The sequence below is a fragment of the Sciurus carolinensis genome, chromosome 9 (assembly GCF_902686445.1).
Source record: "Sciurus carolinensis chromosome 9, mSciCar1.2, whole genome shotgun sequence".
NCBI lineage: Eukaryota > Metazoa > Chordata > Mammalia > Rodentia > Sciuridae > Sciurus > Sciurus carolinensis.
Genome location: NC_062221.1, coordinates 57,911,316 through 57,983,404, shown reverse-complemented (window position 1 = coordinate 57,983,404; position 72,089 = coordinate 57,911,316).

Genomic DNA, 72,089 nt, shown 5'->3' with positions numbered 1-72,089 from the left:
ATCTAACCCAAAGAGGGTGATGTTTTTTGCAAAGTCATTATCAGCATTAGGACTAAATCCCTTTTCCCACCATTAGAGTGGTTATCAGAGATATTTCCTTGGCAAATGGGGCAAAGGAAGCATAATTGAAATTCCATCTTGCCTCTGCAGATGTCAGGAGCAATGGGATACAAAGGTGGGGGAGCCTGCCTCACCTGGCTCCATCAAATGCCACTGACCCATGAGAACCATCCAGCCTGCTCTGAGCCACATGCCGGGAGGCCACAGAAGCATGCAGGAAAGTGAGAGGAAGTGGAAACGTGTGAGCAGGGCTCAAAGCAGTGTGCTTACCACCGGAAAAAAAAAATAAAAATAAACACACTCAGAAATAGTGTAACTGATATGCAAAGAAGATCAAAACAAAGGTTTTAAAATATCTTGACTGCTTTAGAGGAGGTGAGGGTAGCAAATGAAGCGAGGTTGCAAATGTGTCAGGGGAGGGGACAAGTTGAGCAGATGATTCACAGTGGCCTGCCAAGCCATGGGAAATCTGCCACCCAAGGGTACTTCAGGTGAAAATGTGGCACTTATGTGTGGAATGTCAAAGAGATGAACTCATAGAAGCAGAGTAGAATGGTCATTATCAGAGGCTGTCAGGTGTTGGAGAAACTTTAGTAAAAGGATACAGAACTTCAGTTGGGAGGAATCAATTCAAGAATCCCATTGCAGAATCCAAGAATCCCATATTAATAACAATATATCCTATTCTTGACAATTGCTGTGAGAGTAGATTTTCACTGTTCTTGTCATGAATAAAATGATAAAGCAAGGTGTGTGTTAATCAGCTTGGTTCCATCATGCCACAATGTATGCATATATCATAATATCATGTCAATAAATTTATACAAATTTAATTTTAAAATTTAAAAATAATAAATAAATAAAACCAATATGGGTGGTGTCAATTCTCCCTGGTAGCTCAGAGACAGATATGGACTCAGGAGCAAGAGCCTGGGAATCCCTCATGTGCAGACTTCTCCCTCCCAACCCTCTTGCTGTTCTCTAAGACTCTATTCCATTTGAAGTCATGAACATTTGTCCCAGCGCAGGGCATGGAGCCTCAGGCCAGCAGTGGAGGCACCAGGAAGTCCACCCAACTTGGCTAAACTTCAAGGCTCAAATTCCAGTCTGGAACAAATGTTCCAGGGCTAAGTGTTGGGCCTGAGTAAACTCAGGAAAGACAAACTGCCCAATCTTGCAATGTGAAATTCCCTTTCCTGAAAGTCTGTCATGAAGAGCTGCACAAATGTACTCTCTTTAAAGGGAAAAGGTTTTATCTTGAAACTGGTTCCTGAAATGGGAAACCAAAAGGTTAGTGATGGCTGTGCTGGCTGTTTTTAGCCTCCCTCTGCCAATTTTATCAATCCTAATAATAGCCCAAGTATCATGGGACATTTTCAGCATCAGAAGGCCATCAGTCAACAGCACAGGTACAAAAAAGAGCATTTGCTCTCTATAGACCCCAAGGAGTGCAGGCATTTAACAAGAAATGAAGGGGTAAAATGAGCAGTAGTGGCAGAGGGGCTTTGGAAATTAATCATCTCTCATATAGGACTAACATTTATACTTACAAAGCACTTTCATACCTATTATCCAGTGAGATGGGCTGAGCAGGGACAAATCGTCATTTTCTAATCAAGAAAACTAAGACTCCCAGGCAAAATGGCCAAGGTCACCACTGGTAACCTATAGCACTTGGTATGTTCATTATAGAGTCTCAAGGAACCAGAAATGAAAATGAGGCTGTTTTACTCTGAACTTGATGAAGAGTGTGTTTAATACTTTAGTGATGGAACACAATTTTTAGGCTTTTGATCCAAAATTTTTTCTTCTTATCTAATCTTGAGAAGGGAAGTTCTACATCAAAATCTTCTTGAACCTGATATTTGATAGATCACCAGCAATAGATATGTGTAACCAACATCATTCTAACATGCAAAGTCTAATCTTGGGCTGAGGTGGGAGATGGCAGGTAAATGCAGACTTTATCCTGCCTGATGCATGTTTGTGTTCCAAGTCCAGAGAGCAATAAGGTTGATATAAGTTGTGAAATTTTTGAAGGTTGAGTTCATTGTGATCTGGGGGTACCCAGGGGTGTTCTAGCAGAAGGTAGTCCTTAATAAAGCAGCACATTGAGGATAGACTTGTGTTGAGACACAGAACAGCAGTGGAATAAAGGTCCTGATGTTTTAAAAATGGATAAGACATTGTGGGAAGTTTAAACAGCCCCACCAGACTGAGAGAGTGAAAATGATTAGAGAGGCACTTTGGAGTCACACTGTGGAAGGCCTTACGTGACAAGCTGAATCATTGGAATTTTATCCTGTGGGCGTTTAGGAGTTGTTGAAGGTACCTGAATGGGAGAGTACTCTGAGAAGAACAGTGTTCTAGAAAGCTCCTTTTATGATGTGCAAGTGGATAATAAAGGAAATAACGGGAAGAAAAAAGATCTCAGGAGCACTGAGCTTGGAGTCAGGAGGTCAAGAATACTGCTTTCTGGCCATGGTCAAGTTTGGTCAGGTAGTTCTAGATATAAGCATAAGTACATGTGGTAATCGCCTCTCTAATATGCACATCTGTCCTGCCTAACTTTCAGGGAGTTCCTGGATGTCACATGCAACAAGGAATGTTAAAATGCCTTGTAAATTATAAAACTGCAGAACAAACATGGAAGATGACAGTGCAAACTGGAAGATGTAATGGTGGCATTGGTTGGTGGCCCTGGGGATGGGTGTTTGGAGGGAAGGTAGAGTGAATGCCAAGTCTCAGTTTGGGGAGCATCAACCTTCTGGAGGGATAGCTCTTTCCTTCCCAGTACATTCCAGTGTCACCTGGCACCGACTAAACTAGAAGACAGGGGTCTATCAAACTAGTAGTCAAGAGTCAACAACCAGAAATCCCTGGGATTATTAGTAACTTCCTCAAGGGAAGGGGAAAAAATACAAAGCTAGCTCTTCAACCTTAAACTTGAAATCAAAATAAACAGCTGGGTTACTGTTTTGCAGAGTTGCTGAGTACTTGTGAAGGGCAAGGAAGAGTTGATTTGCACAAGGAGATTGCTCAATGGAAAGATCCTGCCAGAGGAGGTGTCCAGCACAGTTGTTGCGAGGGCCACTCAATGGAAAGCTGCCTTGGACGGGTGGAGGAGAAGGGTTAACACAAACCAGCAGGATGGAAGCGGTTGAACTGAGACTAGGTTAGGAGAGTTGGGAGAGAAACATCCGGGCCTTTAGCCAGGACTGGGCTTCAAGTGGAAGCATTTCACAACTTTCTTTCTCCATGGGTTATGTCCTTGGATTGGACAACCAACGAGGGCATCTTGGGGTAGTGGAAAGTGCAGGGGACTTGGAGCCAGAGTGCTGCCTTGCAGGCCTGGCTCCATCGCTGCCTGGTGGTGTGACCTCTCCTCTCTGGGCCAGGGTTAGACTAGACTAGATGACCCCTGGGGCTCCTTTCAGATCTGGACCCCTGGGAGGTGTGGGGCAGGCCAGCCTGTCTTCAGACTGGAATGCAGAGAGGAGAGCTACTGTGAGTGAACTGACCTACACCCCAGAGCAGCTGAGTTCTGTGGCCAGGCTTTAGCCCTGGCCCAGATGGTAACATGGGGAATTTCATATGAGGTCATCTTGGGGCAGAGACAACTGCGTGCCTGTTGACCGAGGCTTGTGGATCAGATGAATCAGAAAGCTGGGACCTTATGAATTCATGCTCACCCACTATAGGGCTCCGTGTAACCAGTGGGAAAATTCCCCTAATCAACATCATGTCCCCAGCAAGGTTTTCCCTTTGAGCCTAGAAGAGCATAAACTACAGATCTTTCCCCTTCCACTACCATTTTTCATCCTCTAGTCTTAGAAAATAGGATTTCTTTCCCCCTTCTCCCTTCTCCCATCTTCCAAGCAGATTCTTGGGATGATAAATGCACTTTCTCTCTTAGACTCTCTTGTCTTTGTTCTTCCTGGTGAACAAGAACATAACTGGTCCAGTTTTGGGAAGTAAGGTGATGGGAATGAGGGTAAAGTTCACAAAACTGACCAGTGGGGTCCCTCTGCTGTCCCAGACCAAGCTGTGGGTTCATGACGGCAGAGCGGTTCCACAGTGGGCTGCTCTATCCCATTTCTGAAGATAGGCCCCATTTCTCCATAGCACTCCAGTATCACCATTGAATTTATCTGACCCTCCCTGTAGGATCCAGAGGAACATTTAAACAGAACAAAGCATTCCTGAGCAACTACTACTCATCGTTTTCAGATGAGGCAACGGGTTCAGAGGTGGGTCAGCCATAGTCCTTACTTCTAAGGAGAAAGAGAAGTGGGCAAGTCACTGTAATACTGTGTAGAATATGGGGATAGTCATATTCACAAATACAAGGAAATTTCAAAAGAAGGAGGAACAGGGCTGAGATGGGAGGTCAGAGAAGACTGTGTGAATGGGATGACCACAGGTAGACCAGTTGTCAACTTCATTATTATTTTGATGGTTAGATTAAAGCTTACTTGTATTTAGCTCTTAAAATGTTGAAGACACTGTGCTATTCCTTCATATATAATCTTGGTTCCTCTTCGAGGAAATCCTTCCCTCTTAGATAGCATAATTTTGTAGATGAAGAAAGTGAATCTCTGAGAGGTCAAACATCTTTCCCAAAGCCACCCAGAGTACCTGGTTAGAGCCCATAATTTCTACGGAGGTTTGGAGGAGAGATATTCTTACTGAAGGATAAAGAAGGACAGATTGGAGTGAAAAAACACAGTGTAATTTTGATTCATGGTGAGAATTAGGCCAGAGGAACTTGAGGGCTAGTGAATAGGTCAACTTTGTCCTGGAAGGTACAGAAGGACAGGGAGTGTTTGAACAGGACAGTGATGTAATCAAAAACTGGCTCTTGGACTGGTCATTCAGCTGCCAGTACGGAAGATGAGGGCGTGGGCTCAGAGACTGGAGTGTTAACCTGTGTGATAGGGGATGAGAACTGAAGCTGGGGGCCTAGGAGGGAGGAAGAGTCAAAGTAGCACCTGTTCTTTCATCTCCCACTTTAGTGCCAACGGCATAGCAAGCAGAGAATAAAGTCTCTACTCTGGTGAGGCTCCACAGATGTCTGGAGAGCTTTCCTGTCACTCAAGACTCATGTCATGAAGTGAATGCCACTGTTGCTTTATTTTCAGTATACAGTGCACCCTCTGAATTAGATCCTTTTGTACCCATCCAATTTATACCTTTTCTTATTCATTCTTGTCTCCCCACTCCAACCCCCATCCCAAAAGTGGAACCAAATGAATCATAGAGTTCTTTTAATGGAATCAGAGTCTCAACGAGAATATCTGGGTGGAATCAAAGAGAGGATGCTCTGAGTCATCAGCCACCCTCAGGAGATCATACACAAGGTGGATCAGAGAGACTGGGAGGGAGGGCAAAAGGTAGAATGTCCAGCAAACTGTTTAGTGCAGGGATGTCTGACAGAATCTTAGAGGTTCTGTGACAAACTCTCTATTTCCAAGATCCTGAGGATCTTCCTGCAAAGATGGCGGCCAAAGCCAAATTGAAATCTGCCAAGGTTCTTGATTCAGTCAAGGATCATGTTCTTCTTTGGCATTTCCAGAGGGCTGCTTGGACTTCAGAGAGCAGTACAGAGTGGTATTTCCAGGCTTAACTCTCTCAGCAAGGAAGGCCTTTGCCAGGATAGGGAAAGAAAGGGAGACTATAACCCAACCTGCAAATGCCCAGGGCAGGGTGGGGAGGAGGGTGGCATATAACTGAGATTCAGCTCCTGTCATCTTAGTTTATTAACTTTACAAACATACAGTGCTTGTCATGTGCCAGGCATGTTGGAAGCACTTTATAACGTAGTCAGTTCTCATAACAATCCTATGAGGCAAGTACCTTAACTCCTTTTGCAGATGAGGAATCTGAGATACAGAGATATGAAGCAACTTGGCCGAGGACCCACAATAATTAGGAGAATCCAGATTTGATCACAAGAAGTTTGACTACAGAGACCCAGGTTTGAACTCCTATGCTCTGTCACTCTTTATTATGATTTCCAGTCTAAGACTCTGGTACCCTTACACAAAGAAAGATTTGACCAATTCATTTCTAAAGTTGCACTCACTTTAGATTCTCGAACTCTGTGTAATTCAGTGGAATCAGTAAGTGGTTAGGACGTAGGCTGTGAGTTTTCAGTGGGCTGTTAAATATGCTTTGGTGTGAGACCAAGTTCTAGTATTAGTTTCCACTATGCTGACAGTGAATTGGGTGGGTCTGTGACGCATTGCAGGGCCCCAGACCTTCACATGGGAGACTCACAGAGTCCCCACCAGTTTGCAAACTCTGATTAGATTGTGAAAACACTGCTCAATCTAAGCAAAGAAAGGTGAGATGGGGAAGTAATCATGAAGAGTTGGGCTGCAGGGTGTGATGATTCAGTGAGATAAGAATGGGAGAAAAGGCTTGGCCCTGAGAACTGGCCATGGGAGAATCCCAGGGCCTTCAGTTTCCTGAGCAAGGCAGAATATTAGTTGGTAGCAATGGAGTTACTGGAATTGAAGAACTATAACTTTTCTAGTGACCCAAATGAAAAAGACTCTGCATGATAACACAGTCTCATATTTCCTACTTTGCTTAATCATTCAATAGGAAAAGGCCAAATTTACATTACAGATTCCCTGGTGGGAAGGCAGCAGATATAATGGAATGAACACTGGTCTGGTGTTAGAACATTCAGGTTCTAACCCTGGATTTGCTTCTAACAAGGTGAGTGGCATAATGTGAGTCACATCTCTCCTTGGTCTCTGTTTGCCTATAATGACAGTGACTTTTTATTGAGTACTTGCCATGCCAGGCTTTGTTCTTAGGGTTTGACATATCTAATTTTTGTAGAAGTTTCATAGACACTTTAATCATTGCTATAACTCAAAGGAAAGAAATAGGGCTCAGAGAGGATAAGTAACTTATGAAAATGAAGTTGGAATTTATTCCAGAGAGTTTACCCACCCCCATGATCAGTTGGATGTTCTAGTAACTTTGCTAAGCACTGACTCTGGATTGAGTCAATGTTTTATCATGCACTTTTTTCAATGAAGTATGGTGGCTTTCATCAATCCCGCTAGATGGTCAGCTCTGGGACTGCAGGGCTCCATCATTGTCTTCCTAGTGATATGCACAGTAGGTCCTCAGTGGATACTTGTTGAGTAAACATATGGAAGAATGATTGAACCCAGCAGAGTAGAGGAGCAAAATGGAGTGATGGGGAATATAGAGAAACCAGTCAGAATGAGCTCAGTGGAATGTGACCAGTGCCCTGGTCTAATCCGGAAGCTGAAGAATTTCACTAAGAGTCAAATTTTGGCTTTCAGTTTAAACTCTGATATGTGGCACATGATCTTCTTGTAACAAATAAGACATATTTTGGTCTCTCCATTTGAAAATGTCTGCTGAAGGTTGCCTTCCAAAGTCTGACTGCTGTAGAAGAGCTTTGAGATCTGAGCCCAGTATCACCAATTTGGGGAAACTTCAGTAAGCCCATTACTTCTCTGGGCTGGAGTTTCCTCCTCTATCCAGTTGGACTAAGCTCCACAGCTGTCATGTCTCCAGTAGAACTTCCCTTCCTTTACAGGGAGCCTGTCAAGCTTTAGTCTTTCCTGCCACCTGTTGCCAAAGCTTACCTGTCCCATGTCCTATATTCCCAGGATCCTGTTCTCAACCAGTGATATTTACCATTAGTTATTCTGATGACTTCACCTGCTGGTGTGTTCTCAGGTACTCATATGCTTTGTCCTGGTAAAATAGTCACATTTTACCATGTCCTTGAAGACATCATTAACAATGGGACTTTTAACCACTTGATGAGGCAGTTTGGGAAGAGACCTGTGGGACCTCTTCCTCACTTTCTTCTTTCTATATGAGAGTAGGTTGATCAGATCATTCTAGGGCTTCTCTGACTTTTAACTTTCTGCAAATTTACATGTGATGGGCTTTATTCTACAGAGAACAGATAAGGCTTAGGTGGTTCACGCTGTTTGGAATCCACGACATTCATATGTGGTTTCCCTAAGAGGTATCTTCTGTACGTGCAGTGTCCATCTGTCCTGAGAGGGGCAAAGAGAAGTTGTTGTTATTTTCATATCATAGACAATGACAAAGAAATTCTGAGTGGTTAAATAATTATACAAGGACATACCCTGTAATTGTGTAGAATGGTGGAATTGAGATTTACATTTAATACTGGATGGCCAGCCCTGCTTGTGGGGTTCATAGAGTTTCTCAGGAGTTCTTGGTCTCCCTTGAGGCCCAGGGCCAGATTGACTCCCAGAGAGTTGCAGCTGAGCGCTAGGTGTGACTCCCTTCTGGGAGGGCAGGGCTTACCCATCCCCCACAGGTCGAATGTCCTTAGATCTTGGAACTCTTCTCCCTCCTTCACCTCCTTGGCTATCTTAACAGGCAGCACTCTGTGCTGGTTATTTTCTGTTTGACCCTCCAAATTCATTCTCATTCAGAAGGCTGACCTTGGATATCAGTAGATTCACTTGTCCTCTGACTCCTGGGTAGAGTCAATCCAGCACTGAGGAGGTGGAGAGAAGGTGCGAGAGAGGAGAGGTATGCTTATTTCTTCCCTTAAAACCCTGTCTGCTGGCTGCAGGTTGGCAATGGCTGCTTCCTCTGCCAAAGTCCATAGCTGCGATTAGGCAGCCCTCTCTTAAGCTTACCAGCACTTTCCAGACTCCGGCAAGGGCCACTTCCTTCATGCTTTCAGGCCAAGGGCTGTAACAGCTCCCATTTGTAAGCCTCAGGGTGTGTTCCCTTCTCTTGTGTTTCCTTATCCCTGTCTGCACCTTTGTAAATTATCTAGTTAATCTTGCTTCCCATTGAGTGTGCCCTCTGCTTCTTGCCAGGACCAAGATTGATATAAGCTGCTTCATTCTTTTTTGTTTCCAGTCTTCCAGTTCTTAAGAACATTTATGACTCTGTGCTTTGGATATGAAGGGTGTAGATACTTCTCCTTGCAATGTTTAACCAAGAATAAGACCAAGCCAGTGAGAGAAGCAAAAGGTTGCAGCTGCATGGCAGGGGTGGGAGTGGGGTGATAATAAAGGGCACTAAACTTGGACCTGGACGTCAAAGACTCAGGTGGACCCCTGGCTATCAGTGTCATCTTGCCAAGTTACTTTGTCCTTTTACTAAACAAAATTAAGAATAGCTAATGGTTTATCTTCCCAATGTGCTTCTTGGGAAGACCAAATGAGACAATGCCAGATAAAGTACTCAGAAACATTTTTTGAGCATTAAGTGTTACTGTTGTTGTTTTTTATCGTACTTGCATTCAGACAAAATCCTCAAAAGGCCATGCACTGCATTTTCCAATGTACTCAGATTTCCCTGTCACCTCTGTGCCTCCTGGATCAGGAGAACTGGCATTTGTGGAATCCAAGATTAATGTCCAGGGAGGGTTGGCTAAGCATGGACCCACATGGCACAGCTAAAAATACTTTTAACCTCAGTGGGAGCATCTCAGTCCCCAAAGGGGGTGGGCCTGGGGGACAGAGGGTATGTGAGGGGAATGACCTCCATCAGCTGGGGTTAGGAGAGGACAGGGAGAAGGTGGCTGCTGCCAGCGCCTCCTTTCCTAGTGCCAGTTAGAGCAGCGGCAGATTACTCCCTGTCTTCTGTGCGTTGCAGTGGCAGGTGGGGCGGGAGGAGGCTGACCTGAACCTTTTGTACTTTTCTGTTGGAGTGAAGCCTATGCCTTACAGCTCTTCCTCATGGCCAGGCCTCTTAGGAATTTTCCCTGCCTGCCTGTGGAGATGATAGACACCTAGAGTCAGAAGGAGGTAAGAAGGACATAATCCTCTGATCTTGATTTGGAATTGATTGTACAGATTGACTTTAGCCCAGGAAAGCAGAATCTAATCCAAGGGCCTCTCTCTGGGGATGGAGGAGAGGCAGGCTCCCTGTCTTCCTATCATAAAGCCCAGTGATTTGCAAACTTAGAGCTCCAGACCCTTGCTACTAAAAATTTGGTCCATGGATCAGTGGCATAGACATCAACTAGGAACTTAGTGGAAATGCAAGATTTCAAGTCCCATCTTAGATCTCTAAGTTGGAACCTGCATTTAATTCAATCCACTATGGATTCATGTGAACATTAAAGTTTGAGAAGCATTGTTTTAGGATCCCTCTGAAGTCCCTAAGGGGATCACCAATGGGTGGGTTCCAGTTGAACATACAAGGTCTTATAAATGATTACATTTGAAAAAAATGGCTCCTATTGCATTTTAAAAAAAAAGATTAAAAGCAGAAAGAAATTCTGCTGACAATAGGATGCTCTCTGTCCTTCTGGGGCCAGGTGTCACAGTGCCCTGCCCTGTCCAATTCTTCCTTGACAGAGTCCTGAGTCCTTCATGCCCTGCACAAGCCTGGTACAAGGAAGGGGCTGCTCCATCAATGAAGGGCCATGTTAGGAGATTAGCGGGACTTTGGATTCGTTTCTAAACTGTGCCATTCCCAGCTCTGAAGGTCCAGCCTTGCAGTGCTACCAGGTGAGATGCTGACGATGTGAAAGGAGTCTACCACGACCTGGGAGTTCAGGACTCAGCTCGATTCTCTGAACGGGGAGGGTAGAAGGGTGCGGAGCTTCCTTCTCTGTAGGTGGAATTATGCAGGGAGCTTAGTGTTTGTTGTATGAGGAACATCCTGGCAGGATCGGAAGGAGCGCCAGGAGCTGAGAAGAGATAAGCCTGCTTCCAGCTGGGATCTGGGCACAGCCCCATGGCAGCAGGTTTTCAGGATTTCCAGAGGGAGTGCTTGGCGGCAGCAGCAGTGTCTTTTCAGAGCCTCAGTTTTCTGCCATTATAAATAACTGTGATTTGCATTCCCTTTGCATCCTAACCTGAAGAAGCGCAAAGCTCACACAAGTTCCCTGAGAGACAACATTCATAGCTTCCATTCTACAGAAGGGAGAACTGAGGCTCTAAGAAGCCACGCAAATAGGTACCACCTCCATCTGGGATGAACCAAGACTGGAAGGCTCTGGGAAGAATCAAGTGCCTGACACAGCCACAGGGCTCTGGCCCCAAACTCTTTCTGACCTGAACTGCAGCTTCTTCTCACCCTGCATCCTACTCTACCCAGATCATTCTCTCCTGCCTGCCTGGGACACTTCAAACCCTCTCCTTGTGTGGATATGTCCCCTTCTCTATTATCCTACCTCTACACCTCCAGATACGCATCTTCCTTTTCCCCTGTGGCACAACTGTCTTCCTTTGATTCGCGTTATCTGACAGTATGCTCCCCTGCCACCTCCCTAGTCTTTAAGACTTTGAAGTCCGGGGTACAGTTTAGCCTCTTAGATCCCAGCTCAGTGCAGTCCTTGGAACATTCTTGGGCAATGATGAATCAACAGAAGACCTAAACATGAGCTAGTGGAAGAAGTAGAGCGATTCTGCATTTATAGACTCTCATGGATGAAAGGGTCATGTCATTCAACAGCTCTGATCCTCTGGAGGGTGGAGGGGCCCATTCTAAAAAGATTTGAAGTAGAATCTTCAGTTCCCCATGAAAAATAATGACGTCCTGCTGGTTTATTGCCATGATTTAGAGAGGTCTTGAGAGGCACAACCTGGCACTAGTTTCTGACTCAACATACTTGCTTTCTCCAAGTCTTAGTTGTTTTTTAAAACTGTAGATATGAGAATACTGAGATAATTAATCTCTGAGAATTTTTATGGAGATGAAAATAAGGGGAGGTAAACATGTAGCATGTTTACTGGAGAGGTGACACCTAAAAGCCTTTTCTGTGTGTCATCCACCTGCTCCTAGGAGGAGTCGTCCTTTCTTCTGTCCTGGAGCTAAAAAACACCTAAGGATTGCAGAAGGGTGATAGGAATGCCCAAATTTAGAACTGGGACTTTCTTTTTGGGATATGAATGTTCTGGATCTTTGGAAATAGTTATCTAGGATTCTAAACACAATGATTTTTTAAAAATGGTGTCTGATCCAGTTCCATGCCGACTCTTGCTTAGTTCCAATTATGTAATTATTCACCCATAATTCAGGAACCAAGGGAGTCTGGTCCGTGGGACATGGTCTCCACCCTGGACAACTTCAGTTAGGAAAGGCAAGGACAGGGAGAGGAAAGAGGACCGGCATGGGATCCTCAGAACCTGAGTTTATTCTGCCTTACCTTGTGATCATTTATCCCCTCTTAGGAATTGGGCCTCAGCTTCCTTATCTGTCAAATGAGGATACTAGAGTAGATGCCTCACAAAGCCCATCATGCTAGTTTATTGTGGAAAATGGGGGCCTCCACAGCCTCTTCTCTCCAGGAAACTCCATTTCTCTTGCTTCTCTCCATGGTTACCTATCCTAGTAACTGAGACTGGAAGTGAATGAGAACAAACCTGTAATGTAGTGCCTTGCATATTCACTTACCTTTTTCTAGTTGCAAAAACAGCTCAGCAAGGTAGATAAGGTAGATGTCCTTATAATCCCTGTTTTATAAAAGGTAAAACTAAAGCTCAAAGAGGCGAGAGACCCAAGGTTCTTTTGCTTAGTAGAGACAGAGCATGCTTTTTGCTTTCTCTGCTCTGATTGTTTTTTGGCCAGTGACTTCCCAGGATTGGTGGTGGTTATAATGCTAGATGGGTTCCCTGGGTCAAAGTGGAGCCCCTTCTTCCTCCTGACTTCTATTCTCTGGCCCAGGCTCCAGTCATCTTTGTCCTTCTTGCTTGGCCATCCTGTAAGAATGTGATGTGGGGGAGCCGAGAGCAGGATGAATGGACTAGGTGAAGTCTGACCAGGCCTCTGCTTCATGCCCTCTGCCACTTCCTCCCCTATCCTGTGCTAAAGTCCTTGTTCAGGTTTCACCTTCTGAGCAAACCTGCTTGTGAGAGCCTGAAAGACTTACAACTATTGTTCTCTGGGGATGCAGATGAAGAGAGCTGAGGACAGAGACAGTGCCCTGAACCAACTTAGGCCAAGTGTGACAGTGAGACTTCTGAGCTGCACGGTTGACCTGCTTTAATGGGTTGAAGACAAGTAATTGGGCAGAAAGTCATGCACTTGGGAGATAAAAAGATAACTTCCAAAGAGGGGGCAGGTAGAGGCAGTAGAGGCCTGTGATGAGAACAGGTGGGTGAGACACTGACGAGAATTCGTGAAGGAGATGTGGAAGAATTTTGGCTTCTCTGTTGAAATAGTTCTCACGCCCATTGCTTCTCTCCATTCTTACTGCCACCGCCCTCTCGAATCTCACCCAGGTGGTTGCAATAACCTCCCAACTGGCCTCCTTCCCGGGTCTCCTCCTGCTCCATTCTGCCCCACCTGGAGCCCAACCTTCCTGTCCAGCCGTTTTCCTCTGTGCTCCCGTCTGAGCATGTAGCGCTACAGCCTGGGTGAAGTACTCACCCTTCTGGGTCCTGTACTTTTCCATCTCCAGTCTTTGCTTGTATGTTTTCTCCTCTGTTCAATTCTTCTAGCCCAGCAAATACAAATCCAACTCCATTCTTTAAGACCGACTTCAAATGACAGCTGCCCTGTGACATCTTTCCTGACCCTCCCTTCCCTGTCCTCCCCAGGGCAATAACCTCTACCCACTGAATATATGTAATATGGGATTGTTTGGTCTCTTTTAGGGCTTTGGTATCGTAATGATTTCTCTGTGCATTTTACCTCCCCAGCTCCACCAGTATCGCCTTGCATTTGGGAAAGTGAACACTCTCAAGTTTGTATTCCCCACTGTCTGAACTGCCAATTAGTTATTTGATGAATTAATAAAGACATAAATAAAGGAATACTTGTTGAGACAGGAAATAGGAGAGCTCCAGCATCTGAGCTTCAAATAAGGTTAACCATAAATCCCAAATTAAACTGATTGAGGTGCACAGTTGAGGGAAATGCAAATAAATACATTCAAAGAATGGTGGAGCAGAAAGAAAAGAGTCCAGCAAGGGAGTGCAACCCAGGGGACGGGACCGAGAAATAGGTAAGAGGGAAATGATGGTGTTTGTTTTATACTTGGTAACAGAAGTCAACAGAAGCTGCATGAAGCTTCTTGGGGTGGGACCAAATGAATCATAAAGCTTCAATTTAACCCTTAAACAGCTCGTGCATCTTCTCCAAGGTAGAAACCGAGGAAAGAAAAGTGTCTGGCACCCTGGTGAGCCTTAGGAATTGCTGACTTCATTCATATTTAGTATTTGCCTTGAGCCAGGCCAATGAAGCATGTCAACATGGTCACAGCACAGTTCTTGCCCTCTGAAGTTCACAGACTACCTGCATGACTCTGTTCCAAACAATCCTGACCAAGCCCCACTGTCAATTGTGCCTTCTGGGTGTATAAAACATAAGTGATACGGAAGAGGCCACAGGAATTTCAAATGGGGTACTGGATCAAGGACAAATGAGGGAACACTCATGGAGAACATGTTTTAGAAACAGAGCTTCAACAGTGGACCTGACTCCCACCAGTCTCTGTGGGAGATGGTCTGTGGAAGTCATGGACAAGTTAAAGTGGGGAGGTTGCCTGAATGGGCCAGGTCAAAAGGCACTGTAATGCCCAGGCAGGCAGCAATGTGAGCTCATCTTTCCCAAGACCACTGAGCATCAAGTGACCAGTGTTTGTCTATTAGCATGACGTAAGTGTGTGTATGTACGTGTGTGTGTGTGTGTGTGTGTTTAATAGGAAGGCCAAGCAGAACGATTAAATAGAAAACCACACTGAAAATGGAAAACAATCACCCTTGGCTCAAACTCAGCCCTACCTGTGCACGTGAAATGCAGGGGGTGAGTTCTTAAGAGGAGACGGGGTTGGATAGGGAGCGCTGTCCTGGTTTCTCCCTGGGTTAGGAAACCGTGAAATCTAAAAAGAATGTGAGGAACGAGGGCCTTTGTTCTTTTGGCCAATCTTGTTTGGGCTTCGCCTCATCTGCATAGGTAAATGGGAGAGTTCAGCAGTGCAGGGTGAGGCAGCTGCGGCCTTGCAGCTGTGGTGGAAGGGCCACAGTGGCAGTGGCGGGGAGTCCCCGAGGCAGCTCTGGGCCGCAGCATCCTCACTGGGGCTGGCTGCAAGAGAGGAGTGAATAGCAGTGGAAGGGAAGAACAGACTGTGTCCAAGGGGAAGGGGGTGCCATGCCCACTATTTTACACACAGTGAAATCAAAGTCAAGAGGAGCTTGTCCGATTATAGTTGGCGACTGTCAGGATTTTGACTGGAAGCAATGTCCCCTGATTTGAGGGCTAACGATGTGTTCTGTGTCTTTGCAAAGCTGGAATGAAGGAGGGGAGGATGAGAGGGACAGAAACGTAGAGGTCCAGGAACTAGAGGCGAAGAGCCCTGGGCACCCCAGCAGACAGGCGGGTGCTCCTTCTTAGCAACTGTTCTCTGCAGGTTTGTTTCTGTCTTTTGCTCCTCTCAAACTCAAACTCACTGTTCTCCAGGGTCACAGAAAGTTTGGGGATATCATGTCTTCTGCAAAACTTTCATAATTACCATGAAATTTGCAAATTGTCTTTGCCATTGTTGAATGGTTAGTAGAATCCTGTAAAACTCTTCAGTATTACTTTTGAGAGCAGAGACTCATAGTCTAATTCTTTCTGAAGGTTTTGAATAATAAAAAGGTGCGCATTATGAAATTGTTCCTCAAATTTTACTTCGTGTTTTTGAAAGGATTAATCTCAATTTTAGTTTAGGTTTGTAAGATGGCCAAACTTAGGCATCTATGCTCTATTGGGAAGAGCATCAAACCTGATATCAGGAAAGTGGGGCTCAAAGGCCAGTTCTGCTATTTCTGAGCCTTTCTTTACTTTGATCAAGTCAATTTCTTCTCTGAGCCTCCATTTCTTTATCTTTAAAATGGGGATGTTAACAAATTTAAAAAAAATGAAATAAAGGACAAAATCCACTCCCTCTGTGGAAAAACTGGGGATGTTAATAATAAAATCATTAACAAGACAGTGAAATCCCCTGCCCCTAAGAGAGCTTCTGACACAGATTAAAGGGAATCACATGTGTAGAAGAGTTTGGCACAGAGCCTGGTGTGTAATAGCTGCTTCATAAATTATGAAGTTTAGACTTCTCACAGCACTGGGACCCTGGAGGGCCGACCCAGTCTCAGAGGGGGCGTTCACCAGCCAGGAGACTGGCTAGTTCACCTACTTGTACACAAATGGCCGGGGCCCCTCCCATGCTTCATCATTCTTTATGGGGTTTCCCTAGACAGAAAACATCTTTGCTCATGTAAATCACGTTCATGTAGAGATAAGACCAAGGCCACTGGCCCTCAACACACCTGGGGAATGGTCGTTGTCCCATGGATCAGTTACAAGATCGAGAAAACTAAATTTCTGACTGTTCTGTTTATTGATTGGTTTCTACTTATTAACCTTACTCTGGCTATTAGCAAGCAGATTAGCTGAAAACAATGAAAAATTCTGATGAAATCTGTCCTATCTCTAGATAAACCTGTGTTTATAGGAAATGGTGGGGGGCAAGTCAGTGACCAGCCATCATGGTCAAGGACATTTCCCCTGATGACGTGGGTTCACCTAAAGTGATTGGTACAACTTCTTTCCAGGGAGGACATATTTAAGGGGGTATCAGAAGAAGTGGATCTGGGTCTCAGCACCACTACTGCCTAACAAACTCCAAGTCAAAAATCATGGACAGAACAAATCATGGACTGATTTGTTCAAACCTTTTATTTAACAGTTGTCAGAATGGTGGTCCAGAATGTGAAGTCCTTGATCTATAAGATACATTTGCTTATTAATGATCAACATACTTACATGGACTTCGTTAACTCCCAGAACAACATAGGTCTTTGGAATCCCAGTCAATGCTTGTTCCTTTAGACTCCCAAAGCTAGAAAGACCACATAATACTCTTCTTTTGGAAGTCCCCCTCAACACCACTGTGTAATTCTGATTTCTGTTTGTAACATTGCTTTCAACAAATAAGAGTACAAGGTTAAATTGAATACCTAAAGGGTTATAAAAATGGAGTCTTCATATTTGTTGAGTGGAATCTCAAATGTAGAAATTGATTCAGATGGATGTAATAAGGAGGTAGGTTTTGGTGAGACCTAAGGAAGCTCTTTTTGACAGGTAGAGCTGTCGAAACGGGAATGCTGTGCCCTGGAGTGGAGGTGACCAAGTGGATGCCAGATACTTTATGAGGTAGTAAGTTAGAATAGGTGACCCTTAAGGTCTCACATATCTAACAAACCCATATGAAATTAATGAGATCCCCAGATTTAAATAATCCCTTATGAAACTCATGTGCATCTGCACTACAGACCAGTTACTGCCTCTCATGCTTATTAAATTTGCTATCTGGTATGCAAAGTAGAACTTCCTTTTGTTTGCTCTAAAATTAACTTTGCAAACTTTGGAGTAAGGGAAGGCTGGAGAGTTCTGTTTTTCTGAAATTTGCTGATTAAGTGTATAGTTCCATCCCACCAAGCATTGCCATATCCCATATCGGCCTGTTCTTTTTTTTTTTTTTTTTTCACAATACCTTTATTTATTTATCAATTTTTATGCAGTGCTGAGGATCAAACCCAGTACCTCACATGTGCTAGGCAAGTGCTCCACCACTGAGCTATACCCCAGCCCCTGTTCTTTTTTGATTGAGGAAATCTAATTTTGCTAAATTTGCCTTCATACCAATAAACTTCCATCATATTGGTGATTTGAATAGCTTTTCTCTGTCCTTCTCCCACCTCCCCAGTTCCTCTAAATTTTTTGAAGGTCCATGAATAGAACTGTCAGTTTCCCCCACCCCCCCCGAGTCCACACACTGCATTCATGTGAACAGGGGATCATGCTTTTTCTATCTGACTTCCATATTCCTTCTGATGCAACTCCACATTCCTGCGAGCATTGCAACTTCAGCAGCTCCTGGAGTCCAGATCTGTCCGAACTGATTTCAGAATCTGCCTTGCCTTTGTTAGCTGTGGGATGCTGTATAAGCCACTAATTTAATTTTCTCATGTATAATGGAAAGAGGAATACTTTTAAAAAATTAAGATACAAAGGCGACAACAATGACCAAAAAGATGATCCTTGTGAGTGTTTTATGTGGGACCCATGTAGAGACTGCCTGTAGTATCTGTTTATGGAAGGGAATAAATTTAAATGCATTTCTTGAGTTGTGATATGTTAGAGTTGATCATTTTATAAATAGAGATTTGAGTCTATTTTGCCTAAGAGAACAGCTTTATATTTGCCCAAACTGAAGTTCACTTGTTACTTTTTTTCCTTATTCCTTGTGAGATCTTTATGTCCCTGAGATTTAAAATCAGGTGACTCCAGTTTGAACCCCTTCTCTATGATTTATTATCTCCACAAGCTTGGTTCATTAACATCTCTAAATCCATTTCCTCAACTATAGCATTGAGGTAAGAGAAATACTTGACCTGGAACATCGGCTTTGAACCTAAATCCACTCAGCAGTCAAGTCCTAGCTCCATCAATTTCTAGCTTTGTGAACACAGACAAATTGCTGGACCTTTCTCAATTTCCTTGTATGTGAAGAAAGAGAGAGAGAGAGAGAGAGAGAGAGAGAGAGAGAGAGAGAGAGAGAGAGAGAGAGAGAGAGACTCTTGCCATAATTCAATGGGATAACTGATAACTGCGTACTACATCTAACAGCTTCTTTGAGACTCACAGTGGATTAGCAAAAACAATTGGTTGTGTACCTCCCATGTCATGGAATTGTGCAGATGCTTCATAACTTCTAAAGGGATGTCTACACTGTGTAGTGGAAAGAGGAGATTTAGGACCAAGTGCTGGATTCAAGGGCTGTAAGCTTTGGAAAGACACTGCTCCTTAGGTATTGGGTTCCTTTGTGTCAATTGAGGATGACAGATCTCTCCATGTTTACCTCATGGGGTGTGTGTTGGAGGGGTGGTTCCTCGAGCATCATTGGGGGTAAAACCATTAATGTCATCTGAACATGAGGCACTATGATGACTAGAAGTATTCAGTGACATTTGCAAAAGTGGGTATTTCATAACTTTGTACTTCTTCTTCCAGGCCTTTCATTAAAAGGTGAAGCAAGACCCATGTCAATGTCTTACTGACTCTGGATTTCTGATTTCTGGAGACCTTTATGTTCACAACCTCTATTCAAGGAGGTTGCAACAGCAATTACTGTATTGTTCCTTTAAAAAGATAAAGTAGTATCATGGAACAAATTCTTCAACCAAGCTGCACTTTGGTTCAAAAATCCAATCAAAGATAACTTGAATCTCTGAAAATTGAAATCTTTGAGTTTCAGTAGTTCCCTTCTTAGACTCTAGACCTAGTTTCTTAAAGAATATTCGCTTGTTAAAATTCTTCTATCATTTTTCCCATTATAGGTTATGTTTATTATATTCTATGATTACATTCTCTATTATGAGTTCCAGATATGGAAGTGAGATTTAGTCACTTATGATTATAGGTAGCCCTTCATATGGGTGGAATTCTGCTGGCAGTGTGATATCCCCTTCGGTTCAATGACCATTTATAATTACAGGTATACATTCCAGATGATGGCTCCACAACTTTACTCATGACTTACTCCAGAATTCTGATGGAAATTCTACCTGGGGCAGGTGATTGATCTATTTAGTTGGTCCCTTGCATTTAGTGGGGTACACAGCATGGAACCCTGACTGGAGAGACCAGCAATTGGAACTATCTCCCTAAACTTGCTATTCACCTGGACAAGTGTGAGCAAGTTATTTCCTTTGGTGACTCAACATCTTCTATCTGAGAGGTACAAAGGTTCTATGTCTCCCAATTTTGTCATTTTGTGATTCTTAAATATGCTATCATTCATAGTTCTTCCTGGCAAGTTTGGGCTAAGGGGTAGCTGAAACACTTGATAACATATTTCCTTTCTTGGGTCAACACTTAAGTGACTCTTCAAATAAACTGTGGGGAAAGCACCCCTGACGGAGCATACTTGACTGGAACGCAGCAAGTTGCATGGCAGTATAACCCAGAGAAGAGCTCAAGGGAGATAATGGGAAATCATTGGGATTGATTTTCTATTAGTAAAATAAATTGAAAAAAATAATAGGCATTAATGGAATTTAGAGTAAAAAATAAAAAAAAGAAGAAAGACTGACTTATTTCATGGTGCTAGCATCGGAACTGGAACTGTACCTTTACAAAGGCCTCAGGCAGAGCACAGCAGCGCGGAGCACAGCTCCATCTTGGTGGCTCCCTCTTGCGGGTGTGTGTCTGACTCCCTCTTTGGTCCTATATTTCCTTCGCCTGTTATTGAGCCTCTTGGGGTAAGGCAGTGCTTCTCAGGGTGTAAGAAGCACGGGAAGCATTGGAGGTCTTGTTAAGACACAGCTTCTGACTCAGGAGGTTTCTGATGCCACAGTACAAGCTCCTCACTGCTGCACTGCTGTCGCTGGTCCTCCTCCCTTCGTGGAGAAGCAGGGACTCCGTTATTTTTAGAGGTCCTTTTAAACTGTGACTACACCATGCTAAGGTAGGGAGCAGGGCAGGGAGTCATCTCTTGATGTGCACCCTCTTATTAAAATACCCTTTCGTTTTAGAGCGGCAAGGATAGAATTCCTAAAGTTGGTCTTAAGCAAGAGGGAAGTGGGCACCAAAGGGGACGTTTTCTGTGAGCAGGAGTAGGAGAAGACTTGAAGTATGGATGTTTGAAAGGAAAGAAGGGAAAGTGAGGCAGAAAGTGTGCTTGAGGTAGGTGGGAAAGTCAGGGGAGAACCATCCATAGAAACCATAGGGGATAGGGGTGGAAGTGGTTGTAGAAAAGTAATAGAGAGCTTCACACTGCTTCTGCAGGGACATGTGATGACTCTGCATTTTATAGATATTGTCCCATATGCCCTTAGGCATTCCTGCAAAGTTATAGGGAACAGTAGGGGCTCTCTCTACCAGAAGGGGAACTAGGTGAGAAATTCGAGGCCAAGGACCCTGAGAGAGGGGAGCCTCTGGGGACCGGGAGCCTTGGCTCTGATGCCCTATTCAAGGGGCTGAAGCTTGGCGTGTCTGCTCAGGCTGCCACATAAGCCACTGAGACTGTCCCCATGACTCCCCTTGGAGCTGCCGTGGGCAGCGGGTGGGGGAAGGAAAGTGTCTCCGCGCAACTCAGTTTCACTTCCTGCCTCAAACACAGAGAGTCATTATATAAATATCGACCTTAGCAGCTGCGACTCTCACCCCTCTTCTCACTATTACTCCCGAGGCCCAGCTCACAGGCAGGGCGCCTGCAGCCTCTCACTTTCCCCTGGTCCCACAGCACTTGCACCAGGCTGGCCAGGTGGGTGCCTGGGGCAGAAATGAATCACAACCTCTCTCTGGCCCTCCAGCCAGCCATGCCCAGCAGCCCTCGCCTCGCTGAGTAGGGAGGTTGTCCTGACTGGTGGCCCACGTTAATCAAATTAAACCTCGTTCACAGACGTGACAGGCAGTCAGCCCATCTGTGGAGGCCACAGAATGCACTATCAGCGCTCAGGCTGCAGAACTGGGGAGGGAAAGAACCTGGCCTGCTCATGGCTGTTCTGTCCCATGGAATGAGCCGAACTCACCCAAACTTTCCAACCCGTTTTACGTCAGGAAGGTGGGGTGACATAGTATAAAGAGTAGTCTAAAATGAAAGCCAAAACTGTGTTCCAGTTTCCATTCTGTATGAATGAATAAAATCTACTTACCTACCATCATAAGAAGCCCTTCTTTGAACATTGGTTCATTTTGTTTACTTACTTGATTTCTGAGGATGTTATTTTTAAAAAAGCAGATAAAAACAGGCATGCCACACAATCTCCCCGATCCTGCATTTCTTCTTTAAAGCAATGACGTGAGTGCTGCTTCTCTTCCAGGAGAAGCAAGGAATGTGTGAGATGTTCCCTCTCTACCTACTGAGCACAGAGCTTGCCTTGTAATAGTGTGTGTCTAAGAAAGATTAGCAAAATGTAATGTGTTGTTCCCAGCTATAATAATTACTCATATCTTAAAAATGTTAAGACCATGGTCATCTTAGAAACAGAACAGATTAGGCAGAGAATAGTAAAATGGCCCCACTGGGCCCCTGAAGCAGTCAGTGGAAAGCAGCTTGGAAATCTCAACAGATAAAATGTGTTGCTCAACAGATTCAGTGTTGTCAAAACATGATGCTCATTTTCCCATTTGATCTACTTATGATCTGACTAGATATTTGTGATTTATTATTACATGACAAAAACAGATTACCGAGCAGTTTGTTTAGAATACATCCATTAAAAATGATATATAAGCTTTAAAAAAAAATAAACTATAAAAGGACGAATGTTCACCAAAATGTTAACTACTAGTAAACTCAGGATGGTGGTATTTGGGTCACTTAAATGTCTTTTTTAATACTTTTTTTTTTTTTTTAAATCCTCCAAATGGGATACGATTAGTCAGAAAGAAACTGATGGAGAACATGGAGGTTGGGTGTTTGCAACTTTTCCTTTTCCCTAAACACAGTCTGAGTATCTAGTGAAGAAAAAGTACAGATGAGGGGACTGAAGCAGATTCTCATGGGTCCCAGTAAGGACTTTTCCCGGGGTTAGCGTCTGGAGTTATTTATTTTAAAAAATTCATTTCCCAAGAGTGAGCAGTTGCTTGTTGAGTTTTTCCAGTCTTTTGTTCATTCATCCATTCGGAGCTTCATCCACTCCCTAGTTCACCACATAGTTACAGGGTTGGTTACTCAGTGCAGAGGAAGGACATGCACTGGGGGTCAAAAGATCAGGGTTCAAGTTCTGCTACCATTTTCCTGAGGCCAGGAGCCCTTTGCTCCTTTGAGCACCTGGGGATCCCTGATCTATAAACATGGGGTTCATGGTGAACATGAAAGCCCTCTGACAAATCCCCAGTGTCAGACATAGAAAGAATTTCTGTGAAGTACAAGAACACTGAGTTAGCAGTGTGAAAAAGAAAGGTGCAGCCAGCACTTTCAAGAAACTTAGATTTGATTAGTCCGCTGGCTTAATGTGAAATCCAGCAATATGGAGCTCAGAAAGAATCCATTAATTGGAATGGAAGCCTAGATTCCATCAGTCTGAGCCACTGACATGCTGTGTGACCATGACCCCTTCTCATCTCTTAAAAAAAAAAATTTTCCACAAAAGGCTTAAGACCAATTATCTCCAGGGCATCTTCCACCTTGAACATTCTGTGAAATGGGATAAAATCAAGAAAAATTGGAAACAAATGAATCCATCAGCAATCAATATACATAATGTGCTGGTCTCTTTTTGTGTAGCAAGGACCAGGAACATTTCAGACAGCACTGGTGTTTAAATAGACAGTATCTATATCTGTATCTATCAGTGCTGGCCTTTTTTGGAATGTGTTGCTTCTTAGTTAGCTTCTGTCACCTCAGGAGAGAGGCAGGGAAGAAGCTCTTCCATAAGACCCACTTGATAGTCACAGACACAACAGACATGGGATACTTAATGCCTTTTGGTCATGTTTATTAGCTGTCTGTCAAACCTTACTATGAGAAAGATCATTTTTCCAACCTCACTGCAAGTAAGCTATTTCTCCACTCTTACTTTGAGTCTGAATGGGGAGGTAGGCTCCAAGATGGTCATCTGGATTGGAACTCAGGCTCTAACCAGCTTGGCTGGTGTGGGGCTGGGTGACATTCTTTCATGAATTTTTCTATTCAAGAAACATTTGTTCAGTACCTTCTAGGTGTGTTGGGCACTGAGATAATAACATGAGTAGGACAGACATAATTTCCTGGACTGTGTGCAAGTGTCTCCTATTTATTCAGTCCCTGGATATAGCCCTGCTCTAAGGAGCACATACACTAGTGGGGTATTTGGAAAAGTCATTTCTTTCTCTGGAATTTGAACTGAATGATCTCCAAGATCCCTTCTAAAATGGGTGTTCTGTTCTGTTGTTACCTGGTGTCCTGCAGTGAGGAAGGTTTGCAAGCAGAGATGGAGCAAAGGTCATAGAAAAATTGCCAGCAGAGGTGAAATGAAACCACGAGGCCTCCGGGGAGAGGTGAGCCAGTGAGTCCCCCTCCTCACCAGATGGCTGAGAAGAAGCCCGTTCAGAATGCAAATAGCTTGCTTATGCTCCACAGGAAGGGCAGCCAGGCTTTGGGTTTGGATGGACCCACAGGGCACCCTTTAGGCAGAGATGAGGTTTATCTGGAGACATGCTGAACAGGGCCCCTGGATCCCCCTGCTCCAGACTAGGAACAAAGATTTACAACTGACACTTTCTGGAGAGAAATCTTGGTGTTCCAGTCACTGTCCATGCCCCTACGCTTTACCTGTGTCACCAAAACTCTCAGGGGAGAGCAACACCTACCCCACATATCACTGTGATGATTAAATGTGAAAACTCATATGATAAGTCTTTGTAAACTCTAAAGTGCTTTATACATGGAAAATAGAATTAATATTCATGGAGGAGGAAAAATCAGAGGGTTACTTTGAAAAATGAATAGGCACATAACTGTGCACACAGCCCAGAAATAAGCACTTTAAAAAGTCAACTCGAAGCCTCAGAGCATGATTACTCCCATTCCACAGATAAGGAAATGAAGTTCTAAGGGCATGTAAATAATTTGACGGAGGTTACCCCATTTGTAAGTGGCAAAGCTGAGACTCACACCAAGGTAGTCTAGCTGTAGAATTTGTACTCTTAACCAATATGTTCTTCTGTCACCCTAAAAGGATAATTTTTTTTTTTTTGGTACTGGAGATTGAACCTAGGGGTATTCTACCATTGAGTTATATCCCCAGCCCTTTTTAGTTTTTATTTTGAGACAGGGTCTTAATAAGTTGTCAGGCTCCTGCCTCAGCCTCCTGAGTCACTGGGATTCTAGGCATGCCCCACTGAAACCAGTTGAAAAAAAATTTTGCTAATTCAATTAAATTCCAGTCGGTAAGCATGACTGGAGTGTTGGACTGGGCAGAGGGTACATAATGATGAAGATAAGGAGCATAAGCAAATAAGGAAATACTCCAAGAAATAAGGAAACACATACTAAAAATAAGATTGTGACTGGAACAATGCAGAGAAGATATTGGAGATGGAAAAGTCAAGGAGTATTCCAGAGACTCTGTACTTAACAGACTAGGGAACAATGGTGTGGATAAATAGAAGGAAGACCAGGAGAGTAGGGGAAGGGGAACATTGGGAGGGAGAGGGAAAGGGAAAGAGGAAGTACTAGGGACTGAAATGGAGGAAATTATCTTCTATGAATGTGTGAATATGTCACAATGAACTCCACTGTTATGTATAACTAATAAAAGCAAAACAAAGGAGTAGTTCAAGGTCAGATTGAAAAGGTAATGTGTTGGAATCTGATGGTGAAAGGACTTGAGTGCCAGGCTAAAGAGATGAGCCTTTAGCCTGGAGTTGGTAGAAAATTGTGAAAGGTGAAAGGTACACAGGTGAACAGTGTATCAAAGTAGAATTTTAAGAGTTAGAAAAAAAATCCATTTATTTTGAATCAGCACTACTGCCACAATCTGAGGACTGGTAAAGATGGAGGTGGATAAAAGTTAATTTTTCAATTTTTTTCTCATTAAGGAAAAGGGGATATGAAATTGCATGGATTTGGTGCATTATTTATGCTCAAAATGATGAAGAATGGAAGGATAGTCATAGATGAATGAGTTAAGGGGAATCTGAGTACTGACCCCTCCCCATCCCATGATTAACTTCTTTGCTTCATTGTTGGGTTGTGGCCTAACTTTGGGGGAACTTCTCTAGCAGTGTAATATTCTTAATCCCATGGAGCAGCTCACTATCCTTGGAGAGCTCCTACTGTTGAACAGGGTTTTTATTTTCTTTCTGTCTTATTTAACTGCATGTACTCAGTCTTTCTTTTATCCTAGTATGGGGTGTGTATCTTAGAATCCATCTTGGTAACCCTCACAGGCCCCAAATCTTTCCCAGCTGTCAGCAAGGATCAGAAAGGACTGGGTCAGGGAGACTCAGAACATGGACTAGAGACAAACACCCTCAGGCGGCAGACTAAGCTAGATTAGGGGAAGAAAGTTCAGTCAAGTGGGTGACACCTGGTGTTGAGAGATGGAAGATATGAAGGAGAGGCTGGATATGTGGTTTCATCAACCAAGCCCAGGAACAGGGCCTTGGTAATAACTTCGTTAGTCAAGAAATAGAAGTAACCTAGATCAGCTCTAACTCCTGTTAAGCATTATTTAATTTTTTAAATGCATAACTGGGAGACCCAACAAGTCATTTCTGCAACCAACACATTCTTGGTGCCAGGCAGTGAGATGCATAAGTGAATTAGGCACAAGTCCTGTCTCTGAGGGGCCTACCCTAAGGTGACAGATAAAGGGGCCAGCAATATCTCTCCCAGTGTGTACATGTGTTTATGTATAATTATTATGCATTATAATAATATATATGTAATCTGTGATGTATACATAGGAGGCCACCAGTTTATTTAAGTTCTGTGAGATCAGGACTAAATCTGGTTTTGTTCACATCATTACATCTCTAGAGCCTAGATTGAGGCCTGGCTCATTCTAAATAAATATTTATTGAATGAGTAAATGAGTGAAGGGGTGAATAAGTGACTCATAGTATCTGATCTAAAACTAGAACCATGTTCTTCTGATCTTCAACCTAATGCTTTACTCACTATTACCTGGAGGTGCCCATTTTTTAACATTCCCTGTTTAGAGTTTGTCTTAATAGGTAGATATTAGCTCACTGAGGTTAATTGCACTGTTATCTACTGTTTTATATGCTAACACTGCCCACCCCATTTGCTGGCTTCTTGACCACATGTCAAAAGGCTCTAATCTAGTCAAAAGGAGGCTGTTTTTCTGTTGTTGTTTGTTTTGTTTGCTGTTGTTGTTGTTTCTGTGTGTGTGTGTGTGTTTGGATTGAACCCAGGGGTACTTAATGCATTGAAATGTGTCCCCAGTCCTTTTTTATGTTTTATTTAACATAAATAAAAGTGTCTTGTTGAGTTGCTTAGGGCCTTGTTAAGTTGCCAGGGCTGACTTTGAACTCATGATCCTCCTGCCTCAGCCTCTGGGATTACAGGTGTGTGCCACCACACTCGCAGGAGGCTGATTTTGGAGGGAGATGACGTTATCATGAACCCTGCTCATCTCCCTAACTGTCAAGAGAACTTGAGCAAGTTACTTTTCTTTGAACTTGTACTTCTTTGAACTTCCTTGAACTACTTTGTTAAAGACAGGGAATATACATCTACCTACCTAGTTATTCAGTAATTTTATTCTGGGGGGAAAGAACTTGGCCTTGTTGAGAAAGAACCCAAACAGAAGCCCACAGGTCTCTTCCCTGAAGCAGCTCAGTCTTTTAGGGCATTCAGACTCAAGAAGCTGACAATCAGAATATTTGAACCTGTGAACTTTTGGCTTAAAAGTAAGAGTTCAACTCTCGTTGGTGTAGCAGTGTTGGCTGAGGGTGGCGGCTGCACCCTGTGTACAACCGGAAACCCCAAATTGGGTTTGCATCTATCTGACCAAGGTACCTTCCCCAGCTCCACCTCCAGATGCTCCACGGGGGTTTGAGGTGAGGAGGAGGAGTTAGCGAAGCCTAGTGTCTCTGTGTTAGGGGCAAGTACAGGCACCCACATGCACGGGAGAGCTGGCGGGTGGGCGTGCTGGCCTGCTTCTGTTAATGTGGGTGACAGCTACGGGCCGCTTTAGCCAGAAGGAAAGTGCTCTATAATCACAAGACAGAGATTTTCCCATTTTCCCCACACATCAGTAATGTTTCAATGACTTCTGCACACTCATCTGCCTGCTTTTTAATAAAGCAGGGTTTGCGCTGATGGTGCATGTGCAGGGTCTGACCTTTTCATAGGAAAAAACATTCATAACCAAAGCCTATATATAGAAGCTTCAGACTGGAGCAGATAAAGATGTAGGTCATATGACTTTTTTGTGTGTGAAGCACAATGCAGGAGGGACGCAACAGAAAATTCAAAACTGATGAAACGCTGCCACTGGCTTGAACCAGTGGCAAATCTTTAAATAATGACTTTGTTTTCGGCTAGGAATTCTAATGCCACCTTCTATCTCTAAACACAGGATCTAACCCCCCGGGGAAATTTTAACTTTGTTTAAGAATGTATTTTGCTTTTTAGTTAATTCTATTCCTATATAAGGCATAAAGAAGTTACCATCAAAATTTATGCAATGGTCAAGCATTTAAAGTGATATGATAAAGTAATGAACTATTATTTGTGTCACTCATCAGGGGCAAGCATTTCCCCAGGGTCACTGTTACCTAACTGAACATAAACCAATTTCCCAATTCCCCATCATTCAAGGCAAGCGTGCTCTGGAAGGTACTGACTTTCCAGCAACTTCCTCGGCACACCTTTTTATATTCTTTGTTCCACAGATCTCCTGTTGTCCATGCCTGCATATTCCTTTGTCCTTGCCTTTGCCTCCCTTGCTCTCTCTTCTTGGGATACTCTGTTTTGGACCTTTCTGCACATCCAATCTATTTTGAAATGTCTGACTCAAATGCAGTCCTCTCCATGAATGTTTCCTTCTCTCCCTCCCCTGTCCTTTCCATGTTCTTTGTTTAATGGTTTGTTCTGGATTATACTTTTGGTGTCCATGTCTTCTATTTCACTCTGATAGGCCACAAACTTTGAGGACAGAACAAGAGTAAAGTCTGAGGCACTTTGTAACATAGGAAGCACCTATAAAATGCATTCTTGCAAAATGTTTATTGAGTAAATGAATTTGGCTTGGGAATGTACTAATAGTGATTTGTTGAGTGTTTATTACTCATTTAATTGTCACCAATAAATCCATGAGGTTATTATCATTGTTGTCACCTTCAACAGCTAAAAGAACTGTAGCTCAATGAAGTTCAAAAACCTTACCCAATGTCACATAGCTAGCAGAACAATAGGTCAGGATTCAAGCCCAGGCCTATCTGGCCCAAGGGTATGCTGGGAGCTGGTTTGCTCCAGTTTATAAGAGCTGATGGTTAAGTTTCTGAGATTTTGTGAACTGGTTGGAAAGCATTATTAAACACTAAACCTTATAGACATAGTATTTGAAAAATAACTTCAAAAAATACTTAAAATACTTTTTTATTTAATGACGTTTTTATTATTAAATATACTCTTGAAGATTATTTCTACCTCTTGTCATTATATGTTAGAAATAAATAATGTTGCACTACTGTGTATCTCTCCCAAATTTGACATTTAGTGATGTTACATTTGTAGCTTAAAATTAGCCATGCTGAAAGTATTTGCACCAAGCATATTGGCAGACACAATAAATAGGGCTTCCCACCTCAGAACCAGTTAAACATCTGTAAGCCTACCATTGGTCCAGACTCAAGGTCAGGTTACACTTCAGAAAGCAATAGGCTTTGGGTCCAAGCCTCATACAGACTCATCCATTTCCAGGCTTGACCTTTACCATTTTTAGGGACTAACTTTGGACCATCACAGAGAAGCTGCTTCCTGATAATAGAAAATTGACCTTTATAAGACTCCTTTGGGTTTCAAAGTTGGAATGAAAGTAATTTTTACTAGTTAATTTATGTCTACACCCATATATCTATACTTCTACCACAAATTTAATTATGTTCTTTATCATATCCTGTATATAAGAATATATGATTCAACTCTTAGTAAAATGTGAATTCCAAAATGTGAACATAAATTTATTTCCCCAAATTTACATAAATATAATAACCTAATATTTTATCCGAATGTCCTCAGAACCTGGATTTCACATACAAAGTCTCCACACTGTACACATTATATGTGGTCTCCTGAAGTGAGATTTGAACTTAGAATCAAAGGTTATTGGTCTCAGTACTAGTTCATTAACTCAAGAGGAACTCAATTAGAATTGCTGTGCCTCAGTTTCCTCATCTTTCCAGTGAGAAATTGGACCCAGATGTCCTTTAAATATGCTTCTGTTTCTATTTATAAATGACACTACACATTTCCCCTCTCCTTTAGAACTCAGGTCCTGCATTTATAAACAATGGAGCATTGAGCTTGATATAGTTCCTGAAGTCTTTTACAGCTCCATAAGCTTGTGTATCCATGTGAAAAGGTGTTTACTACTTAATGTGTCATTCCTATCAGATAGCATTGTGCTTTGCTGTCTGAAAAATACCAGGTAACCTGCTGAGCACCCAGAACTCTGATGCCAAGAAAGAACATGGAAATGGAGCAACTTTTCTGGCCAAGGGCTCTACTGCCTCAAGGCCAGTCAGCTATAGTCTTCAAATCAAAGGAAAGTATGTGGATGGGAAGAGTGTCTCTACTGTTCCCTTTAGACAATCTAGAAGACGAAAGAAGTGAGAGTGAAATCTGTATGGAGCTTTTAGCTTGACACCCAGCTGGGTCTTCAGTGATAGGGGTAGGGAAAGGGAAGACAGAAAAGGAGACAGAACAGGTGGCACTTCCTATTAGAGCAGAGGACAGACGCGTGATTGTGGTAACTAAGGAAAGGATCAATGTGGAGTAGCTCTTGTGGTTGGCAGAGCACCACAGCCCAGATAGAGTATCTCCTTCCTTACCCTTGACTCACCTGTTGACCTTAAAATTAGAACTCATTTGTATCTTTATGGAAAAAATTTAAAAAGTACCAACTCCTCATCTAATATTTATCCTCATTCTCATCTACTCAGCTCCATACAGTTTCCAGATTATAGAAAATAATGTGGTATCTATAATCTCATTCCATCCACAAGATGACCATGTGAAATGAATATTGTTACTTGTATGTCTCAAAGAAAAGAATTGGACATTTAGACAGGGAATTGAAGTATCTTGCTCAGAATTATCTAGATGCAGAGCCAAGACTGGAACTGTGCTTTTTCTTTTGACTCTGGGCTTGGTGTACTTGGCCTGCCCCTGATGACTTTTACCTAATGATGTCAATAGTTGACATGAAAAGTTTCAGAGCTGCTGCTCACCTGAGAACCCACAGAAGCACACTCGAGAAAGAAGAAATGGGTAAATTATTAGACTCAATGAATCCTGGAAGTGGAAGTGACCCTTCACATCTCCTAGCCCAGCCCTTTCCACGTCCAGAAGCGGGAAATGGAATGCACAGAGGTGTATGGCATGTCCAAAGTCATGCAGAGAGTCAGGGTGGAAGCTGGGACTCTGACACACATCTCCTGCCTTCACCTGCTTGTCATTGCCATCTGTTCAAACACTGTTCACTTTTGCCCTCTCTCAGGCAGCAGCCAAATGAAGAGATTGTAACTACCTTAAAACACTTGGCCATCATCGTAAGGACAATGTAACACTTTTCGCCAGTGTGGGCATGGACTAAAGAACCCTGGATGGAGGGACGCCAGCAAGTTCCCATCTCAGCTGTCAGTTTGCATTTAATCTACTCTGTGCCAGCAATTGGATTTATTGCTGGTGAGAACAGTGACTCATGCTCCTCTGACGCCAACCAACTAATTTATCCTACCATGGCTTGGTAGGCACAAACGTTTAGTATGTGATCAAAAATAGAGACCCCCCTCTCATCTAGCACCTTGGGATGGGTTTTCTCCAAGCTTGAGGACTTACTCAAGCCCCAATCAAATTTTCGGCCCAAATATAACCAGATAGACTTTATTTTAGGAATAACTGATTTATAATCCAGTCATGTAGACTAGCAAAATACAATTGGGGACAGTGTCTCATTTAGGAGTTACCTGCCCTGGGTTTATTCCAGCTTCTTTTATTAAATTGGTCTGTCATTTTTTGCAATTAATTTCCTCCCTCTGAGCCACATTATCTCCATCTGCCAAATAAGAGGGTTAAAATAGATGACCTTTGGAAAATATTTAGTTTTGATGGGTTCCGTATAAGGTTACACCTTTTTCAGAGGCAATTTGCCACATCTTTGTTTTTCTATATGGTCTTGCTATGTTTTGGGGATGAGGTTTGCTAGTGGTCTCAGAGGTTTCTGCTCTGTTTCTAAACAGACTAAGAACTCTTTGAAAGTTAAGGTGAATTATATCAATTTATCCTGTGTGAAGTTAACTTTAAGGATCAGCAATAGGGAGTACAACCAACTTCAGTATTTGACATGACTACAGCTTCCTCTTTTGTTACCCTATCCCACTTAAAACCAATTTTCAGGCCAGATGGACAGGCCTGAAATTAACATAACAACCCAAGGGGCAAAGACAAACTCAGGGGAAAGCCCATGGGGTTAAAAGCAAGTGGGACATTTTATTTTAAATGTCATAAATAATAGTCTCAAAATTCAACAAGCTGAGAATTTGGGCCTGAAACTTAAGACTCTTCATTTGTTCTCTCAACTAATGTTCCCCAAGTACCTACACAATACCTGGTCCTTCACTATGCTGTGGGAAATCAGGGGTAACTATAATACTACCTTGATCGTGCAGAGCTTAGAATCCTCCAGAGACAATTAGACACATGTGTAGATTTCTTTCTATAGTTCTTCTATTCAGAAGAGTGAGATTCCATCTCATTGAAAAGCTTCCTGAAAGGGGTGACATCATGAGTCTTGGTGATGGTCAGGTAGAATTTTAATTTAGTGTAAACAACCAAGAAACTGGGCATTTTACTTTTCTAGGATTCAGTTTTTTCATCTGTAAATGAGAAAGTAGAGTCAACCTCACAGATTCTTCGTGATGTATGAATTAGAAAAATTCCTGGGATATTGTAAGTGCTCAAAAACACTTATCATTATTTTTATTCTTAGCATCTGAGTGAAATTACCCGAAGCTTCTTGTAATCTCAAAAGAGACCCATGTATGGAATTGCTTTGTATATTATGGTGGGATCTGCTGAGGTCTTGGCAGGGCTCCTGCTGTGTGGGGCAGGAGTGTGTGTGCTGTCTCCCACCTCCTGCACAATTTGTCTTTCTCTGTCTCGTAGTGTCTTAGTCTCTCTCTCTCTCTCTCTCTCTCTCTCTCTCTCTCTCTCTCTCTCTCTCTCTTTCTCTCTCTCTCTTTCACACACACACACACACACACACACACACACACGCACACTTCTTTCCCTTTGTAGACACTGGACTGTTTATCAAAAGCCCCAGGTGTAGGAGTATTTCAAATGATTTTGGAAACTGAAATGATTTCAGAGATAATAGGCATCAAGAATGTGGGCGTAAAATACAAACAATAGGCAAGCTCCTATTGAAATCTTTACTTTTAGGAGAGGTGGGTTTTCCTTTTTATTGCTATTTTTTTTTTCCAAAAGCATAATCACATCTGTGGTTTGAAAATGATCTTTCCTCTGGAAATTAGACATTGCAACACAACACAGAGATGTGACTGATTAAATGTACGCAAGGCTCACTCTGTTAAGCGAGGCTGCGTCCTCTTTCAGGCAAGGCAGCCTACAAGAGTAAATTTGCTTTGAGTCACATATTTTACATAAACCAGAGAGGTTACCCCTAAGATGAACTGTCTGGCTTATTGTTCCCCACCCCCACAATGTCCCACATACCATCACAGGAAGATGTTAGCAGTTTCAGGACCTGAACTTTCTCTCAAAAATTTCTTTTCTTGAACCAAGGAGGGTTTGTTTCTACATTAAAAAGTAACTGTCACTGTGTTGATTGTAATGAGTGATCATGGGCTGGGTGTTCTTTTGGATGTAAAGATAATGAGACGGTATTTCTCGCACAGTGTGAATGTGGCACAAAGTGGCCTCCTGGATTGGTGGTGTGTTGTTTCTGCTTGGTGAATAATGACAAGCAGTTGCCTGGGGTTGACCAAGATCAGGGCTCTCAGGGATTATCTAGTTTACCCCATACTTCTCTCATTTTACAGATGGAACAACTGAAGGTCAAAAAGAGAAAGTTACTAGCCTAAGGTCATGCAGGGGTGAGAACCCCAAACTTTTGGCTCTGACAGTAGGACAAAATATGAAAACTGTAACACATAATTATGCGTTACTCCAGTGTGCTCATAAAATAATCTAAGTTTAATGATATTATACAGTAATATGTGACCTAAAGGGATTGTTATGGGAATAAATAAGATAATACAGGTGAAATATCCATATAAAATCTTAAAGCATTAAAATGGTTGGTAAAGACTGCAGAATATGTACTCAAGTCAAGGAAAAAATGAGAATGATTTTCTTCTTGCAAATAAAATGAATTCCCAGGGCCACTTTAAATGTCTGTTTGCTATATGCCTTTTTTCATCCTGAAGTTTCCTTTGCATAATTCAGTACCAGGAAGTTTCATGTCACTCTAGGACTAAAGATAATTTGTCTTGGTCTATCATATAGCTAGGAATCTGCAACAGAGCACAAGTTGTGGCTGAGGTTAAAAGTTTTTCTGTGGCATTTGTTGACCTAAACCAAGGGCAGGAAGTCTAAACTTTAAGTGGAGGATCCCCAATGAAAGAAGTAAACAGTACCTAGGACACCACACAGTCTTGCTCTCCAGAGCAACTGAGATTGGAAAAGATGACTGAAGAGGAATTCAGAAAGAAGATAATGTTAGGCTAGAGAATAAAAGTCCACGTAGCTCATGGAACTGTCCAGATACAGATTTAAGACAAGGAGAGTCACCTGTCAGATTGGGGAAGACATATTTCATGCTTGTGGTAGCAGGATCAGACTTGTTTGGAGCCAATCATAGGAGGAAGTTCCCATGAGACAGTTTGGTTAAGAACTTTCGAATAATCTAAACTGATAAAACATGGAATTGGGCTGCCTCTGGAAGCAGTGAGCTTCTGATCACAGAGGCATTGGAAACCATACAAAAGGACAAGCTAAGAGGGGCTGCAGTTTGGGAAAAGGCCCCTTTGGTTTGCCACACTCCTGAGTCTCAAATACCTTTCTCTAAAAAGGAAGGATGCTTGAAGAGTCAGGGGAGACAGAATGACAACAGGCAGGAAGAAAAATCCTTGGGCAGCCTCACCTCTCCTCTCCCATAATAGGAGAATGATGGGATTCCACACTGGGGGAAATGAGAGGGCAGTAAATTTCCAAGGCAATAAAAGGTACTGTCTCTAGCCCTATACAGGCAACATGTGGAAGTCCTTGCTTTCAGATGGATTGTGGGGATTTTTAAAACACAAAGGCTTCTGTGGTTGAAGTGATGGGATCCAGATTGAACAGCTGGAATTGCTCAACATTAGGTGGCACCCAGCTTGGAGGACCACACTGCATGGCCTAGCACGTGCTGCCTTGGCAGGGGGCAAGAAGTGGGGGTTTGTGGTGCTGGGGGTAGTTATGAAAATTTTCTTGGAATCTGTGCTGCTGCTTTGAGAGACCAATGGGATCATTTACCAAAATGGGCACCATGGAATGCTCACCCCTGAGATCCATGTTCTAGGGCCAAGTTGGAGGACTGTCACATAGCCATAGCCCCCTCCTATGCAGATGTGTATACAAAGGCTCTGAGAAGGGTGGCAGCAAAGCAATCTGTTTCCTTGTGAATAATGTTACTTCTCACTAATTTATTTGACCATGATAGCCAGGTAGCCATTTTTATCTAGTGCTACTGCCATCCTGGGAACTGACTCAACAGACAATGCAGACCCAGGGAATGTTAGAACTGAAAGCAACACTGAATTTAATGCCATTCCTTCATTTTATTTAAATAAAGAAAGCAGCAGCCTGGAAGGGTTCCGCCAGTGTAATGGCCAACGGACATTAACCCTGACCTGCAAGAACGCAAAACTTAAAAATGTGCACAAATGACTGTAACGTGAAGTCATGGATTATGATGGAATATTATATACTATATGAAGTTAAGTGGACTTTGCAAGAATACTGGGCTTGCAAGCAGTAGGAATGGGGTCTAATCTGGGGTCTCTGAGTTTTACTATCACTGCTAGGGCCTAGGGCCTGTCTTTCCACTTTTATTAGCATAGGGTTCCCTCGTATCTGCAATGGGGAGGATAATGCCGGTGTGACTGATCTCACAAGTTCTGGTAAGAATCAAGAGAGAGAAAGGATGTGAGCATGGCTGATGAACTGTACTGTGCTATGTAAGTGGTAGGAATCCTTCTTCCTCCTCTAATGCTACAGAGAGCATCAGGAAGATGTGTCTATTTTCTATCGCTTTTCTGATCATAAGGGTAGTTTGCAGGAGTGGATCCGCAGACTCCATCTTTTAACCACTTTCACGGGTTAGTGAGGTAATCCGTTACCTCAATGCGGAAGCTCTCAGCAAAGCTAGTTGCCTCCTGAAATGAATCTGTGACCATGCCCTCTCACATGGATAAAGTGCCTGGCAAGGAAAAGCAGAAAGTAGTGAGCTTGGCCATACCCTTTGCAGATTTCTAGCTATTGGGCTCCTAGTACACTTAAACACTGATAATAAAATGAAGGCTTCCAAATTTTGTTGCCAGGGCTAAAAATAAAGAGGTTGAAAAGAAGAAGAGTCCAACAATATCACTGAAAGAAAAGTGGGGAGATGGAAGGACTGGGTTGGTGAGGCCTTGGTATCTTATCTCTGGAATGTTATTGATGCTCAGAGTATAGAGTGAGATCTTAAGTGAAATGAATTGGTGGTTTCAGTTCCGGATATGGTATGCAAAGAAAAAAAAAAAAAAACCTTGCTCTTTGAAATTCAGCACTTCCTTGTCTGTGCTTCAGGAAGCCACATGCCTGATGCTGAGCGTGGAAACTGACTCATTTCTGGCCCATTGAAATTAGCCTCCCCAGCCCCCAGACTGTGGGCAGGATCAGGGGCCTAGTGGGAAACCAGAATGGGGTCTGGCCTAACCTGGAGAAGGATAATGAGACAGAACATCATTGATTCACATCTCTTTTAGGTTGCTTTTTTTCCAAAGGATTCTATAAGCAATGAATCTTCTGGACTGTCTTCAAAGCATTTCAACTTACAGTTGGTCATAGCTAGGTGACCTGAAATGGCAAAAAACAAAAATACAAATGCCATGCTTTCCAGCACCTTCTTTTCAGGGTCACATTAAAGGAAGTTGACCAGCTGACCTGCTTCGTAGAACAACATGGCCCTGAGGTTTTAAATGTCAAGGGCATCCTCTGTTTTCTCACCAACAAGCCCTAAGAAGTAATGATCCATTCTTCTCCTTGACTATCCTGACAACCTGTTGATTTGGTATCCTATGTGCCGCTCAGGTAGGAGAGGTACCCTATATTTGTTTAGAAGACAAAAGCATGTTGGAGGCTGAATTTTACCTGTTAAAATGAAGTACGAAACCCAGGATGACCAGGAGTTTCAGATCTTCTTAAGGTGACTACTACGTCAAGTTTGACCCTTTAGACCTTAGAACTGTGATTTCCCGACTTTCTACAGACCATCTCAGCAAGGGAAATAGACACTAAAATGACCTCTTTGCTTAATTCTTATTAACATACTTAAAAAAACAACTTGACAAGAATAATGAAAAAAGTTACGATTTAAATGAAAAGTCAGTGAGAGAAGAGGCAATGCTGGGGGAGAAAATCAATAGGGAACTGACTTAGCACCTGAAAAGATGAGCTTCTCAATTCTAGACCTCAGGCAAGCCACTGAGGATCTCCAGGCCTCACGTTCCTCATCTGTGAAGTGTGAGCACTCATGACAAAATGAGATCATACATGTGAAAGTATTAATACATGGTAAGAACTACTCAAAGATTCATGGTTACCATTGCATATAAATTTTTAAATATTATTAATCTGTGTTAGAAATGAAGTTAAAGACTTCATCATAAAATAATCATTCATCTTCCAAATTTTCCTATCAGGAAAGTTTTTATGAAACAAATTATTACACATTATTTGCATGCCACTTATTTTCAGAAAGGATTTGAAGTAACTTATAAAGTTAAACATAGATATAACACTATCATTAGAATACAGATAAAACATGGAAAAAGAGGATAATTAGAGGGGAAAACCCAGAGTAAGAATAATTTTAAAGAAGCATATAGTGTGATTTTTGAGCTTCTCAATGGCTTAGTTAAAAAAGGAAAATGAATGGTAATATGTAGCTGTCTTCACCTAGTAAAGGGAGAATAGTCATGGATCAGGGTCAACCAAATCCTTCCTGGCCCTAAACCACAAATGCATCACATACTTCCTTATTCAAGGGAAATCAAAAAGTAAATTTGATAAATAAAAGTAAATGGATAGGATCTTTGAAAGGAAATGCAGCAAGGATATTGTTCCAGTCTAACCACTAGGTAATATTTCCCTTCGTGAATCAGTGCGTGCCTTCCCAGAGCTAAATAAACAGCAAGATGATTAATAGAAGGAGCAGGCTGGCTGTCTTCGCAAAAAAAAAAAAAAAAATTAGGGCAGTAAAAATCAGAATGCTTGCTCCGGGCTGGGGCGTTGCTACGGCTGGTGTGCACAGAGGCAATCGCCATTCTTCAGGGGGCGTCAGGCAAGCAAGGCAGTGTGCGAGGTGCCTGGCACAAGGTCACTTGGTGTCTCTGAAACTGATTCTGCATTCTGAGCTTCTTAATATGATTTTTTAGGTCACAGTGTTCTAGGCAAAGCTCCCTGTTGATGTACATCTCTCATGCAAGATTTAGATCACCTCTTTTCGGGCAGAGCTCCATGGAAACACCGCCCATGATTTCTGAAATGGAGTCTGATTGGGTCCCTGTAATGCTGGGCTGGAGTGGACAGCAATCTCCACAGTTGACACATTGCTGGACAGTTGGCAAGCCTGAGACTATCAGAACCTAGTCCTTGTAGGCTATTATTATTCTAATGCCAAAGTAAATTCCTGTTTACATAAAATGACTGGGGAATGGAGTATTCTGGGGAATGGAAAATTCTGGTTCAGCTGGTTACTGTCCATATCATCTACTGATTCTTGGTTTCCAAATAAGTAAATTACAACATACTTTGCTAAACATTAAAATGATACTGAGTGTGATTTCGGCTTTCTTTGGATGATTCATAAGGTGCTCCAGGATCTATTAGCACTTAATGCTGTCATTAAGATCATAACTTCTGTTTTTCTTGGATTTGGGGTGGAAATGCAGGTGTGGGAAATAGGGCTGCCTCTGTGGTGATCCCCATCCAGGCCATTGGAGTTGTGGAGTTGCTGGGAAGTTGAACCATTTTATCCTTGCTATCAGTTTCTGTTATCTGTTCGTTGGCAAGTGAAATAATAAACATAGACATGTTAACATGGTGTCAGGTGGACAGTAGGTTGTTGTTTTACCATTTCCCCCTCAAGACCATCAGGAGACAAAATACAAAGAAAATAATCCAATTCATTTGACTACCCACTTGGTAGTTGAATTCACAGAACATTTGTTCTGTCAGGTACCACAGAGATGATATGCTTAATTTCGTCATTTCATATAAGAGAAAACTGGAGCACAGAGGGAATGAATGTGACTCTGAAGGCTGGTAAGAGTCACAGGTTGATAGTAGAACCCACTTCTTTTGGAGCTCTGCCTAGGGTTGTTTAGCAGAAGGGACCCTTCATATACAGAGTTTCTGATTCTGCACAGCCAGAGATAGAGATAGGGAGGTGGGCCCTTTGCTCAGGGACTCTGGGAACTTGCCATATCAAATCTGTTTGAAGGTCATCAAAGTCCTCTTCTGTATGAAGGCCCTGGCTCTGGCCCTGAAACAGTTCACAGGGTAAAGGACTAATAAAGTCCCCAGGATTCAGTCAAAATGAAAATCTTTCAAAAATAGCAAAGAGTCACACAACTCCCCACATCTGCAAGAGAAACTTTTTAAAAAGTCACCCAGACAGGTTTAGATTTGTAGCTTCTTTCTTTGCTTTGCCAAAGTTCTAAAGCTTGAATCATTCCTATCTCTGCTTCTTGGGTACTTTTAAAATTAAGTCTGTACTAACTGAACTTCCAAGCTAATTGACTGTAAACTCCTCCTATGAAGGAAGGGGAAGAAGGAAAATAATGATTTTAATGCTGTGCATTTTTGAAAGGTAGGATTCAGTTTTTTAAAAAGAGTTTCTCTTTCTTAGCTTCAGATCCTATAGGTCTCTTTTCCTTTTATATTCTTTGAATTCTCACTCCTTCCTTTGATGCTGGTCCTGGAAACCTGCTGTTTGCATGAGAGATCTTCAGCACCTTCCAGAGAGAAGGCAGAAATCTTGCATGAACCTACAGGGTCAGCAGAACCCAACTCGGGTTTAATTATTGCCAGAAAAGTGCACTTGATATCTGGGCTTCTACATTGTATCCTTTTAGCTCCAGGAAACTTTTTTTTTTTTTTTTTTTTTCAGGGATATCTGTGTGTGCATGTGTGCACATGTTTTTCTATTTTCTGCAAATGCCTTGTGTTGATTACAAATAAACACTGAATCTCCTAGGAGGGAACAATAGAGATCATGCCTTCAATGCTGCCTGAGGCTTAGTCACTGCCCAGTCACTTCTATCAGGGTCCATCCAGGTAAGAAAGAGAAGCAATCAGGAGCAAGTCTCTCCATCCCTTCTTTTTCCTCCACATCTCAAGACTCTTCAGTGTCCCCACTGCCCACAGGATGCATTCTTACTGTGGAGATTGGCACTCGGAAGTAGAAAGAGGGCCTGGCAAAAACTGGAATAGGATAATATTTTTAATTAAATAATGAGTCAGTTTTCTGGATGTGACTGATTCCTGCTGTCTTACATTTTTAACATGCAGAAAAGTCTTCTTCCCTTCTGTTACCACCCTCTGCTATGGCCCAACACTGCTTACCACATCCACTACCCTGCTCTCTGACCACTCAATATACTTGTAAGGCATTCTTCCTAACTGACATGGTCAATTCTTAGTCCTGTTTATTGAATACATTTCCTTCTTTATGAAGTATTCTCTCTTTCCTTGTTCAAGTTTCCATCCTTTATCCACATGGACTTTCCTCTCTGTGTCCTGAATTACTTACCTATGTTACCTGAGGCACATAGTTGTTCTCCTCACGAGCGTGTAGACTCACTGAGGACAGGGACCATTTTACTCCTTGGATTCTCTGTCACGCCTAGCACAGGGTTTGGTGTGGAGTTGGCACCCAGGCCTTTTGACTTGAGTTGAGTCTCAGGTGATCATCAGTAGTGTGATAGAGAGGAAACGGTGAGACTTTGCTCTTTCTTCCTCCACTGAAAGCTGAGTTAGGGATTCATTCTAAATTTACACAAGTCTATCCTGAACATCACACCATGGGACGATGGGGCAGGCAGAGATGGCCAGTGGAGCTGTGTGATATAGTGGTGTATACACACTTGTCCAGGTCACCGCATGGACCTGGAAATTTATAGGAATGTATAGCTGTGCTGTTGCTAAGCCAGCTCAAAACCTGTTTTGCTGGAGGCTCCTTCCCTCAGCAGGTATGTTGGGTATTGTGAATGATGCCAACTGGAACAGGAGGACACCGAGCCCGTGCCCAAGTTTTATTTATCCCAGTGCAGTAGGTCTGCAAGTTCAAGGCTCCACACAATTTATGATCCTTAATCATGAACCTGGGAACCCTTTGAGTTATCTCAGGCAGTCAAACCAAGAAGGTTCTCAGATTCCAATGGAAATAACCCATTGTGATTTATTGACTCACAGACCCTAAGATACCAGATCTGAAAGTAACCTTAAAAATCACCACATCTGAATCTTCTTTTCAGACATGAAGAATCAGATCATAGTTGCCTTGGTTTTAAAATGGGGGGAGGGCTGTATTTTATTCATTTAGTAATAAATTCATCCACCTACCCATAATTGAATCCTGTGACTTATCTACAGATTAATTCATTAAATATCCATTAATGCTAGGCACCTAGTGTTTTAGTCAGCTTTTTCACTGCTGTGACAACAAGACTTGACAAGAACAACTTCAGAGGAGGAAAGTTTATTTGAGGGTTCACGGTTTCAGAGGTCTCAATTCAAAGACAGCCAACTCCAATCCTTGGGGCTCCAGGTGAGGCACAACATTATGGCGGAAGAGTGGTGAAGGGAAGCAGCTCACATGATGATCAGACAGCAAAAAAAGAGGCTCCATTTGCCAGATATAAAATATAAACCCCAAAAGGCATGCCCTCAATGACCTGCCTCCTCCAGCCACACCCTACCCACCTTTAGTGACCACTCAGGTAATCCCCTCAGGGGATAATTCACAGATTGGTTTAAGGATCTTATAACCCTATCATTTCTCCCCTAAACCTTCTTGCATTGTCTCACACGTGAACTTTTGGGAGACATCTCACATCTAAACGAAAACACCCAGCCTATACTTGTCTCTAAATAGAAAAATGTGAATAAGACATGATCCCTACTCTCCAAGAGTGTATTATACACACACACACACACACACACACACACACACACGCACACAAATACTTATGATTCAATCTGGTGTGTTTGGTTCAAGCATGAGCAAAGCATGGTATGAGCACATGAAGATGATGACTAGCCTACTCTTCAGGGAAGAATGAGAAAGGCTTGTAAGAAGAGGTAATATGCAAACAAAACCTAGGAAGAGGAAGAGTTCCAGAAACAGAAAGGGAGGAAGGCGATCCCAGAGGAGAGCCTGTTCAAAGGCCCAGCCTCTGTGAAGTATGCAGCATCGCACAAGAGCAGTGAGCAGCAGGTGGGACTGCTGTGGGGGGACGGGGCTGTGGCGTGAGTGGGGTGGGGACATGCATTACAGCTAGGGTGAAGGTGGTGTGGAAATGTGTTGTATAGATCACAGCTGTGCTGAGGACTTGAGCTTTAGCTTGGTGCTTACAAGGAGCAGTGTCACGTCAAATTCACATTTTGTTAAGACCTCTCCAGTCACAGCAAGAAGAGACAGAAAGGTGCTGGGGTGGGGGTTGGGAATGCTGTTACAATTGTCCTAGAAATAGAGGCAGCCAGAGTAATCTTTCAAATGCATCAATCAGATCATGCCACCGTCTTGTTTAAGTCCTTTCTATACTCCATATTCCTGTTCCCTCCCCAGGTACCCTTTGTTAGAAATCCCATTTTATTTTGTGTGCTTTTTAGATAGTACTTATTACTGTATTAAGTCATTCATTTGTTCTCATGATCATCATCTGTCTCTATCCATAAAGTGAGAGCACCATTAGGGTATTATCTTCAGCAGAACACGGTGCCTGGTTGTAGCTGGGGGGTGGTGCCCAAGTGTTTAGAGAATGACCGATGAGGTGTCAGCTGGGCAGGTGGTACCTGGACTGGAGAGAAGACGGTGTGACAGCAGATGCCAGACCCTTTCTTTCCAGATTCACTCTGTGCCTGGTGTGTGGCTGGTGGCTGTCTTCAATAAGGAGAGGATCAGGCTGCATTCTTAACCAGTTGTGTTTGCTATCCACATCTGGGAATTCCACGGCAGGTAGCACTGTTCCCCTCTTGTCGTGCTCCATGAGTTTCCACACCTTCTCAGCCTCTGGAATCTTCCAGGTCCTTGTGCCCTATGCTCTAGTCCAATTCTACCATTGATGGGTTGTGGGATGAACTATTTTTTTTCAGGGGCTTAGTTTGTTAAACATAAAATAGGAGTGTTAGCCAAAGACCTATAAGATGTTTCTACTCATATGCTATGAGTCTCAATGTTTTTCTAGCTTGAGTGAGTTTTTCTCTGTTTTCGGTTCTTAAAAGATGTATAATGATCATACGCAAAACTTTGTGAAATGATAATTTATTTTATATCTCTTTGTTGTCTGCTTCAATTTCTAGCCATAAGTATTTTTACAGAGTCATAATCAGAGCATATGTCTAGTGCTGCGTTCCAGTCTTATCCTTGAGCATTATTTCTTATGTGCCTTTCATGTTGCCACAAAGTCTTCCCATTTATCATTTTAATGGCTACATAATTTTCCATGGAGTTAATATATCATAAATTATTTAACCATCCCCAAATTGTTTGGAATTTGGATTCTTTCCAGGTTCTGCTATTTTAAAGAGCTTTGAACATACAGGGTTTTTTTTTTTTTTTTTTTTTCTTTCTTTCTTTTTTTTCTTTTTTAGTTATTTTCCTTAGGGTAAATCCCTAGGAGTGGGATTACTAGATGAGTTTTATGGCTCTTGAAAAGTATTGCCAAATGACTCTCCAAAAGTATTGTTTCAATTTGTATTCAATTTGTGCTCCATGCACGAGGATGCCAGTTTCACAGAAATCTTGCCAGCGTGTTTTAAAAATCAATTTCCTTTATTTTCCAAGTTGAATTTGTATAAAATGAGGCTGCATTGGGATTATCATCAGTCAGGCTAAAGTTATAATACAGTGCTTGGCAAACAGAAGCACTCAGTAATTGTTACTATATGAAGAGGGAACGTAGAAGGGGCAAATGTGCTTGTCCTACCCTTAAACTTGTGTGTGTGTGTGTGTGTGTGTGTGTGTGTGTGTTTTCTACCCGGTCAGTTTAGTGCAAAATGTCCTCTACCTTTAATGTTGCCTCCGAGGAGAGAGCCACCAATCCTCCTCCATCCTAAGGTGGCCAATGTCTCTTAACCTTAGAAGTCTTGGCCCAAGCTCTCTGTCTTCAGAATACTTTCCTCCTTTCCATATCTCTATTAGGAAGGTCCTTACTGGAGGTGGGGTACTTGCTTTCTTTCCTAAAGTTACTTATGTTCATCCAAAGTCTTCCTCTCCAGAGTTATCTTGGCTACTGCAAGATGAGGATCACTTCCCTGGGGAGTAATTTCTTCAAGTTGGATTTTCTTAAGTCATCCTTTATCTTATTCAAATTTCCATTTTCTCACAATCCTGATTGCTTCTGTTTGAGTGAGTTGTAGTTTATACATTTCTCCCTTTAAGTGTTGGGCCCATTCATTTATGAAAATTTACTGAACATCATCCAAGTGATAATCAGGATAAAAAGATAAGTAAAATCCAGTTACTGCCCTCCATATGCTCAATATCTAGTGGGTCAGAGAAAAGAATAGCCCTTCAAGGTTTTAGCCTTAGAGACTTCTTAGGCAGTAGCCTATTCAATAGTTCAGAGGGAAGACACTCTCAGGTAAATCTGACGGTTGTCTTTGTTTAACCAACACTCCTGATGCTTGATGAAATGATGGCTGTCCTAACTAGCAGAAGCTACCATATACCACTGGACAGAAATGTCATAGTATCCTAGGGACTTTTTTTCTTAGGCCAGGAAAGGAGTTCGAAGAAGGGTGAGTGGTGACTACCCATGGAATAGAGTTAATCCAGGGTCATGCCTAAAATGCAGACTTAAACTCCTACACATCTGCAGAGGTGAGGCTTCTGGCTATTCAGGGAACTGGTGGGAGTCTAAGATAGGAAGAAAGGGATCCTAGTGTTTATACTGAGAGCAGAAGAACAGAAAAAGCTCAGGTTCTACTCTGTTATTGTTAGCTGACCTGCGTTACGTCACTCAACTGCTCTAGAACTCAGTGTATTCCTGTAGAGAAGTGGGTGGGATTGGACCATCCAGCTCGTAGAATTTATGATCCATAGAAATCCTGATAAGTCCCTCTTGACTTCCCAAAATCCTCCCTCACTCACCCAAAAAAACATTAAAAAAAAAAAAAAAAAAAGGTGACCTCACTGGCTGCTAGGCAGACATTAGAGAGTCTACTGGGAGTCCATGTAGCTACGACAGTGATTATGCCCTGTTGCAGCTAAAATCTGTTGCTGGCAGGATTCATACTCAGCTTACTGAGCCTGGTGCTATAGTCACTGCCTCTTACTTCCTCTCATTAAGACAAACCCCCGTCTTATTTTGTTTTGTTTTCCCTGCATGTTTTGAGTTTGCTGCTTCCCAGCTCTTGTTATTAGAACAGACATAATTAATAACTCCTGGCACATGGAGAAGCCAGATTGGACAATCTGCCTTCTGCTTTCTCAAACCATCTTCTGAGCAATCTGAAAGCCGGAATTTATAGCCTGGACTCAATACAATGGATTGTTTCATAATCCCAAGAAAGAATCAGGAACTCGCCACATTGCCAGCTTGAAAAAATAAATTCTCTTTGTAGTTCCTAGTGGAAGTTTTATCCAACCTCTTAGTTAAGAACTAAACGCAATATGTACTCTTTTCTTTTCTTAAACTTCTGTTGAGGAGATGATTCTGTGGCTTACTTCAGTTGCCATTCTAGGATTTTCCATTCTAGATCATCAGGAGTTGATTCCTGAAGTCTAACCCACTCAACTTTGGTGACAGCCTAGATTCGTATTTGTAGCAGAATTAAAACAAAAATTCACCATTGTTGGTTTATTTTTCTTATGATTGGAGAAAATTTTTGTTTTGTTTGCAGTGCTGGAGATTGAACCTGGGGCTTTGGTCATGCTAGGAAAACATTCTACCACCGAGCCACATCCCCAGCCCCTGGAGAAAATTGTTAAGGATTTTATTAGCATATTCTGCTTTTACCCTAAGCGATCACAGTTCTTTGACCTTTTCCATTTCAAGGCCCCAACACCCAAACACTCTATCTCCAGTCCTGTCAGTTGAATTATATAATTTGTCCATGTTAATTTAATGGATAGAATATAAATTGAACAAATGTGATAATTTAACACTCTTTACTGTGCTTCTTCACTTTGCCTGGCACTGTGGGGGATGCAAATTCAAATAAAGTAAAATTTCTACTCAAGTTGCAATTTCTAAACAGAAGTAAATTAGTAATTATAATGTAGGGTATAGTTATGTCAAGCTATAATAATGGCATAAACTAGTAGTTCCAGAACTTGTCTGCACATTGAACCTTTGGGGGAACTTAAGGAAATATTGATGGCTGTATCTCATCCCTGGAGATTCTGAGTTAGTTCATCTGGGGTGTATCTTGGATTTTGAAAGCTTTAAAAGATTGCCAGATGACTATAATGTGTAGACCACTTTGGGGACTACTGGTATACTAGAAGAACTGGGAACACAAACACGAAACAAGACATTTTAATAGAGAAATTGAAAAACTTTTCATGGCAGTGTTCAGTGTAAAATTCTACTACAAATTCAGTTTACTGGTGAGGGTTAAGTTGTAGGCTTTGAGATTATACAGATTGGAGTTAGAACCTCAGCTTTGTGTCTTCGCGGCTGTGTGCTCTTGAGTGAGTTACTTTCCCTGTCTGAGGAACAGTCGTGAGGAAGAGCAAAGTGTCTAGAAGAGAGAAGGAGGGCATATGAAGGAAAGAGTGGGAAGTCACGGGAGGGGAGAGAGACAGAGGCTTTCTTGCTAAGAGAAGGTGAAAGGGATTGCAAGAGCAGGTTCTGAGGAGACAGAAAGGAAGTAGTAGATGAGGTGGATCTAGTAGAGGATAAACATTTCCATGTGTCCAAAATCTCTCCTCTCCATCCAACCCTCTCACCCAGATAAAAGGCAGGTCAATGATTTCCTGCTATGAACTAGAATACAAATCAGAAAGCCATGGCTATGGAGACAGACCAGCATCATGTTCTGACCAACTGCTTCTCTTAGAAGAGGGTGGGAGCCTCATCGGCTGCTTCTTCAAACACTCCAACTTACGTAGGCCCTTAGACGGTCCCAGTGAGAACAAAGGAAATTGAGAGCGTGTTGCATATCAAGTGTGTATTGAAAGGTCAACAGAATAAGGCATTGGGTATGAAGAAGAAAATGCTGAGAATAAAATACCTTTATCTGAATAAATCCAGATCTGTCCAAAATCAATGTCAATTGCTTTTAATAGTTCCACTGCAAGGTTTAAGTAAGGAGTGGCTATTACACCGAGAATGTCAGCACCTCAAGTTCTGTCTGGAGGCCCCTGGCAGGATAGAAAGAAATAAACTCGCATTTCCAAATGAAGAACTAGTTTTGTTAGATTATACTGAAGAATTTCAATGAGAATGTCACATGAATTGCAAATACTTGGAGGAGGAAGCTGTAGATATTTTGCAGAAAAGAATCAAGTTATGAAATGTAGGGGCCCAAAAGGGCTTTGGAGTTCAGCTTATCTAATCTTTCGTGTGTACAGGCAAGGATGTGGGGCCCAGACTGATGACATGATTCACAGAAGGTCAATGCCGAAATAAAAACTGAGGAGGAAAGGGAATTTAGGTCTTTTGTCTCCTAGGGATCATTTCCCATCTGAAAAGAATTTTGTTTTGATTTTTTAATCAGGAAGAGCTGGGCTTTTCTTGGGTGGCATGTTATCTTCCAACTGCTAGATCTTGTCACACACCTATGACATGACCACAGAACAGTGGGGTTTATAAACCAACCTTTTTTGTTTACTCCATTTTACCATATCACCTTTAATTTTCCTTTCATGATTATCTTTTTCCTTTTTTTTTGCATTAATGTCATGTTGGGAATTTAGCAGCATCATTACAGATGGTCTTGAATTCTTGGCGGAATAAGGTAAGTTAGAAAGATGTAAGTAGCTTTATTCTTCTTGAGCGGAGCTATCACGATAGAATAGAACTAGTATTGGTTGGATACACATGATGGCCTACAGACATTTATTTCTCTTAATTCTCCCAACTTCGCCACAGGTTATATGTTGTTATTCTCTTTATTTTAAAAATGGGGAAACTGAGTGTCAGAGAAGTGAAGAAATTGCCCTGAAAGGGTCAAGGTTGACGCCAGGTCTGAGTGACTGCAGTGCTCGTGTCATATGCTGAGTGACTTTCTATAGATATTTGTTGCCCTGGAATGGGAAAGTTGCCCAAGTGCACTGAATGGCCAGACTGCATGGTTTTCCCACCATCCTCTGCTCTTTATTCTTCAGAAGTGACTAATTATTCTACTCAGAAAGACCTCAAATATGACTCCAAAAAAACTGGCTTCCAAAGAATTGGCTATTTTCCCTGCTTTTAATGTTGGGGGAAGAAACCCAACCAGTTATTTTTCTGTTTTGCTTCATTGCTTTACAAGAACAAAAATAATCATATTAAAAAATGTCAAAAAGAAATTTTAAATGTGCAAATGTGGGAGAAAGACACCTCTTCTCTGAGTGAATCCAAAGAAACTTAAGTAGACTCATATGTGCTCTTTGTGTGAAAAGTAGTGGCCACAATTCAAATAAGCCTATTAACAGGACATTAATAAGAATGAGCTGGGGATAGATGTGGGATTGCAAAATAAGTTCACAAAGTCATTTAAATTAGGAACACACTGTGATTGGAAATCCACACTGCCCTGTCCTTGTCATTCCAGCTGACCCCTTGGAGGAGGCCTCATTGTTTCCACTGTTTTACCTTCTTCTTTTTTTAAAATTAAAAAAAAATTTTTGTTCTAATTAGTTGTGCATGATAGTAGAATTCATTTATACATTTTGATAGATCATACATAAATGGAGTGTAATCTCTCATTTTTCTGATTATACGTATTATAGGATCACATCAGTCTTTATGTCCATCCCTAGGACAGATAGGACAGGAGGATAGAGGGAATAGTTCTCACCCTTGGAGGGCTCCAGTGTGATTGATGAATCTGACTTTGGTTACAGTGAATAAGGTTTATGCCCACAAAACTATTAGACTTAATAATTGCAGGCAGGGTAAGGATCAGAGCTGAATGGGTGGTGCTGCAGTACCATCTTATAATGATGGAGCTTGGGGTAAACTCAGGAATACTAATGAAGCCTGTGGACTTCAGAGAGAGGGGTTTCCAGGAAAGGAAGTAGCTGGTGCAGGTCAATACAGCTACTTAATGGTAATGATCATGGCTGTTAGGCACCAGACACTGTGCTACACACTTTACATATCCAAATCTTATATGAACCATGACAATGTTATGAAGTAGGTATTGTCCAAGTTAGAGAAAAGGAAACTCAGGTATAGAGCTGAGAGTTGCTTGCACGTAGTCACACAGCTAATTAGTTGGAGAAGTGGGATTTGAACCCTAGTACTTCTGACTACAAAATCCATCTTGCTTTTATCCATTAATAACAGTGTAAAGCTTCCTTTAACACAGAGAATGTTTGAATGTATTCACTGATTTATTTGGAATCTATTTTTCTGAGGGCTGACTATGAGTTGATCAGGGGATATAAAATATTAATAAGTTCGGATTATTAGCCTCCTGGATCTCAAAATATAATGGAATGACTGACACATGAAAATGAAAAGTATGGCCCAATGGGGCAAGGGTCAGCATGCAAACATCAACAAGTGCTGTGGGAAGTGAGGGCAGAGTTAATAGTTCTGCCTGAAGGGAATAAGGAGCAACCTCACAGAGATGGTGAAATGTGCATGTGGTCCTGCAATGTGACTGAATTTGCCCATCAAAGAAGGGTAAAAGCACTCCCAGAAAAAGATAACAGCATGTGCAAAGCCCAAAGTGTGGAAGAGACTGATATGTTGAGGTGAGATGTTCAGAGTAACTGCATGGTGTGGCAAGTCTAGAGATGAAGCTCAAGATCAGCTTGGGAAGGGAGTTACATTCCCCATCTACAGCCATTTTGTCTCAGTTCTACAGGCAATAGATTATTAATAGGATTCCTAAGCAAGAGTGTGTCCTGGTTAGATTTGCTTTCTAAGAAATAACCCAAAGAGACTTGGAGCACAACCCATGTTGCAGTGGTCCTGCTGAAAGCCAACGAGGGCTTGAGCTGAGGCATTGTGGCTGGAAAGACAGAAGGACCGAGATATTAACTTCTGAAGTTAAATTCCTAGGGGTTGACTGACATGGGAAGGGAAGGGAAAAAAGTGTCTGCAAAGGACGGTGACTTCTAGTTTTATAGCTGGAGTGAATGCATTAATCAGGGCTGAACACATAGGACACAGCAGATTTCATAACACTAGAGTGAGAGGTATAGACAAATGAATTCTCTTTTGAGCATGTTGTTTGAAGCTTCTGCAGAAAATACTCCACTGGAGTTGTGAGTAGGCATTTGGGAAGAAAAATGAGGTGTTTGGGAGAGAAGTAGGTACTAGAGACATAGATTCAAGAGACATCAGAATGTACTTAAATATAGTTAAAGTTCAAAACCAAATGATTGTCCCCAGGGAGTTCAGGGGTTGGGGCAATAGATTATGGAAACTTGATGAATCTCAACATTGAAGTGTGAACATCAGAGAAGGGAGAGTGGAAAACAGGAGAGATTTTTATGAATGGAAAGTAGTTTGTAGTGCAAATATCATTATGAGTGTGAGAAGGATGAAGGCTGCAATCAGATCATTTGGTTTGGCAATGAGGAAGTCACCAGGGACCTGGGAAAGAGGATTTTCATTGTCCTGTGAGGGACATGTATTTGGGGTGTATTGGGAGTAGTTGAGATTGAGGTAGTGATGCATGCTCAATAAATTTAACTGTGAAGAGGAAAGAGATTTACCAATTGCTGGATAAAAATTATGAATAATTTAGCAGGATTCAAGGGCACTGGGAAGTTGAAAGAAAGGAGTTCAGGAAACAGGAGAGACTGAGGATCCAAGAGGTAAGGAGGTAAACTGTGTAAAGCAAGTTTTTGAAGAAGGCTACAGAGAGCTTAGTCCACCAGTCATGTTGAAAAGAGAAGCCTCAAACTCTGACCCAGGAAAGAAGGGAAAAGGGGGCCTTTGTGGTGTGTTTAGAAGAGGAGCAGAAGCTGAAAGAAAACTTAATGACTGTTATGGTCTGATTGTGTCCCCACAAAATTCATACGTTGAAACTTAATCCCCAATGTGATGGTATTTGGAGGTGAGATCATTAGGAAGTAATTAGGTCAGGAGGGTGGGAGCCTAATGAATAGGAACAGTGCCTGATAAAGGAGACCCTACAGATCTCTAGGGCACTTCATTCTTGAGCATAAAGAATGAAGTTAACAATCTGCTACCTAGAAAATGACTTCAGCTGAACCTAACCATGCTGGCATCCTGATCTTAGACTTCTAACCTCCAGAATGAGAGATTCTTTTTATTTACAAGCTTCCTGGTATTTGTTATAGGACTCCAAATGAAGGCAATGACATTCTGGTTGCATCTCATCATTGTGTAGATGGGAAAATGGAGACACAGAGAAGTACAGTAACTTGTTCCAGTGTGTGATGCGAGTTAGTGTGAGGGCTATGACTGGGAATGAAGTCTCGCAACTCACCTTTCTGTGCTCTTTTAGTTCCCCAACTGCTTCTCAGATCCTCATGACCTGAGGCAGGTCTTGAGACAAGAGAAGTTGAGCATTGATCTCTAACACAATTTCTTCCTCACAACCAGGCACTAGTGCTCTGGAAAGAAGAGCCTGCAGAACTTCTTCTAGGCCTGTTAATAGATTCAAATATAATGCATATGCTGAGAATCTGCTTTAAGTATCCGGTCCTGAACTCTGCACAAAGAACCACATGGACGAGAACTTCAGGATCCTTGAATCTCTTCTGGCATTTGCTCTGAGCTGCTTATCTCAGCTAGTTCTTTCCACACCATCCTCACTTGCTTTTTATACCTACATCCTTTCTACTTGTGCTGCCATTTTCTGCCCAGCTCCTTCCTGAGTGAAGACTGCTCTGGTCATCCTTTTCTGGTCACTTCTACAGATAGGGATACACTCAGGGCAGGTTCTTACTCATGTCACCTTGACTTCCTTGGGTGATACTTGAACAAATAGGTCATTCCTTGCTAACTTCAAATTCTCTACTAATTTACAATTGTTTTAGAGAGTTTTCTAAAATTATGAATCCAGTAACTATTTATTGAGATCATAGTGCCTGGCAGGGAATGGAGTGATGAGTCAGTCTCTGTCTTCAAGGAGTTTCCATCTAATATTAGGGAGTTAAACAGCAAATTAAACTGTAAGTGTGAAAGTGCTTTGCAGGGTGCCCAGCTTAATAGGTGAGAAATTATTTCCATTTTAAAATGATATACATAAATAACTGAGCAAAAGGATAAAGATGGTTCTGATAACTAGGAGATTCCTAGATTCAGCTAATAGTACAAGAGAATGCTTGCTAGAAGTTGAATATGAACCTGAAGCTCAGGTAGAATTTTAAGCAGGTGGAGGTAGGGTTTGTTAGGGATGAGGACACATTTCAGATGGAGAGAACTTGTCTGACAAGCAATTGTTTTTACAGGTCAAACCAACTGTTGTCGAGGCCTCTGACAGTTTAGTGCCCTTTATCTCATAGCGATGGAGGCAAGAACTGAGATCCAGGCCCAACGTTGTGATTCCTAGGACTGGCAACCAGGACAGGTCTAGTACCCAAGAAAAAGGACCAGAGAGCTCTGAGTACCATCCCCACCCCCATCCTGACTCATTTGGGGACTGAACTGAGTTTTAGTGCTCATTTCCGTTGGTCAAACCAGGACAATTTGAATGCACCTGCCTTACTTTTGTCACCCCTGCCTGAGGAGGGTGGCCGTTGCCAGGGGCAGGGAGCACTTCCTAATTATGCTTCTGTGGCTTAGGCCCCACGTGAAGGCTTTTGGCGGTCTCACTCAAATGAGGTGGGGGCCGGCTGACTGCTCAGCCACATGTGGAGGACAGCTTGGTTATTCCTCTCAGAGGCCTTCTGTTCTGGTTTTGAAGTTGCAAATTTCAGAAGTGGGTGCTGCTCTTAAAAAAGGAGGGGTGATGAAGTGGAGCCCCACCTGTCAGAGAGCAGGCAGGACCCACCTGTGGCGCTCTGCGACTTGCTCTCTCTTATCCTGTTAGATCTACCTCTTCTTCCCCACCTAATTAGATATATTTGAAATGAACAGAACATGGTCTCAGAAAAAAAAATTTAAAAATTAAAAGATGGATGTAGGGAGCAAACAGTAAAACTACACATCCCGGTGCACCTGGAAGGGTCAGTGCCTTTGCTTCCAAAGTCATTGTCTGGGAACTCATGCTTCGGCCAGGCAGAGGGCTGCTTTGTTTATCTGCAAGGGCACAAGAGCTTGGCTTATCCATTCAGGGGCATGCTCCCACCAGTCACACCTGTGTGGTGGCAACAAACCGCAGACCCTGAGATATGTTATTATGATATTGTCCCTAGGGACCTCAAGATGGAGGGGTCAATGTTCTAAACAGTAATTGAAGGTGCTGACCTGTTGGGATGGGGGTCTAGCTCAGTAATTGAGTGTTTGTATAGCATGCATGAGGCCCTGGGTTCCATCCCCAGTACCGCAAAAAAAAACAACAACAAACGACGACGTATCCAGAAGTGTTGAACTGTTGAATCCTCTTGGTCCAGGGCAAATGACGGTGATGATGATGATGATATGATGTTGCTGCCATCAATAACTTACTTCAGTAGTGAGTCATAGTGCTACAAAGAACTTTCACGTTTATAAATTCATTTTCTTTCAATAGCACACTGGAGATCCCAGTTATATTTGGAGTATCCCTAAAAGATTAACCACCACCTCTAGTAAAGCAGACTTAAGTGTGGATTCATTATTTAGAGCTGAACAAAGTGGAACTTTTGGGATTTGCATTGTGGTCTTGCCCTTACCAGCTGGGTGACCTTGAACAAACCACTTCACTGCTCTGCGCTTTAGCTTCTTCATATGTAAAACTGTGTTAATAATAACTGTCTCAGAGGGTTATTGTAGGGGTTTAAATGATTTCATGTAAATAAAAAGGACATTATAAACTCTAAAGCATTATGCAAATATTAATTACCATCTATACAAGAAAGGGCTATTTGTGAAAATGAATGTAAATTTAGTTATGAGATGGTGTGTGTGATGTGCTTGAAAGAATACTTTACTTGGAATCAGAAGACAGGGTTCTGTTTTGGACCCTGCATGTCAGGTGGCAGTGAAGGGTATGATTTTTAGACAGGCATCTGCCAGTAAAAAACGGCTGCCACCATTCACTGTCACCTTGTCACCTGTGATAGGTTGAATGATGTCCCCAAAGTTGTCCATATCCTAATGCCTGGAATCTGTGAATATGATATGATAAAGGGACTTTGCAGATGTGATTAAATTAAGGATCTTGAGGTAGGGGATTATCCTGGATTATCCAGATAGACCCAAGTAATCACCAGGGTCTTTAGAAGAGGGATGTAGGACAAACAAACAAACAAAAAAGAGTCAGAATTGGGGCTGGGGTTGTAGCTCAGTGGTAGAGCACTTGCCTAGCATGTGAGTTCGCTTCTCAGCACCACATATAAATAAATAAAATAAAGGTCCTTTGACAACTAAATAAAATAAAAAAATTAAAAAAAAATAAAAAATAAAATAAAAAAATAAAAAAAGAGTCAGAGTTGTATAATATAGTGGAAGCAGAGATTGAGTGAGGCACTTCAAAGAAGGAAGAAGGGGCCACACATGGAAGAATATTGTGCCTCTGGAAACTGAAAAATGCAGAGGAAAAATTCTCCTTTAAAGCCTCTAGCAGGAACCCTCCAGTCCTACAACTTACCCTAAAAGCCCAGAGAAACCAATTTTGCACTTTTGGCTTCCAAAACAATGAAACAATTGATTTATGTTGTTTTAAGCCACAAAGTTTGTTTACTTCATTACAGCAACAATTGGAAACTCTTTCACCACCTCTATCTTGAGGTTTCCAGTCTCCAAATACTGTGGCTCTTGTTTTCTCCCTCTCAACCTGTATCTAAGTAGACTGGTGGACTGTGTCCAGGTCCCCTCCGCTTGCTCCTTTCACCAGTGGACCATGATGGAGCTGGACCTTCTGGTTCTGCACAGCTCATGCATCATCAGAATTTACAACCAAGGAGCTAGCTCATCAATTCCATACCTCAAGTTGACTGGTAATGCTTCTTGGGGCATTCAAGCTCAGGAAGTGCAACTTTGGAGACACTGGGAAAGTAATTTAAACAATTTTCTCATCTGTCATTTGAAGATAAAGTTTCTTTCTATGCCTGCCTCATAGACTGGAGACTTCAGAGAAACGATAGCAATGAAAGCTCATTGTCACTTATAAAATTCTGTACAGATGTGAACTCCTATCATCATATCAGGATTATTTGAAAAACATGGAATTTTCTAACAATCTCTTCCCAACTTAACAAATATGTTTTGATAAGTGATAGACACTTTGATTCTGGACAAGGGAAACATTTTATAAGAAGAATATCCTAGGGAGCATTGGAATTTAGATACCTGGATTGTCCACAAACTTGAAGTCTTTTGGAATATGGACCCCAAACTATAAAAACTTGATGCTGTGAAGACATGACATAATTGCTTAGTAACAACACCCATTTAGAAGTGGTAAGGTGGGGCAAATTTCATTTGTCTTTTTCTTTGTGGAACAAAAAGTAGAAATGGCATGTTGTTAATCAGTTAACAAGGTCCTATGAAAATAGAGGCTTTAAAAATATCTTTTGGCCACAAGACAGCCAAGAGCAGAGGAGCCATGTATCACTGTGTACCCATGCTGCATCTGGTCATTGAAATATGGACCTTGCTAATTATAGACTCTTTCTCAAACATGGAAACCAGAATTTACCTAAAATTCACACTCAACCCTCAGAATGGTTATGCATTGCAGTTTCACTCACTTTCTGTAACTTGATTAGGATCAGAAAAAAAATCCATGCAATCATTTTGTAAATTCGATCAGAGGAACAAAAAACATTAGAACGAAGGGGCTGGTGTTGGAAAAGATAAACGTTTATTAACTACTTAGTTCAAGATGCAAGGTTACCCTTTTCCAAACATGCTATCTGATTCATTTCTCACTATGACTCCCCTTATCTGCCTAGTAATCCTTATTTTGGAGGTGAGGAAGATGGAGTCAGAGAGATTGGGTAATTGTCAGAAGATCACAGCCCAATGTGGTATAGCTGACTTTCTACATTACTGCTAGTTCATCCTTTCACAAAATAAGAAACATGAGAGGGATTGATTGTCCTGAGGACATGCACTTATTTGATGCCCTTTGAGCTCTAAAATTTAGGTTTACTAAATGATTGCTCTGATGCTCTTTTTTGAAATGACCCTGAAAGTGTTCAAAGTCTTTGCAAACCCAAAAGAACTGAACAAGGTCTAAACCTGCTTTCATTATCTCCCAGATTTGGTACTTCCAGGGAGTTTTGCCAAGGGTTCTGGGTGTGTTGATGCCCACGACTTCATGGAAACCTGAAGTCCTTTCCTGGTTCTTTGCCAGGTTTTGCTTCATGATGAACCTGTACCCACTAGAAGTAGTGAGCAGAGTTTTGCAAACTCTTTCTTGTGCCCAATGCAAAGAGTAAGACAAGTGTTGTCTTTGAAGCTACCACTCTGGAGATTAGGAGTTGGCTTAGTTCTTTCTCAGCTATGCATTGTCAACCAGTCAGGATGGGCTTGTGAAATGTCAAACATATGAAGTTGGTGAAGGGAAATTCTAGATGGGGTTTGGTTTTGTATTTGACATCTAAGATTTTGTTTATTCCTAGGGAATTGAGAACAATCCAACATCCCTTCCCAAAAGAATGCACCCTATATTCCCTTCAGATCCAACAAGACACTATAACACTTTGATAGACTGAGTCCCTGCCAAATTGGTAGAGCTCAAGATGAATAGATTGATTGGAAGTGGAAGGCCAAGCTAGAGTAGATCATAGGGAAGAAAGATGGGATAGAAGTGGAGAGGAAGTTAAAGCGGGTTAGGAACTCTGCTCCCACATGAGATGCTGTAGACCAGAGCCAGTCAACAGAAAGCAAAACTCCACAGTTTCCAGCTGGATTGGTGTTCCTCGTATTACCTAAGTCATTCCACCTCCCCGTATGTCATTTTCCTCAACTGTGCAGCTGTCTCACAAAATTGTGAAGATTATAAGACGGGGCATGTGAACATTCTTGAGAAAATGTGAAGTGTTGTGTAATGTAGTAATCATCATCTGTAGAGCCCTTGCAGATTGTCCCATTAGCCAGCAATTCTTGTTCCTCTTTTGCAGATGAGGAAAAGTAGGACTGAGATGTCATGACCTTTGTAAGGGCATTCTTCTAGTAGGTGATAGAACCAGGGGGTATTGCTAACAGAGAGCAGAAGTTAGGAGTATGACTGAGTGTTTCCCCTGACGTGAGAGATACCATGGCATATGTCTGTGCAGCTATAATCAGATATGGCAGCAGGACGGAGGAGGGGCAGGTTCCAGTCCCTGCCTCACAGAGTGCCCCAACCTCAGTAGTTAAGTGATGTGTTCTCCTTGAATTATCGTAGCTATTAAAATAAATGAGTATATAGTTATCATTTTGCATGTGATAGGCATTCAGAAAAGTGTACTATTGTTATCAGATTGGGTTTTATTGCTATTATTACTATTAATACTACTCCCACTACTACTATTATTATTTTTATTAGCATTATTATTTGAGATAGGTCTCACTATGGTGTCCAGGCTGGTTTTAACTAGTAAGTTCAAGTAAGTGATCCTTCAGCCTCAGCCTCCCGAGTAGCTGGGACTATAGGCATGCACCTCCACGTGAATGTAAAATATAGTATCAGTATTAAGTACAGTATGAAGAGTGACTTCCTGATTACAAATGATTTGTTTATTATAATAACAACTCTGTAATTTGGGAAATGTAGTTATGGTTCCCATTGGATAAGTGATTTACCCAGAGTATCTTAGCTAATAAGTCACAAATTCAGGATCTGGAGCCCCAGTTACCACACCAGAGTTACCCTTTTCACCCTGCCACACATTCTCTAAATTGCCAAGTGACCTTGTATGAGCATTCCATATTCTGTCTTTCAATCTGGCCTTCAATTTCTACATCTGCAAAGTGAGAAGACTGAATTAAATTATGCCCAAGGTTCCCTCCTGGTCCCAGTGTTTCTGATGAAAAGCGTATGTCCAGGCCTGGACCTTGCTTGCTGAGGAGCTTCTCGTGCAGCTCAGAGCCTGACTTTAGAGGGGCTGGAGGCTGGAGCTGTGCCTAAATCACAGGCCTGGCTTGGCGTCATCATTGCCTTTGACTGCCAAAAGGACAGAATTCTCTAGAGAACCTGAATGCAATCTGGCCAGCTTCTGATGGCCTTAAGTTATCCCCTGACCTCGAACTTCTGAGTATCTGAAGCTTATTTTTTTAATGGCTTAGGCATTGCTATTATATCTCTCTGGAGAACTCTTCCTTTCTACTCTCATTATGTGCCTCCAACAACAGGGAACAGGAACTGGGAGACAGGCATTTTGGCATATAATTTTTGTCTCTGTGTCACCCTGGGGAAGTCACCTTAAAAACACGATTATTAGGTAGGGCTATCCTGGCTTACAAGTTTTGGAATCCACGTGACTTCCTCTTCAGGGGAAAATGGAAGGCCCAGGTTGTATGTGACTTTATGAAAAGAACATCATGAGATTTTACTAGATTGTCTAGTCATAATTGGAAAATAGTTCGGGGCTGGTTCATTTCAATTGCATTTTAAACAGCTTTCCCACTGTACTGCAAAGGAGGAGAGTGAGAAAAATTCTTTCTGTATCTGTCCCCCAAAGAGGTTGCAAGTCTTAAATGCAAAATTTGGTTTAAAGTATGATTCTTTTTCCTTTTGTGGTGTGATCTGAAGTGACAAAAGTCCATAGAAAGTCAGTCTCCAAGGTGTGCTGGATGAAGGTGCTTCTCCTGGGCCATGCCACTGTGCTCAGGACCTAACTTGTCACCTGGCTTCATTCTGCAGAAGTGAGGCAGAGACCCATCCTTCCCCCTGGAATAGGACAAGTGGTGCCAAAGCCCTACCTAAGCAGAGGCTGAGGGGCGGGACCCTTCTACCTTCTCTGCCCCGCAAATGAGGGATTTTGTTTTGGTTTCATTTTAATAGGGAGAGGGAAGAAAGCTCTTTGACCTATGCTCCACTTTTGGGGCAAAGGCTGTTCAGACCCTCTGAGTCTTCCAGGAGTCCCTTGTGGGAAAGAGGAGGTCAGTGCAACAGCCTGGGGACAACGGTTGCACAATTCACCACAAGGCAGCAGAGCAACATGGAAGGATGGTTCCAGCCTCCTGGGGGCAGTGGATAAATACTGACCTGGACTCTGGTTACACCAGAACAACCAATTCACTTAAGGAAAATCAATCCTCTGTTTTCTTGCCTATCAAACTAGGAAATGGGATGTTTTGTAGAATAGAAAAGCATATTTGGTATCATCTCTCACGACCTATTTATTCCATACACTTGGAGTCTGAGCACCAGAGATGGGCAATAATTTCTAGAAGACAAGACCTCTCCTCATTTTCAAGTTCTGCTTTCTCTTCTAGATGATCCCCAAGATTTTCCTCAGCTCCAGGAATCTATTACTCTAAAGATATAGTGCCCTGGCTGCTGACTGTGAACCTGTGTTGGTCACCATAGACTCCTTTGGGACTCATGATGACACATTGTGTCCAGCTACTTATCTCATAGAGATCATTAATTTCATGGAATCCTGGGCAAATGATCTACTTAGCAAAGCTTCTGGAGGGCCTGTTGTAACGCTTGTGAACACCCAGAGTTCCTTCAGGCAGATTCTTGAGAGAGGGAATTGGGCAAAGATAGCGGGACAACTTGGCAACTTGGCCTTCTGACCACATGCCAGTAATCACCCAAAGACCTGTGTTCCTGGTAAATCTTGGGACAAGAGTAGCTTTGTGACCTTGAAAAACCTCATTCCCCTTCTGAGCCTCAGTTTCCTCATTTAAAACAAGTTGGTTGGACTGGATGATCCCTAAGGCACCTTCCAGCTCTAACATTCCAATACAGAATATTTCCCAATCTTTCTATTCCTTGGGGGATTTTACTCAGAAACTAGGAGGATGTTCTTCACCACAGGAAATCTGGGAATGCTTATAGGCTTTTGGACTATAAAACAAATATTAGAAGAATATTTTGTTGCCCTGTACTTGGGCTCATAAGGTCCATATCAAATGTTCACAAAAACTGCATCTAAATTTTCATGTGTAGAGAGATAGATGGGGAAGGTAGGTTTAATGCTTATTATGGAAATTTACCAGATCACATCGGAATGTCATTGCACTTCATCATTCTGAGGGCATGAATGGATCCTCAGTTTCACAGACGTAGATCCTGCCATCCAAGCACTTATCTACTAAGAAGTTCAGACATATATATATAAATAACTGAATACAAAGTATGAGAATTTAAAGCCAATAAAAAGATTAAGAAAGATGATGTGTTTGGCGGTATTAAGACATCTTCATAGAGAAGGTTGACTTTGGGAAAAGAAATGGTCTTAAGAGGTAAAGGAGATCCATCAAAAGAAATACCATGAACAAGACGGGCAGGGAAACCAGGTCAGGCTTAGTCACTAGACAGGTAGTTTTCCTGGCTTGGGAACAGGGCTATGAAGAGGAAGAGTGGAGAAGAAGATTAATTATATTTACCTGTCATATTTCCCAGGTTAGTATGTAAGATTTGTTGTCCAAATATTTGTTCAATTCATTTTTTCCTACTAAAGATAACTTATAATCATCTCTTGAAATTTGTTTAATGAATAAATAAATTATATTATGAGGTGCTTCTCCCCCACCAAGAACCATCAATGCACTCTGTAGACTCAATCATATCTTGGACTCTTAGAAGTCAGTTGAACAAGATACTTTCCTGTTGACTCTCATAAGCGTGAAATGCCACTTCTCAGCTCTATAGTGGTAGATAGGTTATTTCTCACCTGGGGAAGAAAGTTGTGTCATGTTCTTCAGCTTCTAACAGTTAAAATGTGACATGTATATGACATGAACAAGATGCAGAATTCAGCAACTCTAATGCAAAAATAAACCCATCAGCTTCAATCCTCTGTAATAGCCTATGGAACCAGTTCTAGGGACAACAGAACAAAAAAAATCCTGGGAATCATTCCTGTTTTGCTATAAATGAAATCCTCTAAGGAAATGTGTTGATAAATATTTACTGAGATTCTGCCACTTAGCAATGTATCCAGAATGCTACAGAAAGCATAAAAAGGGATATGGACTTTTCTGCATCTGTACTGTGGTGGAGGATAGCAAACCAATACTTGTTCTAAAATTGTATAGAACCAAATACACATGTGCAAATGGGTACAACTAAAAATAAGGGAGTCCAAAGAAAGTAAAATAAATTGTATCAATGTAAATACAATGGTTGTGACATTGCACTACAATATTGCAAGATGTTACTATTGGGGAAAACTAGATAAAAGACACATGAGTTTCTCTGTATTGCTTACACTGCATGTGTATCTACAATTATCTAAGTAAAATTTTCCTTTAAAAAAAAAAAGACCCAGATGGGTCCACTGGTGAATTTTTTTTTTTTTTTTTTTTTTTTTTTTTGCAGTTCTGGGGATCGAACCCAGGGCCTATGTGCTTGAAAGGCAAGCACTCTACCAACTGAGCTATCTCCCCAGCCCTACTGGTGAATTTTTAAGAAAGAAAAATTACACCAGTTCTCTTCCAGAAGATAGAAGCAGAGGAAATACTGTCTAACTCATTTTGTGAGGCCAACATTATCCTAATAACAAATCAGACAGACATTACAAATGAAGAAATAAAGAATTCTACAGACCATTATCTCTCATAAACATAATCTCAGTAAAATATTAGCAAACTGAATCTAACAATGTTTAAAAAGAATGACCAAGAGGAATTTATCCCATTTATGCAAAAGCTGGTTCAACATTCACAAATTGATTCACAAATCAATTAGTGTGATATTACCAGGCTAAAGAATAAAACCATATAAGTGTATTAATAATGCAGAAAAAGCATATAACAAAACCCAATACCATTCATGATTGAAAAAGAAATACTTTCCCACTCTAGGAATAGAGGTGAAATTCCTCAACACCTACAAAAACAGGTACAAAAACCCCACACTTATCATTATATTTAATGGCAAAGAACTCAAAACTTTTCTTCTAAGATCAGGAACAAGATAAGGATATACCCTCTCATCACTGCTTTTCAACATTGCACTGGAGATCAAGGCTAATGCAATAAGATAAGAAAAAGTAAATAAAAGGTATATAGATTGCACAGGAAGAAATAAAATCATCTTTGATCACAGATGACATAATCATATTGTATGTAGAAAATCTAAAAAAATCACCAAAAATCTCCTGGGACTAATAAGCAATGATAGCAGGGTTGTAGAATATAAGGTTATAAAAATCAATTGATTTTCTATATATCAGCAATGAACTAGCTTGAAATTAAAAACACTCTGACATTTACATTAGTACCTCCAAAACAATATACTTATGCATAAATTTAACAAAATATGTATGGGATCTAGTGGAATATTGAAAAACTCTGATGAAATATATCAATAAATAACTAAAAAAATGGAGAGAGATTCCATGTTTATAATAGGAAAACTTGATATTATGAAAAGCACAGTTGTTCCCAACTTGATCTATAGATTCAACACAATTCAAGCCCAAGTGTAAGCAAGTTATTTTTTTTATATTTGTAAACTGATCCTAAAGGTTATGTAGAGAGAAAAATGCCCAGAATCATCAACTCAATGTTAAAAGAAGAAGTTTGGAGGATTGACACTATCAAACTTCAAAATTTACTGTAAAGTGATCAAGACAGTGTACAACTGGAAAAAGAGGAGACAAGTAAATGAGTGGAACAGAATAAAAAGCCCTCTATAGACTCACACAAATACAGTCAACTGATCTTTAACAAAGAAGCAAAAGTAATACAGTGAACAAAGGTAGTTTTTACAACAAATGGTGCTGGCACAACTGGACAACCACACATGCACGCGCACACACAATGAATGGAGACACAGAATTTCCCCCCTTTGCAAAAATTAGCTTAATGTGGATCATAGACCTAAAAGTAAAATGCAAAGCTATAAAACTCCTTGAAGACAACAATGGGAGAAAAATGTAGGTGCCCTTGGATATGGGGATGACTTTTTAGATACAACACCAAAGGCATGATCCATAAAAGAAATAAATGATAGATGGGACTTCATTAAAATTAAAAACTTCTCTGCAAAAGAGAATGAGAAGGAAAATCACAAATTGGGAGCAAATATTGGCAAAAGGCACATCTAATAAAGGACTGTTATTCAAAACATACAAAAAACTCTTAAAACTCAATAAGAAAATGAACAACCTGATTTAAAAATGGGTAAAAGGTCTAACTAGCCACTTCGTTAAAGAATATATAAAGATGGCAATTAAGCATTAGAAAATTTCAACATTGCATATCATTGGGGAATTACTAAGTACAGCAAAATACCATGACTTGCCAGTTAGAAGCCAAAATCCCAAACACTGAAGAAACCAAAATGCTGGAGAGAATCTAGAACAACAGAAACTTTCACTTATTGCTGGTGAGATTGCAAAATGATACAACCATTTTAGGAGATAGTTTGGCAGTTTCATGCAAAACCAAGTATACTTCTATCACAATTTGTATTTACCCAAACAAATTGAAAACGTGTGTTCTCACCAAACCCAGCACAAAGATGTTTCTAGCAGCTTTATCCACAATTGCCAAAATTTGGAATCAAGACTTCCTTCAGTAAGGGAATGAATACATAAATGGTGGTACATCCAGAAAATGGAATATTATTTGGTGTTAATAATAAAAAATAAGTTGGACTGAAGATGCAGCTCAGTGGTAGAGTGTTTGCCTAGCATGTGCAAGTTCCTGAGTCCCATCCCCAGTACTACAAAAAAGAAGAAGGAACGAGAAGAAGGAGGAAAGGAGAGAAGAAACAAGTTACAAGTTTTCAAACCAGGAAAAGGTATGGAGGAATCCTAACTGCATATCACTAAGTAAAATAAGCCCTTCTGAAAAGTCTACATATTGTATGATTTCAATGATATGACATTCTGGAAAAGGCAAAACTATGGGAACAGCAAAAAGGAGCAGCGGTTTTCGGCGCTTTGTGGGGAGGGGAATGAAGAGACAAAGCACAGAAGATTTCTAGGGCAGTGACTCTACAAATGATGAGTATCTTTGTCAAAACCAGTAGAACATGCAAGACTAAGAGCAAACCCTAATGCAAACTATAAATGTTGAGTGATGGTGATGTCTTAGTAAGGTTCATGATTTCAATAAATGTTCCACTGTGGTGCAGGCCTTCAAGAGGAGGGGAGGTTGTACATGCATGGGGCCTGCAGTGCGTGCTAAATACATTTAGGGGAAAAAAATCAAAAGAATGAGTAATCTCAATAGTAGAGATGGTCTTGAACATCTGTCCCGGAGCATTGTTTTGGACCCTGTGTGTCTCTGGAACCCTGTCGGGGATTAACTAATTTCTTAATAGTAGTGTCTTAGTAATGCTACCACATTGGGCTGGGAATGTAGCTTAGTGGTAGAATGCTTGACTAACTTGGAGGCGCTGGGTTCGATTCTCAGCACCATAAGAATATATAACTAACACATTATTTGTCTCTTTCATGTTTATTTTATCATGAATATACAGCGGAGTTTCCTGATGCTACATGACATGTGATTTTTGCAGCACATGAACTACAGCAGTAGCTAGGAGAGCTCAGTTGTCCTCAAGGAGTCCAGACATTTAGAAAATTTTTGCAAAAATGTCAAACAGTATCATTCTTCTCATCACATCTGTTTTAGTTTGGAAAATGGCTATTTTTCAAAAAGTGAGTTATTTATCTTAGAATGTAATAAGTTTATTATTGTTATTTTAGATGAAATAATAAACAAATATTTTTTTAGAAAAGGAATGTGACATCCTTGCTCCTTTGTGTAGGAGCTAAGAACACAAGAGATACCAGGGTACAAGTGGGGATTTGACTGATAATTGAGGGTCATGAAAACCCAGAAGATTCAGAGCCACTCCTTGTCACATGTCAGAATAAGGGGGGAAAGTTCCTGCTCAGTGGGGAGGTGGTATTTGGATTGGATGGGTAGGATGCCGATGCTTGGAGCTTGCTGAGGAGTGATAAGACTTTAAGCAGAGTGCACAGATACTGGACAAGACTGTGAGCAGTGAACAGGTGGACTGAAGCACAGGCATAGAAAATGGAAGATAGGGGCTGGGGTTGTGGCTCAGTGGTAGAGCGCTTGCCTGGCATGTGTGAGACACTGGGTTCGATTCTCAGCACCACATATAAATAAATAAATAAAAAATAAAGACTCAACAACAACTTAAAACATGAAAAAAAAAAAGTCTTTGTAAAAAAAAAAAAAGAAAGAAAATGGAAGATAAAGCTAGAAAGTTGGATGGGTCAAAAGTATGTGAGTGTGTGTGATAGGGATCGGGAAGAGAGGGAGGCCTCCGTCCCAGTTAAAGGGAAGAACGTGTTTTGTTTTTATCATTGCTGTTTCAAATTAGATTTGTTGAGGTATAATTTACCTACAATAAATTTCACTCCTTCTTAGCATCAAATTCAATGAGTTTTGATAAATGCATGTAGTCTCGTAGCTGACATCACTCTCAAGATTTAGAACAATTCCATCATTAAAAAAAATTGCCTTCTCTCCCTCTGTGATCAATGCTGCTCCCACCCCCAGTCTTTGGTAACCAGTGATCTATACTCAGACCCAATATTTATTTCCTTTTCCAAAATGTCATATAAATGGAAACGTAGAGAAGAGAACTTTTTGAGTATGATCTCTTTTTTCTTAAGAAAACATTAGCAATCCATTTGGTTTATTACATATATCACTAGATTGTTTCTTTTTATTGCTGAAGACAAGTCCATTGTATGGATTTTCTAGTTCACTGAACCATTCACCAATCAATAGACATCTGAGTCGTTTCCAGTTTGGGGCAATTAGAATAAAATTGTAATACACATTAATTTATAAGGTATTTTTTGTGAACATATGTAGAAAAGTGATTGTGTTGAAATGAAAGGTGGTGAAAAAGGTTCAAGAAAACAAATTTAATAGAGTCTCAGCTTGAACAGTGTCTGCCCTTTTTACATCCTGCAAGTGGGTGATTTAATGATTGTCTCATCGGGATTCCTGAAATCAATTATTTTAAATTCAATTTTGCTAATGAGAGACATGAAGTTAACAACTAAGATCAACTTGCCAGCTTATGTGTCCTTGCCTCCCTGCAGGAGGCAGAAAACCAGCAGGAGAAATTAATAGGCAGAACTCAAAACAAACAAATAAACAAAAGCACTGTGGAAATTCAAGGAAAATCTTCAGTCTTCTCCACCCATCCTCTTTGTGGTCAGCAGGAAGATTAGGGTCGATGTAAAAATCAAAACAAAACAACAAAATTCTGAAAGTTAAGAACCTTTTGTATCTTCGAAGAGGTCAAGTACTATTTGTTCTGAGGGTCTGTTAAATGAGGCTTAAGTGAATTTTCATTCAGTAATAAGTACTGTGCAGAGGAAACTTGCCCTCTGTGGTTGAGGCTTTGTCTACGGGTTGGGGAACAAAAGATATTGCAAGGAAAATTTGGAGCCTTGAATCCTACAAATATCAAATGATTATTCCAGCAGGGTAAAATTTGCCCTGATACCACTTTGCTGGGAACATTTACCGCATTCAGAAGAAGTTTTCCAGTCAACTCTTATACTGATTACAAGTGTCACAAACCCGCTGTTGAGTAGATCTAGCTAAGACATATACTACCAAATATTTATTTATTTTTATTTAATTAATTAATTAATTAATTTATGTATTTATATGTTTTCATTGGTTCATTATATTTATACATAATAGTGGGATTTGATGTGACATAATTGTACATGCACATGACATAATTTGATGAGTTTCATTTCCCAGGACTTTCCCTTTTTTTCCCTCCTCCCTCCCCGAATCTCCTTCCTCAACACTACTGGTCTCTTGGGGAGAGGGGAGAAAATGATATTTTTAAACAAGTATTTAACCAATAGACAGAATATTTGGAATAAAGGAAACTGAATGCCTAGCTAGTCCTATTCTCCAATATAATCCATTCTGTGGTTCCTCCTTATCCACCCTTTCAAAAGTTTGAGTATTTTTAATATTCTCCAATGTCCTAATCACTTTTTGAAGTTATTTCCTTTTCTGATGAGATCCTGTTATGGTTTGGATCTGGTGTGTCCATTAAAGGTTCATGTGTTGAAGGTTTGGTCCTCAGTGTAGCAGTGTTCAGAGGTGGGGTTCTTGGGAAGTGATTGGATTATGAGGGCTGTGATCTCATCAATGAATTAATCTATCTATTGGTTCATAGTTGAAAGCATTATGGGGAGGTGGTGGACACTTTAAGAGGTGAGACCTAGTTGGAGGAAGTAGGTCACTGGGAGGGTATTTCTTCCCTTCTGCCCCTCCTCCCTCCTCCCTCTCTCCTGTCTCTCCCTCTCTCCTTCTCTCTCTCTCTCTCTCCTGTCTCTGCTTCCTGAGTGCCACGAAGTATACAGGTTTCCTCTGCCATGATGTTTCTGTTTCACTACAGGTCTAACACCAATGAACCCAGTTGATCATGGACTGAAACCTCTGAAACCATGAGCCTTTCCTTCTTTAAGTTGTTTTTCTCAGGTCACAGCAACAAAAGACTGGGCTGTCTAAAGTAGATCCTTTTTTTCTTTCTTTTTTCTTTTTTTCTTTATAGAACTGAGAGGATTGAACGTGGGGCCCCACACATACTAGGCAGATGTTCTACCACTGGGCTAAATCACCAGCCCTTTTTAAACGTTTGTAGTGACAAGGTCCCACTAGGTTAATCAGGCTGGCCTCAAACTTGGAAGCCTCCTGCTTCTGCCTCCCAAGTAGCTGGAATTACAGACATTATTCCTCTCTTTATATTTTCATCATACAGTATGTCCACCTCTCCTGGAACATTTGTCACAATATATTATTTGTTTATTTACTTGTCCTCCTCCATTGCTTTATAAGTGCCCTTAAGATCAGTAATTCTGTACTCTTCCTTCCTTTTACTCCCAGTGCTTTAAACAGCGTCTGGTTGGTAGAAGGTGTAGAAGGTATCTAACAAATATTGCTTCAATTCATTTGGAAAGCAGTGGTCATTTTCTTGTCACTGGCCATGATTCATTAGCTTCTCAGGCAGCCTATCCCATTGGTGAGCTGTTCTGTCTGGTAGAAAGTTCTTCCTTATAGGGAGCCAAGCCATAATTTTCACTCACTGTTCTTGACTTCAGTTTCAGGGACCCTCACACAACTGCTCAGGGGACCACATTCATCTTCAACCTCACAGGCATTTGAGATATCACTCATGACATATTTGAGTCTTCTCATGTCCATGCTAAATTCTATCTGTTCTTTACTTTGTATGAATTAAGACTTATTTTATCCACCAAATTAAGGCAGCAGAAGCCCCTGCTGAAAATAAATGCAATCAAGTGTATGGTAGTTTGCATATCAAGTTGAAATTGGGAGCAACCGTGAATCATGTCAACTGATCCCATTGATTGCTTTTTTTCCTGATGATTTCTTAATTTTCCTTTATCAAAAAGGCACAATCTCGGACTTTAAGGAGGTTGGCGTATTAGATATTAGTTCTCTGGGGCCTACGCTAAGAACACAAAAGTTGATAATAAGAACCTGGAACTTAATTCCTGGCATAAAGAATAGCCATTGAAAATGAAGGCTTCTGAAATACAGGATGAGAAGCAAGCAAATTACCTAAGGAAATTAGTCGACTTCATTCTGATAACACAGCAAGCAATTTGGACACTTTAGTAAATGGTCAGTAACTTCAACCAAAATAAAAATCTAATTACTATTGTATTTCCTGGCTCTTCTTTCTTAGCAAAAAATCTTTCTATGTACACACTTCAAGATATTCTCCATCTAGTACACTTCACTTCAAAAACATTTGTTATTAATTCAAAATATTAGTGTACCCACTATGTGTTAGGTTCAGTAGCAGATGCTGGGGATACAAAGTTGAATAGGACGCAATTTTTGTTCTCAAAAAGCTGATGTTCCCTTCGTGGAGCAACACCGCTGTATAAACACATGATTATTTACAATGTGTAATAGAAAAACATACAAGATGATAAGATGTATGAGATTTTGAAGAAAGGGAACTTTTAATGCCTTCTGAGGTAGCCATGAAGGACACCATCAGAAATAATATTTGAACCTATTTTAATATTATTATGTAGATATGATATCCATAAAATTTCACAGTCGTGAATGGTTTTGTAATGAAACAATGATATTTGCAAAAAAAGAAAAAAGCTGACCAGTCTCTTTTAACTGTATTACAGACATTTATTTTCTTTTATTTATTGACTATAATCTTCCTGAAAATCTTCTGAAAGTCATATATTCATTAACTACTGGGAGAAAGACAAACATGAATAAAATATGTCTCCTGTTCCCAGGAGGTACAGTGAAGCAGGGAACAGAGACGGATGCCACCAAGACAGGATGGAAAACAGGACAGGCTTGAGGGTGAGGGGAAGAAAAACTTCTAGGTCCAGTGTAGGCTCTATTTATTCATTCAATATTTATCAAGCAAGACAAACATAATCCTTCAGGAGCTTGCAGATCAAACACTGTCACCATGGGGTTTTGAGCAGTTACTTCCCTTTTCTAGGAGGCGTTTCACCATAAACAAAATAATGTCTTTACTCTCACTTAGTGTCTAGAATGCATGTCCAAACATGCCATCTCTCTGCAGATGAACCAAAAATGAATGGCAAAAGACTGAGAACTGAGAACTGAATTTACCTGTCTCGAAATTCTGGGTTGGGCAATTTGGATTATCAGTAGAAAGGGCTGATTTTTCATTCCATTCCAAAGGTACTGTTGACAGACAAGTGGTATTGGAGGTGGGTGGAGGAGTTTTGATGTTAATGAAATTACCAGGCAAAAAGTACTCAGCTGCTATGGAGTAATTATTTTCTGCTCCAAAATATATCTGAATTCCAATCAAATGGGTTGATTTTTCATCATTTTCCTTTTCTTTGGGGTCTATCAATGTTTTATTAAAGCACAGCACAATTTATAAACCACAAATTTATTGTTGTCATTGTTGTTTTGCTTCATTTTGTAGTCCCGGGTATTAAACTCAGGGCCTTACACATGCTTGGCAAGTTCTCTACCACTGAGCTCTGCCCCAGTTTTAACCTCAAGTTTGAGATATGAATCTAGTTTCTTTTTTGTTTTAATACATGTCCTGAATATATACTGTATTAGTCTGATTTTCATTACTATAGCAGAATATCCCAAACAGGATTACTTTGTAGAGACAAAAAGGTTATTTACCTCATAGTTTCAATGTCCTTGAGGTTGAAAGACCCACATCTGATGATGTCCTCCTTACTGGCAGAATTCCAAGGCAGTATAGGACATCATGTAGTGAGAGACAGAACACATGTGTATCTTTTTGATCTCTCTCCCTTTCATTACAAAAACACTGGTATTCAATCATGGGGGCTCCACTCTGATGACCTTATCTTAATCAGCTCCCAAAGGCCCCACCTCTAAACACTATAGTCAGACTAAGTTTCCACCCTCTTAATATCCACAGTGGGAATTAAACTTCAACAAATGAACCCAGGGGGGACACATTCAAACCACATCCAAGCCATAGCAATTTGCCTGAACATGAAAATTGGCAGGCATTTTTCTGGTTGGAAAAGATAGCAGGAAGAACATTCCAAGCTCAGGACACAGTACAAGCAATACTCTGGAGAGAGAAATATATATATACGCTAAATTCAGAAGACCATGAGCAACCTGTATGAATGCAGTTTCAATCAGGGAATAAAGCAAGAGACAAATAATTTGGGAAGAGAGGTGGGTCCAGATTGTGCAAGATCTTAGATGTTTGGTTTAGGAATCTGTTTTTGTTTCTTTAGTTTTGTAGGTGAGGGCCAAGAAATGTTTTAGAAAGATTAATTTGGACATTTTGTGCAACTTAGAAGGGAGCAAAGAGATATTGTCAGAAGTAACTTGCAAGTCATCAATCCACTTTCAGTCAAAGAGGATTCCATTTTACTCCTGCTTTACTTCATTGTCAAGCAGCAGGTGATTCCATTTCAAGTAACTTCTTATTTCCTGTTAAGAGATAGGGGTTCAGCCCTCCACGTGAGTGGACTCAGAGCAGCAAGAAGCGAATCCCCTGCTACTCTCGGACAGTTATCTGGCTTGCCCCTGCCATCTCAGGAAGGCAGAGCAGTCACTGGTCACAGGGCCTGCCTCTCTTTGTTTTGCACATCATGTTAAAATCTGCACTTTGAGTGACGTAGTCTCAAACATTGCTTCCATTTCTTCAGCATGCAACTTTGAAAGCAATTGTATAAACGTTAAAAAAAAAAAAAATCCAGAACTAGTTGGATGGTCCAAACTTCACAGTACTGCAAAACAAATGTATTCCAAGAAAAATACCACCATAGCGTCTCACAACACTTCATAGCATAAGTTTCTGTATTGTAAATAAAAATTGAATCCACACATTTTTAACTTTGTATCATGAAATAACTTTAAGCTCACAGAAGAGTTGCAAAGATATTTTTTTCCTGAACTGTTTGTGAGTATACTGTAGACATAAGCACCCTTTACCACTAAATACTTCAGTGTATATTTCCTGA